A 71,843-nucleotide genomic window follows, 5' to 3' on the forward strand; every position below is an offset into this window, starting at 1 on the left:
TGTAGCTTAAGGAGTAACTTGACTGCAATTCGTGATGTGCTGGTGACAGGGCCGGTGCAACCATTTAGGCAAACGAGGCAGCCGCCTAGGGCGCCTAGTGGTTGGGGGCACCTAAAAGTCCCCTCAGGCGAGGAGGTGGAGTGGAGGTGAGCTGGGGGGGGGGGCGTGCAAGGAGGGTTGCCTGCAGTAACAACGGGGGGGGGGCCACAGGGGAACAGCTCCCCGCCCCAGTTCACCTCCACTCTGCCTCCTCCGCTGAGCACACAGCTCAGGTCTAAGTCTCCTCCAATCAGCGCCGCAAGCCTGGGCGGGGAGAATTAGAGCAGCGCCGGCCTGCTCAGTGGAGGAGGTGGAGCCGAGGTGAGCTGGGGTGGGGGCTACCCAGGCAGGGTTAGCTGCCGTGGTGGCGGGAGGTCTCTCCAGGCAGGGTTAGCTGCTGTGGCGGGGGTGAGGGGGAAGGGAGGAAATCTCCCCAGGTAGGGTTAGCTGCCATGGGGGGATAGGGGGAGTCTCCCTGGGCGGGGTTAGTTGCTGTAGGAGGACGGGGGGGAAGGGGTTAGCTGTTGCGATGGGGGGGTAGCTGCTGCAGGGGGGGTCCCCAGGTGGGGGCTGAGTTAGCTGCCGTGGGGGGGGGCAGGGTTAGCTGAGTGGGGGGGTGCAAGGTGGAAGTTTCGCCTAAGGCGCGAAACTTCCTTGCACCGGCCTTGGCTGGTGAATTCCATCAGCATATTCCCCACAAGTTTGGGATCATTGCCTACAGACCGAAAGGGAAGACAGAGCCGCAGTACAAAAAACATTGAAAGATGGCACCAAATGTGAACGGAAGCACAGGGATTGCTGGGATGCAAAGTGATGCATCATGGGGCACTGGGACAGGACCCAGGATGCCCCATGCTCCCCTCTTCCCATAAGACACAGCACCAGAAAGGGAAGAGGTGCGCTGTAGGATAGCTGTTCATAATGTACTGCTCCGAATACTGCTGCAAGTGCTGCAAATGTGGCCACGCCACTGCGCTTGCAGCTGACAGCGTGAACCCACAGCAGCGCTTTCCCTGCTGTGGTCTCCGAGGGCTGGTTTAGCTCACAGGGCTCTACATCTGCAAGTGTAGCCATGCCCTAAGTTGAAAACCAATTTCAGAGCTAGTACTGTGACTTGCAGCCCCAGAACTAGCCAGTAATAATTAGAGCTGAGGAAATTTTGGAATCTCCTTCCTGCCAGATGGGATGAAAAGTTGAAATTATTTTGCAGAAAAGAAATCAAAGAAAAAAAAGGGTGGGAAATGTCAATATGTTTTAATGTAAATGTTTCAGCATTGCTGAAATCAGTGTTTCATTTTGTTTAATGGCTCAAATCAATATTAAGCAGCATTGTTCTATCTGCACACTGTTTTATCGAAGCTGTAGCTCAAGGACCCCATTGCTTTCTGTGGGCTTGGCTCTCTGGAGGATACAGTCTCCCTCAATGCACAGCATAACCAGCTGCCAAGCTGCATGGTGCCTCCGGGGAAAGGTCATCTAACCAGGGAGGAAACAATGGAGGCTCAACCCACAACTTCCATATGCCAATGTGCTTAAAAAGGAAATGGAGTCTAGTGTGGGTTTTTTTTAACCATTTGAAAATAAAATGTTTCAGGATAGTTCAATAAAATAACACTAGTCCAATCTGGTTCAAAAACTTAAAAATAAAAAAATTAAATATTTTTAATAGGGAAAAATTTAAGCATGGAAAAATTTTGTTTTGGCAGAAATTGCTTTTTGTCAGAAAATGCTGATGGAAAATTCCCAACTAGCTCTAGCTATTTAAAAAAAAAAAAAGTGGTGGTGATGGTGGTGCGGGGGCAGCGGGGTTGGATATAAAATACGGTTAGTTCAGCTGAAGTTGTACTTTAATCCTCAACTGAGCTGAAAGGCTGGTGCGTACACTGTCTCTTTGGCGAGAAACTTCAGGGTTCCTTCCCCACTCTAAACTCTAGGGTACAGATGTGTGGACCCGCATGAAAGACCCCTTAAGCTTATTTTTACCAGCTTAGGTTAAAAACATTCCCAAGGCACAAACTCCACCTTGTCCTCAAACAGTATGCTGCCACCCCCAAGTGAGTTAGACAAAGATTCAGGAAAAGGACCACTTGGAGTTCATATTTCCCCAAAATATGCCCCCCAAGCCCTTCACCCCCTTTCCTGGGGAGGCTTGAGAATACTCCATCAACCAGATAGGTAACAAGGTGAGCACAGACCAGACTCTTGGGTTTTAGGACACTAAAAGAAAATAAAAAACACAACAACCACCCCCCACCAGACTTTATTATAAAGAAAGAAAAAGTAAAAGAAGCATCTCTGTACAATCAGGATGGAAGATAATTTTACAGGGCATTCAGATTAAAAAACACAGAGGATTTCCCCTCTAAGTAAAACTTTAAAGTTACAAAAACAGGGATAAACCTCCCTCTTAGCACAGGGAAAATTCACAAGCTAAAACAAAAGATAATCTAACGCATTTCTTTGCTATTACTTACTATTTCTGCAATATTAGATGCTTAGTCCAGATATGGCTTAGGGAGATACATTTGCCCTGCCCTGGTTCCTTTGCTGACTCTGAGAGAACAAAACAAAGACACAAACAAAAACCTTTCCCCACAAATTTGAAAGTATCTTCTCCCCTTATTGGTCCTTTTGGTCAGGTGCCAACCAGGTTATCTGAGCTTCTTAACCCTTTACAGGGTAAAGAGGAATTTTATGTTACCCTGAGCTGTATGTTTATGACAATGTGAGTATCTAGTGAGAGGAACTGAACATTGCCGAGACCTCTCTGGGGAGCCTGGTAACTGGGGTTCACTGAATGTTACCTGCAAGGCAAGATTTAGACTGACAGGGTCTCAAGGAGTTTGCTGGTAAGGCTGGCTGGAGTATCAGAGCTGACACAGCTTAAGCACCAGCAAAGCTCTCTTGCAGAGGCAGAGGCATTACAGTGGCTTATGGTTCTGGGCACCCTGAGAAGGCATCACAGAGAAGGGATTCCACAGCCTCCTTTGGAAGCCTCTTCCAGAATTTAACTACCTTTAGAGTTAAATATTAGGGAAAATGTTCTTACCTAAAACTCCCTTGTTGTAGATTTAAGCTTATTAACTTCTTGCCCTACCTTCACTGGACATGGAAAACAATTGATCCCCATCCTCTTTAGATGAAGCACCACTTACATATCTGAAGACTTAGGTCCTACCTCAGTCTTTCAAGATTAAACATACCTTTTTTTTTTTTTTTTAAACCTGGCTATAAGTCAAGTTTGCGACACATTTTTATCATTTTTGTTGCTCTCCTCTGGACTCTCTCCAAATTATCCACATCTTTCCTAAATGGTGGTGCTCAGAATTAGACACAGTACTCCAAATGAGGCCCCACCAGTGCCAAGTAGAGCAAGACAATTACCTCCCCTGTCTTACATATAAAAATTCTGTTAATATATCCCAGAATGATATTAGCCTTTTTCACAACTGTATCACATTCTTGACTCAGTCAACTGATGATCCACTATAACCCCAGATCCTTTACCGTAGTCCTGCCTCCTGGCTAGTTACTCATTTTATAGCTGTGCATTTGATTTTTTCTTCCAAAACAAAGTACTTTGCACTTGTCTTTATTGAAGATTTCTTAAAACCACATGAAAACCCAAGAACACTTTCCACTGAGTTTCTGAGAGATCAGATAGGAGGTACTAGGATTCACGGCAGTTTGGAAGAGGGTGCAGGTCAAAAAGCAACTGATGAGTTAAGACAGACACAATCTTTCCCATACTTGAGTTTTAAAGGAGTAGATTAGATCCTGATCTTGCTGGCATATTTGTGCTTAAGCTTTATTCATGCAAGATGTACCATTGACTTCAGTAGGACTACTAACATGGGTAAAGTTAAGCATGTGCTTAAGTGTTTGCAGCATCCATCCTTAAGATTATCTTCCTGAAGGAACATGAGAGGAAGGGGAAGATATTACTAAATTTTGAGAGACTAGAAAACAGTCCCCTCTGACCCATCCACCTCTGCACCCTCAAAAGCATTTTTCCGAGGAGGAAATAGGGCAAAATGTTTTTAAGAACGCTTTTAATGATCACTAAGAAAATATACAGAAACTTCATTGAAATGTTAAACAAATTTCAGATGTAAACACAGTTTAATATCTGGAGATTTGTATAAACAGATCAAGACAGACTTAAAAATACCAGGAATAATTTGGGTCTATTAGAAAAGTTATTCAACTGAAGATCTCCTGTTTAGATGCATCTATATATTATATTAAAATATGCAGAAAGTAAGTAACAGTGTATTGTTATGTGCATAACATTGGAACAGTAATAGAGAATCTCATTTGGATTAGAGAACCTAAAAACATCAAAGTAAAAGTTTTAAGGAACACACAGTAGAGTTCTCCTAAAATAGCTGAATTTGAGAGTGTGCACATAGTCTTATTTTTTCCTCTGATTTTTGTCATGCTGGCTCTCTGCACGCTTTTGCCAATCAATGGTTGGTTGTGCAAGGAACAGTTGCAAATGTGCAGTGCTCTTTGCTATTTCAGAGGCCACCTTCTTCCATGTTTGACCCACCAGGGAAGCTTACCTACATGCCTTACAGATTCAGCAAAAAAAGAAAAAAAAAAAATCTTGTCGACTATCTAACTCAATCAGAGCTTTGTGTTCTGCAGATAGAAAGTGAGATTATTACTGCCAAACTGAAGAAGTTAATGGAACGTTACTCTCCAGGTTACTCAGAATCCTTGGATACTAAAATAGCAACAGATCACCAGATTCTCAGATCTGATTCCCCCAGCCTTGCACATGCAGTCAGTCATTCTTACCTGTGCAAAGTGGGTGTAAAACACTACCAAATTAAAATTCTCCAGGCACCTAGATGGTATCATTTTGCCAAGGTGCAAACAAATAGACATGGTGTAGTGGCACATTAGGTCCAATATGTGTAGAGGGCCCCTTAACAACAGCAATAAATGACACTTGTAAGAAGTGGTAGTGCTTTGCATTGCCATGTACAACCTCTGGTTCAAATCCTAGTGCTGCTTTAGCCAGCACATGCTGGGAACAAGATGGAACAAGTGCCTTCTGTCACAAAAGAGTTACTTAATTTTTTTTGTTTGAGGAAATACAGGGAGAGCAAGAAAATGGAGAAGAGAGATAAAGGGAAAGAAGCCTATGGAAGAAGAATGTCTTCAGGGAGTTCTGGGCACATTAACCTGATTCCTTTTACTCACTGGTAAAAATGGAGTTTTTGTAGGTTTATATGACATCGTAACTACACTAAAATACCAGGCTGAGCAGAATGATGATGTCATGTCAGAGTACAAGAGACATTACTTCACCCACATCCCAGCATCATAAAAAGTGGGGGCGGGGGGCAGAAAGGGAGGGTTGGGACTGTCATAGTAGATGGAAATTCTGGAAGCCAGAGTGTCCTCTTCCCTTTCCAGAGGAACTCAGAATTCCAGCAAGGAATCTTCCTCCTCAGCAGAGAATCAGGCTATGTCTACACTACCACTTATGTTAATGTAACTTATGTTGACCCCTGTCATCGGGGTAAGTAGTGCCTACACTGAAGTACTGCAGCTGTGCTGCTGTAGCATTTTCAGTACAGACATACCCTTATAAGTTTGCTTCATTAGAAGCATACCTTGCTTTTGTGCACCATAGGGCAGAAGCAACTACAGGCAAAGTTCAAATTTCAATTAACTGAATAGCCCAATTAATTGTGCTGATTCAGATAACCTCTTAGCAGCTCGTTACACAAACGGGGGATACACTTCTTTCAGATCACACTCTTGGGGATCCAAAACGTAGTTAAGAGGGAGAATAGCTGCAGGAGACAAGAACTTCCTTGGTGTTGTTTGAGCACTTTCTAGCACTGATAGCTGTGGGGAGGGAGCCAGGCAGCTGTACCCCTCACTACAGTATTTGTACTGGTGCTTGTGGAATCCTGGGCTGTCAAGAAGGCTCCTGTCTCCTGTGGCTCCTTCCCCTCTACCTCCTTTCTTTTCTCTCTCCCATTCTCCTCTTTGCCTTCCCCATCCCCCACCCTTTCATTCTGCAGTGATACCAGATCCTTTTCTCCCCTCCTCCCTCTGGGACTGGCATCACTGCAGCATGAAACAGTGGCTTTGTCTACACTACAGCCGCTCAAGCGGCACGGCTATGGCACTCGAACTGTGCCGCTGTGGCGCCATAGCGTAGACGTTTCCTACAGCGACAGAAGGGGGTTTCTCCTCAAAAGGTGTAATCCACCTCTCCAAGAGGTAGTAACTAGGTCAACAGAAGAATTCTTCCATTGACCTAGCCACATCTACCAGAGAGGTTAGGGCATCTTAACAACGTAGCTAGGCTGACCTCAATTTGAAGAGTAGACCAGACCTGTGAAACTGCAGCTAAAAATAGCACTTCCATTTATCTGAACACCTGGTTATCCAAAGGTCTCAGATGTCCTCCAGGCCATTCATATAAACAGAATTCACCTGTATTATAAAGGTTCCCCCTTTGGGTAATGCTAAAAGAAAGAAAGCAAGACACAGGCTAACAAGGCCATCCCTGATAGGAAGTCACTTATTACAAATTAACTGATGAAAATCTCATTGAGTCAGTGTGTCCCCCAAGGAGAACTCTGAGTGATAAATCACAAAAGCAGAGGCCCCAAACCTTCAGATCCATATTAATATCAGATCAACTCCTGGGACAGTCACACCATCAGGCTATCCATTTTAGCTTTTGCTTTCTCAATAAAATCCACAGAAGCACTCAGGAGCGGAAGCCGTGGGGGACCCATTGGAATCCTTGAGGTAAAACTCATGATTGCTTTAGTTTGTGCAACGCCAAAACCTATGTAGGCAAAAAGAAGAGAAAGAAAGAAAGAAAAAAGCAGGTTACTTAAATACATCACTTAAATAAAAGACAGTCACTACAGAGGGCTCTAAAATCCCAACTACACCAACTATTCCATCTCTTGTGAAACCCTAGAATATGGTCAGAGTTTAAATTCCCACAAGGGAGAAAGATGTAATCAGCAAGCAATGTTTGCAGACAGAAAACACAGTTAATAGCCATCCTGTATTACAGTACAAACCACTCTAACCTACCCATATTTTCCTCCAAAATGCCCCAAGTACAATATTTCCTTAGTAATGCATGCTTATGCTCTGAAAAGTGACTCTGTAAGTGTGGCTTTGTGAAGGTTCCCATACTTGTTTTTCCATGGACTGTCAGATCAAATTAGGGTTATCTTGATAGATAAGATGTATCATCTAACTCTCAGCCTAGCAAACAGCCTAGGAACCAAAAGCCCAACCATGTCCTTTGTGGTTTACATATAGTATCAGAAATAATACAGACTAACACAGCTGCTACTCTGAAAGAATTAATACAGATTCTATATAGAATTCAGTTAATAATGCTCTTGATTATGTGCAAATCAGAAAGAATCTGCCTCTGTCCCCCAAAGCGGTGACGACTTTGCAGGGTTAATAGGAGAAAACACGTATTTTTGCAGCAAAGTCAATAGATATAGTTTTGAAAGGACAAGGGGGGTAAGCCTACAATGTAAAAAACATTATTTTTTCCTCATAAATGGATGTTTAGATTCTTGGGCCTGATTGTCCTCTCACTTCCACCACTTATATCTGTGTAAAACTCCAATCACTTGAAGTTACACCAACTGTGATAAATTCAGGACAGACAGCTGCAAGGGGTAGAAAACAGTCCCAGAAGGTTAAAAGGCCCTTCTCCTTATCAGCTGAGAAGTAACTACAGATCAGTCAGATTCAGCTGAGAAGGGGTTACCAGAGAACCAGTCAATTAGGATCAGCTGAGAAGGAGTTAGCTGACTCAGTTAGGATCAGCTGATTCCCACTAAGGGCTGCCTGAGACCCTTTTAAACCCTCCCCTGTTGGGAGAAGAGGGGGAGTGAGAGAAGGAGTCATGCTGTTAATAGGTTAGGAGCAGTGAGACAAGCAAGCCTCACCAGGAAGGGAGGCTGCATCCCCTCCCATAAGGAAGAAAAACAAGCCCAAAAGACTGGTGGAGAGAAGGAAAAGACTTCCCCTGTACAACTAAGAGGGCCTGTTTTACCCAAGCCTGTCTCACCAAGGCTAAAAGCAGCAGAGGCTGGTGAGACCGAGAAGGTGCCTTGCCACACAACATAAGAGAGGAGAATCAGGCCCCCTGTGCTTTGTCATCAAGGCACTTTATCTTGTCTGGGATTGAGAACTCAGTAACAGTGACACAGAGTAGACTTGAGAAGAAAAATGGATAGTCAGGATAAAAATAATTTTTTTGAAGTTGAGGAATTTGACAGAGAGCCTGGAGAAAGGAGAGAAGAGTGAGTAGAATCTTTCTGGATGTGCTTTGCCAGCTCAGTCATTGCTCTTGAGTTATCAGCAGTTGGGAGCTCAACAGCAGATGTGAGGTCTCTCTCTGCACAAGACTGTTCAGAAGGGAGCTTCTCAGGTTGCAGGGACCTGTGAACTTCAGTGAAGCTCATGGATTTTCAGTTCTTGTTTTACAACACACTGAGGGAGGAAGATATTGCAGCACCTACCTAGTTTGAATACAAAGCTGAGAAATTCTCCAGTACAGAACTAGAAGAGGAAACAGATAATATGTTTTAATTCACTTCATATTTACAAGACATAGAGTCTAACAGCTCTGGATGCTTGTATAACAACAACAGTTATATACATGACTTAACAAAGGGGAAAGTCCTCAGTACATTTGCCATGCTTTCTTAAGTAATCAATCTACTCTATTCCCAAAAGTAGAACATCCACAGCTCCTGCCTCCCAATGACCCCCTCCTACCTCAAAGAACCACTCTCACTCAGGCCATCCTTATTATTCAACTTGGCCCCTTAACACAACAGTCTGAGGAAACTGGTGCATGATGCCCTTCCAAACAGGAAGTCCTTTCCAGAGTAGAGGACCCTTTGTAGAACATGGCCCCCCATGCTCCTGCCACCAGTCCCTCTCTTTTAGAACAAAGGAGAAGTGCCCCAGCTGCCCAAGACTGTGATAGAAAATTATGTATCATTTGCATATTGACTACACCATCGCTCAGGCCTCCTGACTCCTCTAGATACCCTTCTTGCTCAACATGTTGGAGGCTAATGGCATAGTGACCTGAGAAACCCTGCATGATGGAGAACCCTTGTACAGAATGTTATTGCCTACTGTTAACCAGGAAGAAAGCCCAATCTCAGTGGTGTGGGGGAGGTGGAGGGGAAGCAGGAGAAGAGAGACAAGGAGGAAAGCGGTGATGCTTGGGCCACCCTAACCTTCCTTCTCCACAACCAACTGATGAGGGAGGGGAAAGAAACTGCCAAGACTCGTTAAAAAGTGAGTAGAGTGGACAATGACCCATCTGGAATGGTTAAAAAGATGACTAGGACCACCACCCCTTAAAGGAGATTGGACATGGAGTCCTATAGATCAGGGGTCGGCAGCCTTTCAGAAGTGGGGTGCCGAGTCTTCATTTATTAACTCTAATTTAAGGTTTTACGTGCCAATAATACACTTTAACGTTTTTAGAAGGTCTCTTTCTATAAGTCTATAATATATATCTAAACTATTGTTGTATGTAAAGTATATATAAGGTTTCAAAATGTTTAAGAAGCTTCATTTAAAATTAAATTAAAATGCAGAGCCCCCCAGAGCGGTGGCCAGGACCTGGGCAGTGTTAGTGCCCCTGAAAATCAGCGTGTGTGCCGCCTTCGGCACATGTGCCATAGGTTGCCTACCCCTGCTATAGATGGAGAGTATCTGAATGGTGGTTATCGATCAGCAAGGGGGTGCTCAGCCAGGTTAGAAAGGCAGGAGGCAGTCCTCCAGAATAGTCAGCAAGTAGGTGTGTGCACACTGACAGGAACGGAAGAGGAAGGAGGGTGGATGAGAAGAACATTGATTGGAAATGGGACAAGAGGATCCTAGAGCAGGTTGTGCCTAAGCCAAAACACGTATGTGACTGGGGAAAACGCACATACCTGTCTGGGTTAGACTGTTTATGAGGGAAGAGATGGACAGTGCTCATTTCACATAGGGTTTTGGGGGCTGAAGGGGAGGTTACACAAGAGGAAGAAAGGTAAGCTGTGCCTTGGCTAGTTAAAATAGCAGGCTTCTTGCCTGGATCGGTTTGAGAAAAGGGGAGCTGTGTACCAGACAAACAGATTGTTTTTGTGTGTGAACATAGTGGTGAGAGATTAGGCAGTTAAAGTGGTGGTGGTGGTGTGAAGCCACAGAATGAATGGTGCCCAGTGAAGAGAAGTTTAGGGAAGCGAACAGAGGACACTCCCACTGTACCTGATGCTGTTGTGCTAATACAAGGTCTTGCTTTGCAAAAGCCTCCAACATCAAGTTGTTTTTTTTGCCCAAGTAGTTGTATGTGCTGCCAAAAAAACAAAGTAAACTCAGTTATGCAAAGAGGTGCTTAGAGCAGCCACTGCAACCAGAACAAACAAGAAGTCCCAGGCTTTCTAGTGCAATATTTTATTTTCAGAAAGTAATCATTCTGATCTAGAAATTCCACGTGGTCTGAAACATATTGTATATAGTTGAGCCTTAAAAGCATGACTGCTTCCAATGGAAAAAAAAAAATGTTCCAATTAAGTGTTCTCTTCCCATCATCCTTTACAAATGACATTGGCTAACTGATTTTTTGTTCTTGGAAAAACATTCTGGGGAACAATCACTTTGTTTACTTGTCACTTGTGCGATTTATATATTGTACACATGAATTGCAATGCGGTATGGTAACTCATTTACGCCTCCTCAGTGGGGGAGGAAGGTTCGTCTAGTGCTTAAGCACTGATCCTGACCTAGGTTCGATTCCCTTCTCCACTTTCCCCAAGATCACACAGAAGTCTTTTTAGTCTCTCTGAACTTCAGTTCCCCTCAGTAAAGAGGGTAATAGTCCAACCCTGCCTCACAGCAATGTTGTGAGGATAAATAAATACACTGAAGATTGTGAGGTACTCAGGGTATTACAGTAATGGGGGGCATAAAATTACAGTACATAGAAGATAGTGGTAAATATGGCAACAAATGGAGTAGGAATGCAAATGACTGACCTTCCAACTGCCCCAGATGCTCCCATTGCCAGTGCGCTCAGCAGATGCTAGTTTGTGGAGGCGAAAAAAGCATTTTACTTCATATAGTAAAAAGCAAAGGAAGAATGAGCAGTACAACTCGCGGTCCTGAACATGGCTAGAATTCAATTTGCACAGGGCAGTAATTGTTCAGGTTGGAACCAGGATATGTCTTAGCATAAGCCACATGGTTTTTAGGGGAGATCATTAAAAGTGGAGCCCCCTTACCTCATCCACCCCATAGAGTAGCACAAACTGCTCTTTGTTGTTCTTCACACACTGTGCGAAGTCCAAGAGGTCTGTGTCACTGAACTTCACCCCCTGGAAGGTGGGGATCTTTTCTTTTATACCATCCAGCAGCTCCTCAACACGAACTGCACAGAACAACAATCAAGAAATACATTCCAGTCACATAAGATGTCCCTGTCTGCTCCTCAAAAGGATCATCATTGTCACTCAAGCCTTACTATTCTTCATTTGAGCAGAGTCAGGTCCCTTCCCTCCCCTTACACAAGGTAATCAGAGGCAGTCTTGTTGCTTTCCAACATTGTCTTTACGGTTTAAATGTAAGAGCTTGGTTACTTAAATAGCTTGAAAGGAACCAGTAAAGTAACTCTGGAATATATGAAGAGATGCACAAATGCATGTTAGGAGAAATGTACCATTGATATAGAATTGTCACTATCCCCTCTCATTTATACCTACTCCCGTGTTACATACGTGTTGCTTATTGACAATAAGCAAGATCATGTGGGACACATCCACATCTAAGTCGAACAGCTTCTATAAAATTCTGCTACCCGCGTTCCCCACCCCCAACCCCCAATTGTCTATTTCTTGGCTTGTGGCCTGTTACACAGCAGTGATTTCATTAATATCTATCAGATGTCTTATTTCCTTCGAGTATTAATCTTAGTTCAGAAACTGAGAAATATAGTTGGATAAGCAGTTCAGAAATGAACTGGCAGCTACACTTTAAAAATATATTCAAAGAGGCTATATGATGTGGTGCTTAGAGCAAGAATCAAAAACCTTAAGTTCAATTCTCAGCTGCACTGCTAACCATCTATGGACTTGTCTACATTAGAAAAGATTATTGTGACTGAATGGGATTAGTACTTCAGTTAGCTAACCAGGACTATGCTGTCAGTATTGAGCAGCACAAGTGGAGGTTATCACTGTCAGCTAGGTGTGGTGAAAGGTTGCTGGAAGCAGGGTTTAACCATGGTTAGCGGACATGATTATAAACGTAACCTCTCCTGGTCTACACTGGTCACAATGTCATAGTCAGCATCATTTCATCTTATAGACTCATAGGAGTGTAGGGATAGATGGGACCTCCAGAAGTCATCTACCCCAGCTGCCTATGCTGAGGCAGGACCAGGTAAACCAAGACCATCCCTGACAAGTGTTTGTCCAACCTGTTCCTAAAAACCTCCAATGGTGGGAATTCCACAACCTCCCTGGGAAGCCTATTCCAGAGCTTAATTATCCTTATAGTTAGAAAGCTTTTCCTAACATCTAACCTAAGTCTCCCTTGCTGCAGAGTAAGCCCATTACTTCTGCTCCTACCTCCACTGAACATGAACTGATCACAGTCATCTTGGTAACGGCCCTTAACATACTTCAGGTGTTATCTGGTCCGCCCTCAGTCTTCTTTTCTCAAGACTAAAATATGTCCTGCTATTTTAACTTTTCCTTGGAGGATAGGTTTTCTAAACCTTTACCATTTTTGTGGCTCTCTTCTGGATGATCTCTAATTTATCCACATCTTCAATAAAGCGTGATGCGTAAAACTGGACACAGTACTCCAGCTGAAGCCTCACCAATGCAGAGTAAAATGGGGCAATTACTTCTCATGTCTTGAGTACAACCAGAGATGGGAGGTACACTTGTTAATATACCTCAGACTTAGATTAGCCTTTTTTGCAACTGCATCACATTGTTGACTCATTAAATTTGTGACCCCAGATCCTTTTCAGCAGTACTACCACCTAGCCAGTTATTCCACATTTTGTGCTTGGGCATTTGATTTTTTCCTAATTGTTGTACTTTGCACTTGTCTTAATTTAATTTCATCTTGTTGATTTCATATCAATTGTCCCATTTGTCAAGGTTGTTTTGAATTCTAATCCTGTCCTCCAAAATGCTTGTAACCCTTTTCAGTTTGATGTTATCTGCAAATTTTATGAGCATCCTCTCCATTCCATTATCCAAGTCATTAATAAAAATATTGAGTAATACACCTCTACCTCGATATAACGGTGTCCTCAGGAGCCAAAAAAAGAAAAAAATCTTACCATGTTATAGGTGAAACCGCATTATATCGAACTTGCTTTGATCTTCTGGAGTGTGCAGCCCCGCCTCCCAGAGCACTGTTTTACCGTATTATATCCAAATTCGTGTTATATTGGGTCGCATTATATCGGGGTAGAGGTGTACCAGACTCAAGACCGACTCCTCTGAGAGCCCACTAAATACATCCTCTCAGTTTGATAGCAAGCCATTCATAACTACTCTTGGAGTATGCCTTTTCAACCAGTTCCAGACTCACCTTATAGTAATTTAATCTGAACCACATTTCCCTAGTTTGCTTAGATCATCATGTGAGACCATGTGAAAAGCCTTACAATCACATCTCTTGCTTCCTCCCCACCCACTAAGCCAATAATTCTGTCAAAGAAGGAAATTAGGTTGGTTTTGCATGATTTGTTCTTGAAAAATCTATGCTTGCTATTCTTTAACTATTATCCTCTACATGTTTACAAAATTGATTTTTTAATAATTTGTTTCAGTATCCTTCCACATACAGAAGTTAGGCTGACTGGTCTATGATTCCCAAGGTCCTCTCTGTTCCCCTTTTTAACAGACAGGTACTATGCTAGCCTTTCACCCATCATCCATGAGTTCTCTAAGATAATTGCTAATGGTTCTGAGATTGCTTCAGCTAGTTCCTTAAGTACCCTAGAATGAACTTCATCAGGCCTGGCTGACTTGAATATGTCTAACTTATCTAAATATTGTTTAATCTACTCTTTCCCTATTTTGGCTTGAGTTCCTTCCCCCTTATTAATACACTGGACTCTCACTAGAATGCAGGATTTGGTATCCATACAGGGTACTGCATTAACACACGGACCACATTAAAATGAATTTCAATTAAAGTAATTACATTTGGGATCCATGGCCGCAACTGTGTTATATGCGAATTTGTGCTATATAGATGCACATTCTAGCGAGGGTTCAGTGTATTAATTGTGTTGAGTATCTGGTCACCATTAACTTTTTTATTTAAGTAAAGACTGAAGCAAAAGAGGCATTAAATACTTCATCCTTCTTGGTGTCAAGAGTTATTAATTCTCCTTCCCCACTAAGTACAGCACCTACTTGACCATTCAATCCTATTTCGGCACAGTAACATTTTCTAATGTAGACAAGCTAAATTTGTTTTCTAATTCTAGATTCACCAACTGTTTTCTGAGTAAATCCCTTGAACAGGGAAAGTCTGCATGTAATAGGAGCAAGAGTCACTGAATGAGCAATATACTTACTCTTTACACCTGTTAAAGAAGGAATGTGATAGTAATAAAATGGAATGCCAGGGGCTTCAGATGCAACTTCCCGTAAGAAAGCAACCAATGTATCTGAAAGAGGCAGTGAAAGAAGGCAATCATACTCAGAGGCAAGAGAAGGAGGTCATCCACATAAAGGGGAGTTCAGGTTCATAGACTTATCAGCAAGCCATCTCTAAGTAGGGTGACCAGATGTCCCAATTTTACAGAGACAGTCTAGATATTTGGGGCTTTTTCTTACATAAGTGCCTGTGACGGTACCTCCCATAAGGCTTTATGGAAATATGCTTAGAATGTGTTTTATGCTATATATGCCATGTAACATATCTCCGTAAAGGTTATGATCTACTGAATGCATTAATCCTATCTGTATGCACATATCATTTTTGTATTCGAAGTTATGAACGTTATGAACGTTGGCTGTGTGCTGGCTTAATTTCTAAGGCCTTGGCTACACTGGCGCTTTACAGCGCTGCAATTTTCTCGCTCAGGATGTGAAAAAAAAACACCCCCCCGAGTGCTGCAAGATACAGTGCTGTAAAGAGCCAGTGTAAACAGTGCCGCAGCGCTGGGAGCGCGGCTCCCAGCACTGCAAGCTAAACCCCATGAGGATGTGGAGTATGTGCAGCGCTAGGAGAGATCTCTCCCAGCACTGGCGCTGCGACTACACTCGCGCTTCAAAGCGCTGCAGTTTCAAGTGTAGCCATACCCTAAATAACCTTAGCAAAGCATTTGGTCAGTTCCTGGAGAAAGCAATGTTGAAATTAAGTACCTAATCAAAAAACACTTAAAGGACAATGGATCTTGGAATGCTGTAATCCACATAAAAAGTGTGCTTGTGGCCGTTCAAGGTAGCATGTAAACAATGGTTGCTACCTGCAAAAACTGTGAGTCATGCATGGACGTGTGACTTGCCCAGGAGACTCCTAAGTCTTGGAGCTGGACTTTGCATAGGAGTGAGGACGGGGTCTCCATCCACAAGAGAAAGTCTATTTAAAGTCCGGGAGACTCTTCCATTTGTCTTCACCTGGCTAAAGAAAGCCTCTCCACTCCCCAGGATATTTGAAAGAAACTGGAACAAAGGACAGTATGCAAGGGGTGTGAGTGATTGCTGGACCCAGGCTAAAAGGAGGAGATTAGTCTGTAAAAGGGAGCATTCTGGAACTGGTGAGAATCTTATCTGTATTCAGTTTGATTAGACATAGATTTGCACATTTTATTTTATTTTGCTTGGTGACTTATTTTGTTCTGTCTGTTACTACTTGAAACCACTTAAATCCTACTTTCTGTATTTAATAAAGTCACTTTTTTACTTCTTAATTAACCCAGAGTATGTATTAATACCTGGGGGAGCAAAGAGCCGTGCATATCTCTCTATCAGTGTTATAAGGGTGAACAATTTGAGTTTACCCTGCATAAGCTTTATTCAGGGTAAAACAGATTTATTTAGGTTTAGACCCCATTAGGAGTTGGGCATCTGGGTGTTAAAAACAGGAACACTTCTGTTAGCTGCTTTCATGTAAACCTGCAGCTTTGGGGCAAGTAATTCAGACCCTGGGTCTTTGTTGGAGCAGACAGGAGTGTCTGGCTCAGCAAGACAGGGTGCTGGATTTCCGAGCTGGCAGGGAAAGCAGGAGCAGAGGTAGTCTTGGCACATCAGGTGGCAGCTCCTGGGGTGGGGTATGGGGGGTTCTGTGATCCAATCTGTGACAGTGCCTATTACCCTCCACTCTCTGTCCCGATTTTTCACACTTGCTATCTCTAAGAAGACCCTATATCTCTACCTTTTCTGCACTTAATAGGTGCAGGATATAGAAATTGGGTACTGTGCTTTTAATTGTGAGCCCTCTAGTGTTTCTCATTGTCTAGGTTTCAGAAGCCAACAGAACAGCAGTGCATATATGTAGCTAGGCCTTGAATGGTGTATAAGATTAGTAAATGTGATTATTTCAAACCCACTGGGCCAGTGCAATTCCTTCATATTACTTGTGTTATATAAAAACACAGAGACAACAATAGGTTATTTCATTTTGGGCTAATCTGACAAATTGATAACACTGGCTAGGGTCAGAATGTTGCAAGCTTCTTCCACACAGCTCTATCATTTATCCTCAGTTCTGATCTGCTCTCAAGTAATTCTGCTCCTCACAAGTGATATGCACTGGTCCTGTTAATCCACTCCTGTGCTTCTGCAGAAACTGTCAAATATGCCAATGTAATGTATGCAATTTGGTGTGTCCAGTAGGCATCAAGAGATCATCAATTAGCTTCACTTTTGACCAAGACCAAACACACCACTGGCATTCAAACAATGTTATTTCCAGAAATGGTTTCCAAAACAATGTCCATATGACAGTGAGGACGGTGACATTCTGAGCCAGAGCAGCAGAGGGTAGAGGAGGAGACTATAACACAGGACCTATTAAGACTCGATTATCTGCTCTCTTAGAAAAAACCCCAACACTTGGAGGAATATAAGCACTACAAAGGAAGTTTTATCATTGAGGAGCCATATAGCAAAGATACAGATACTCTGACCAACTACAGCAGCATTGCTGCCACAGATCTCTAAAAAACATGACCTCCCTTTACCATATCATACTGCTGACAGCCTGAATGTGTGGAAAACTGCAGAAGAAAAAGGCCTCTGTGGGTATGATGGCCACAGACATCTCTGCTCACCTTTGTTTGTAGGTTTGAAAAAAAAGGGGGCAATCGCAGCGATACCACTGGCTCCTATTACAGCTGCATGTTTGGCCTGAATAGGAAAGAATAGAATGTATTAAAAGGTGCATGCACTGCATGTGTTTTTATCATGCATATAGCAAAGAACCACCACATCAATCCATTCCACTGCTATGAATTAAACTCTCAGAAGCAAGTTGTACATTACGGTTCAGCCCTAAAGTCAAATAGGAGTTGTGCCAGGGATGAAGCGGCCCTTCCATCAATGTAATGCACTACCTCTGTTTCTAAACAAAAACACACATCTATTACCTCTGCCTGATTAATGAATGGTCCTCCATCCCTACAACTCCCACGTCCCAAGAAATAGGTTAGGATCACTGTCTCCCAATGTGTAAAATGGGGTCAGACAGGTTAAACGACTTGCTCAAGTCACACAGGAAGTAAGTGGCAAAAGCAGGAAATAGAATCCTGTTCTCTGGCACCAGCAGGTTCATCAAGAATTTTCCCTCCCTTCAGCTACTACGTGCCTTTAAGATTCCCACATCCCTGAAGAAGTGGCCTAGAGTGGACCATCTGAGCCTGAGAACATGTGTGGAGTGAGAGCAAGTGAGACAGTGCATAAGTGAACAGGGGCTGACAGAGAGAGATTGAGTCAGAAGACGGGAGAGAGTATGGAAGCCCCCTAAGAAACAGAAGAGGAGAAAATGAGGAGTGAGGGCCCTGGGGCGGGGGGGAAACAAAGGAATAAAATGCAGATATAGGGGAGCCATGTTACCAGTAGCCTGTGCTTAGGGATGGCTCCAAAAAAAAAAAAAAAAAAAAAAAAAAAAAAAAAAAATCCATAAGCCTAGCTAGGTTTTTCCAACATATGCCCATCATCCTAGTGTCACTCTCTTAGCACTAATGACACTTTATTTCCTTGCAACATAGGCTGGTGTGGAGGGGTTTTTTTTGTCCCAGACATCACTACATCTATAGCAATTTTCTGATTGGGATGCTCCTGGAGAAAAGGTGGCAATGTTGAATGCAGATCCCATATCCTGCATGCCTACCTGGTGGAATGTTAAAGGGTACCTGAGAATTTTCATGGCTGGGCAGATGCTACTTGATACGTCAATGAGGCAGCAACATCCCCTCATGACAAGCTGATGCAACTTCATGACACAAGCTCATCCCTTAGGAAGAAGCCTCAAAGAGCAAAAGCCTCCATTCATCAAACCTTCCCACAACCTGAGGGCAGTGAAGGGGAGCCTGGTTGGCTCCTCCAGTGAACTAAATCAAAAGAGCCTCAATCCCAGGGGAGCCTGAGGTTTATCCTAAAGTGACCCACAGCAAAGTGATTAATACAATTTACAATGGTCATTAATTATATTACTGAGATGAATGGGGCCATTCACATGAGGGGTGTCAGGTCATATTTGGAAGTCTCCTCCCCCACAGTAAAATGGTGGCAGAGAATCTATTTGTAACATATTCTGTGCTTGTACAGCACCTAGTGCAATGGGGTCCAGCTCCTTGAAAGGGCATCCTAGGCCATGCAGCAATACAAACAAATAATAAATTCTGCATAACCTGACAGCTGCCCAGGAGATGCTAGTAGAGCAGACCAACTCAGGCTGATTAGATCCAATGCTTGTGTGTGTGCAAAGACTCAGGGGGTATGACTACGTTGATAAAATACCCACGGCTGGCTCAGGTCAGCTGACAGGCTCACTGGGCTTGGGCTGCAGGGCCATAAAACTGCAGTACAGACATTTGGGCTTGGAGTGGAGCCTGGGACCCTGTGAGGTGGACGGGTTTGAGAACCCAGGCTCCAGCCTGAGTTGAAAGTCTACCCTGCAATTTTATAGCCCTACATCCCAAGCCCTGAGAGCCCGAGTCAGCTGACCCAGCCCAGAGTTTTATTGCCATGTAGATGTACCCTCAGGATTCCCCAGGACCAAGACAGCATAACATGGAAAGAGATGTCAGTAAGTGCATAAACTCAGAAAAGAAAAGAGGATCCAACCCACTTGTATGTAAGGTTATGGAAAGACAAAAGCAGGCGAAGAGAAAATTCACACACGCACCAGTTCCTTTGCCTCTGGTAGATTTAATGCTCCCACATGAATGATCACATGATCCAACCTGCACAAGAAAAAGATTGAAAGGTTGCTGTTATTTTTTGGTTTATGGGAATTTAAATGTGGGGGAAAGATGCCATACAGACAGTCTGGGTAACTGAATTACGTCCTCTATTTGTCTACACAGCAGATTCTTCATTGGAGTGGGGATACAAACTAACAGGGATCTAGAAACAAAGTGTTAGAGTACAGCAAAAAGTTCAGCCACACATCCAACACTTCTTCCCAGTTCCCTCCCCTACCCAGAGGTGTTCTCAACACCCTAATCCCACAATTTTATTTCTGCAGCTCTCTCAGATCCTCATCGCCAGAGCTGCCAAATGCTGGCCAAGTGATCTTCCTGAAGCAGTGGGCCAGATTCTCCCCTGCTTTGCCCCTTGTGTAGTCTCTTCCCCAATGTAAAGTGCTAATCATTCTGATCTGCAACATCTGACACCATTTTGCATCAGCAGAAATGAATTCACCAGGTACAAGGCTGTGGAGAATCAGGCCCATTGTAGGCAAGCTTAGAGAGTCACACAGAGTAGGTTAAAAAAAAATAAATTCATTTTTCATGGGAAATTTTCAAAATTCTTTTTCCTCCCCCTAAAACTTTCCACTGGAATTTTCTGAGTTATTCAACAATAAAAAACACAAACCCGAATTCAGAATTTTTTTTTAACTCAAACTTGAACAAAAATCAAGAGACCCCTACTTCAAGGAAAAAACCCACCCATTTTTGTTTCCCCTCTTACTCCCTCCAAACAAAAGCCCAGAAAGTTTAAAGCCAAAAGAAAATTCAGGGAATTCCCCCCCTGGTTATTCCCCCCGCCCCGATTTTCACTGTCCCTTCCCCATAATTCCACACTCTCCCTCCCCATCTCTCACCTCCCCGCAACTCACTGTCAACATGGATGTTAGAGACAGCGCAAAGGCGAGTGATATGAGAATATGTAAAACATCCAAGAAGAGGGAAGGTCCAGTAATTAGAATTGTAACATGGGACTCGGCAGACATGGGGCCAATTTCCTGCTTTGCCACAGACTTCCGGTGTGGTTCTGGGCAAGTCACTTAGTCTTTCTGTGCCTCAGTTTCCTCATTTGTGCAATGGGGATAATACAACCGCCCTGCCACACAGGGGTGTTGAAAAGATAAATACATACAAAGATTGTGAGGCTCTCATGCTGGTGTTAAAGCAACATAAAAGCAGCAAAGAGATGGTCTCATTTTCACATCCCTTATTACTTTCCCTTCCCCCAACTTAAGCAACAGGAAGAGGGCACTTTCCAAAACCTCCTCTCTTCCACATGCCTCCATAAGCATTTCTATAGTCCCTGATTTTGACAACACCAGCAAAATCTTGATAAAAGGGACAAGGAAAGAAAATAGAGGAAGTAATTAGAGAGTGCATCCTTTGCTTAGACAAGCAGTAATGTCTAGGTGAACAGACAGGTTTCCTTAGAGCTACTCACTTGTTTTTCCCTTTGGTCACCCACTCCTCTGCCAGCTGCTTCCTCTCCTGGGTGCTCAGTGCCAGCCCTTCTCCTGTTGTGCCATTCACTGTTTCAAGCAGAACACAACACACTCTAAGACCTGGCCTACACAGAGAAGTTGCACTGGTTTGACTAAATACCATTACTGAAATTTAATCACACAAACTAACTCAATATTGGACAGTTATAAATGGATAAGCAAGCCCGCACAAGGGTTTGCACTGATTTAAATAAACTGTTTTTTTAAGTGCTTTAGTTAAACATGTGGAATTTGTGTGCGTGTGTCACCCCTCTCTCGAGAGAGGGAGAGAAAGAGGGAGAGGCCTATAGCACTGAAAGAGTTAAATGCATATGACCTCCTAGGCCAACACAATCAGAAAGGAAGAAACCCTTGTAAGAGGACAATGGACTTGAAGCTCATTTGATAAAGGTGCCTACTGAATAAATGCATCTCTCTCATATCCAATGTTGTCTATCAGGTGACCACATCTTGCCCAAACATGTGGACAGAATCATTCAGATGGGTCTTTTCTGTCACTGCTTTGATCCTTTTTAATGCCTTAATGTGGCATTGTCTAGTAGTTGTCTCTTCACTTCCTTTCCCACTCCAGTAACATTCTCATCTTCTGCTCTATCCTGCACATAACTGGGAATTTGGGCAAAAACAGATTCCTAAAGACTAGGCTATGGTCTCTTCCACTTGAGTGCACATGTTTATAATGCTCCCATCCCCATATTCCACTGCATCACAGCTCTTGGCTGACAAGAAGTACAGTTCACTACTTAAGACTTACCAAAAACATTCTTCACACCCTGCTCTTTTACAAGATAATCCACATATTGCCCAATCACAGAGAGGTTAATTTCTCTAAAAAGAAAGATAAAAAAGGGGAGGACAGAAATAACCTGTGTAAGGCAGGGGTCAGCAACCTTTCAGGAGTGATGTGCCGAGTCTTCATTTATTCACTCTAATTTAAGGTTTCGTGTGCCAGTAATACATTTTAACATTTTTAGAAGGTCTCTTTCTATAAGTCTATAATATATAACTAAACAATTGTTGTATGTAAAGTAAAGAAGGTTTTAAAAATGTTTAAGAAGCTTCATTTAAAATTAAATTAAAATGCAGAGCCCGCCAGACTGGTGGCCAGGACCCGGGCAGTGTAAGTGCCACTGAAAATCAGCTCACGTGCCACCTTTGGCACATGTGCCATAGGTTGCCTACCCCTGGTGTAAGGAATCCTTGACCAAGTTCAAGTTCTAACAGGTTTCCCTCTAATACCCTAGAGGGGTCTAACTTTAAAAAAAAAAAAAAGTGTCATCTGCCCACTTCCTGAATTATGGAGACCTCTATACATAAAAGCTTCTGAACAGGGTATTGGGGGCTGAGAACACCAGATCAGAAAGGGTTCTGTATGTGAGACCTAACCGGGGTTCCCAGAGCATGAGATTCACAGAACTATAAGACCCATATATTCAGCGATCAGAACCACAAAGCTTCACGTGTTCTATTATTGCTACAATGTATTCATGCCTTTAAAATATATATATATATATATTGAAGACTTGATAGGAACACTATTTTTCAAGCTTTCCTGATTCTGTCTTGTAACCACTGCCCTTCTGAGCACACAGCAGTCACCAGGCTGGCTCTGACTTCCGGAAAGCTCTACAGCAGATGTTCTCAAACTGTGGTCCGTGGACCACCAGTGGTCCGCAAGCTCCATTCAGGTTGTCTGCGGATAGTTCCCTCTAAGGCGTGTGCCTGGGCGCCTGCAAGCAAGAGAATGAAGGGCCATCCACCTAATTATGGGAACCGCTGAGAAGACTCACATGTAAGGTGAGGTGGTGGCCTGGGGGGAGGGGGAAGGGGAATAGGAGGAGGTGGGAGGGGGCTGTGGGGTGAGAAGAGGGGGTGAGGAGAATTTGGGATGTGCAGGGCTGCAGTGGCCAGAGAAAGAGGCAATCTTCCCCAGCTCCAGGGCTGGGGCTGCCGGGGAGACATCCCCCTCCTTCCCAGTCCCAGCTCTGGGGCTGCCGCGGCGGGGGAGAGAGGGCACATCCATCACACTGGAAAGGTAAGACTACTGATATTAAAATATGAGTTGTGTGCTTTTATTTGTAGACCAAAAAACATTAAGGTTTTTTTATATAGTGCTTTTATCCAAAGTGCTTGACAATAGTTAGCTAATGGCACAAACAACATTTGGAAAGATCATTAAGTGGTACACCAAAACCCTCAGCAATTTTCAAGTGGTCTGCGAAAAAAAAAGTTTGAGAACCATTGATCTAAAGAACATGGGGTAAGCCTGTAATAAAGTGTAGCTAGAAAGGATACCAAGCTTAATTATGTTTTAATGGCAGGTTTGAAACTAGTAGACTCTCAGACACTTAAGTCTCCAATCGCCAACTGGGTTCATTCAGGCCTTCGGAGGTGGATAGACAATTCTAAGCAAGTTTATTGTGGGTTTTTCAGACACAGAAAAAACAAACAAGGCCCTTTGTCCCTGGGCAAACATTTAATATCTTGTAGTGCTTGAAGACTGCAGGTCTAACTGAAAAGTGACTAGGTAAAAATAGTAACTATTGCTTTGACAGAGCTATTCCTTTGCGTATTCACAGTCATATCTGCTCACTTCAGTGGCAGGCAGAGAACCAAATCCTCAGCTGATGTAAATTAGCATCAGCTGAGGACCTAGCCCATAACTTTACAATTTAGCAGTCTCTAACCCATATATTTTCACTACTCTTTATTGCTGCTTGCCCTGCAGAGCCCCTCCCAGATATTGTATGCTAAATTCCAATCTGTGCAAATTTAGTGAAGACAATGGGATTGCGCCTGTGTCAATGAGAGGTATAATTTGTTCTGTAGAATGTGTGTTACCGGTGGTCACATAAGAGATGGCTACAATTTGTTGCTCAGGATCTAGGCTTAATCTGCAGAAAGAATACTTAAAAACTATTGTCGAATTTTAAATGGTACATGCTGACTACAGAAATCACTGAGACAGACCCTATGATCTAGAGCTGCTCAAACAATGGTGACCTTTACAGAATACTTTTATTCCATAAAATTTAGATTTTGAGAAATCTTGACCAGGGCTGCTGTGATCCATTTTTGCCATCACAGAATTAAACAAAGATCAGAGGTAAGTTCCAGCATTCTTGGTCAAAATTTCCCTTACTCTCCCCATCTGTATTCTACAGTGTGTCAGATGGTTACCAGTGCCACTTTCCCACTCCCCGCATCTCACTGGTGTGCTGCACGCTTGTAATTTGTGGAGCACTAAGACATCATTTAGGATGAAAGGCTCAGAGTAAAATATTACAGGAAAAACAGTTTCCCTCCTATTACATTCTTGGATGCTCACCATTTAACCCCTTTAATGGGCTGTGGTCTTGGCTTTAACATGAGAAACAAAACAAGACCCTCTGGTACAGCCACTTACTTCTGCTACTGAAGATGCTTTGTGGGGGGGTTTTCTGTCCTATTAAAATACAGTTGCTCATTTCCAGCAGCTCTACCATGCTCAGATTATTAAGTGTTTCTTGTATTATACGTTGTAGTTTAAGGAGAATTAAGGTTGGAATGGAACGCTCTTGGGTCAAGATTCAAAAAAAAAATCTGAGCTCCCAATTCAATATCTGTCGGGGGAAAAATGCAGAGTTCCCAAACCAGATGAAATATGTAGTGTTGTTGGTCAGCCATACAGTTCCCTTTGGACATTGGAGTGTGACTTAAAATGCTAACTGTCTAGCTGTCCTTAAACTGGTGAGACAGACAGCATGTGTAATCACAGCATTTCTATCAGGTTCAGATTTTAAATTAGTCACCACGAGAACCTTTTAGTTATTCTGACTATGTGGCTGGTGAGCCAACATCAGAGTGGCAGATGGGGCCTGATTCTCCCTTACATGAAGATCACTTTACATCACTTTGGCAGTATAAAGGGGACTTAAAGGGGGGAGGAAAATATCCTCTATCCAAGGGGCCTCTCTAGCAAACAGAGCGCTGCCATAAGGGCTGTTCTCCCGCAGACCTCTCCACCCCCAGCATGAGTGTGGCAGATAGGGAGGTGTGTGAGACCAGAGAATATTGTGCTGAAGCCATTCTCTGCACCCTGCTTCCCCGATTCAACCTAGGTGTGACTCTTTCATAATCTGGGGTGACTAGCCGTAGGCCCTCCATCTGGCCCTTAAGAGCAAGCCACCCAGTTACACTCCCCCAGCACACACTTTGAAACCTTGCCTGCCCTCCCTCCCACTCAATTTCCCAGTGTTGCTGGCCACTTGAATGCATGGTCTGGGCTCTCAACACAATGAGCAGGTCTAGAGTCACCTAATGCTCCTCCACTAACTGCTCCCATGTCCCCTGAGAAGAAACTGAAGCCGTCCACACTTCCCTGTTCCCGTGTGCCCTCAAGGCCCACTGTTTGGGTGCTCATTTCAGCAACCTTAACCCCGATTTAAAGATGTGTGGGATTATGAAACAATTTTTAAAAATGCATTTTAAAGAAGTGTGTATGTATACACACGGATATTTATAGGCCAAAGGATGTCACAGGATCATTTAGATGTGCAATAACAACCCAGTGTCAGCACATCATGGTGTAGTTCTAACTTTCATGCTTCTTTCTTTTAATTCTGCCACTGCCTCCTGACCAATTGTTTGTTGCTGTAATCCATTGTGTCTTTTTTGGAAATTAAACTAAGTGCTTTTGAGAAGGGAAGCTCTATGAACAACTTCTGGGTACTCTAAAAATACAAGTTATTTTTAGAACTACACTCTACTACTGTAAGAAGTAGCTAAGCAAACCATCCTTCATAGCTACAAGATGCAGGCTGTTAAGTGGCATCTGGTGGATGTTACTTTGCCCTTTCTCTTTAGTTGGATAAAGAGAGAAAGGGACAATCTTTATTTTGCTTGTGATAATAAGAATAATCAGGACTGGATTCTATATTTATGGCCTCTCAATAACTCCAGATCAAATGTTCTCAGTTTACAAGTAGAAAGGAGTGGCGTAAATACTGACACAGCACTGTTCGAACCTAGATCTCAAAGCACTTATCAAAGGCAGGTAAGGTTGAGCAACTCCATTTTTACAATGTAACCAACCTGTTTTTTTTTTCTCCCCAGAGCCAGCCTAGACTCTCCTAAGTCAGCTGCCCACCACAAAATTAACCTCTGCTCCCAGTACTGCAGGACTGTAAGTAAGGAGACTGTCAGTCAAACAAAAGCCTTCTTAAACCTTTGTCATCTTGAGATGCTGAACACTGTTAGAAAGTTAACTTAAAAAAAAAAGTAGTTGAAAAGAAAGTAGGAAAATGTAACGTTCTGGGAAAAAGTTCACAATACATTAATTGACATTGACGGCAACCCTTTTGGTGGTGAGAGATAATATTTACCCGTCTGGAGTCATTGGAGTGATTGTAGCTGCTGTGAGACCCTGCAATCTCTTTGGTGATGCCATTGAGCTGTTGAGAGAAGTCAGACAGACAAGCAAAATTTCTCTCAACTAGAGACATATATATTTTGAGCAAATTCTGTTAATGACAAAGCCCTACAGGCAAAGCCTGGAACAAGTGGACTTTGTATATTTCTTTTGAGAAAAACAGATAGTGCAGTTTTCTGAGGACCTGTAAAGCCAGGGTTACTGTAGCAGGCAAGGCCTCAGCATAAGATTGGTAGCACTCGATACAGTTCTAGTTCAAAGGCAGTTTCTCTTTGAATCTCCTGTTTTCACATGTGCATCACTTCCTAAAACATTCACCTTTGGGCCAGACAGTAATTATGTCTGGGGTCTCTGCTTGAAGAGAGAATTTCTGGAAGCAAAAATTCTAACACCATTTTTTAGGTCTGGGGAAGAAGTGGAAAAGATGCACACCAAACAATATAAAGGGGGAAAAAATATAAGCACATTTTTATCAAGGGAACTAAGCCACCAAACTTTACATTTCATATGGACATAATTCCTGAAGGGCACTATAGTTTCTGCTTGGGTTGGAGATTGTGGGAAATTAAGTGACTGAAAAGTCATTTCTGAGCCTGGTCAATTCTACTTCTCTTAACCCACCACTCTCATTACTGTTATTACAAATATGGCACCGGTCCCACCTTCAGCCTCTCTCTCCTCTTGGAAAGGTTGGGAAAAGGAGAATTCTTCTCCTGCCAGACAGTGAGGTCTCTACTATGCTATGCTACCCCTTTCCCAGCCTTTGTCTTTGGTGCCTTCTCCTCCATAATTTTCTCTGCTGCTGCTGCTTCCAACTTTGTCTACAGCATCAAAACAAAACTGATCCAGTTTGTCCCAGTTACATGTCTGGTTGGCATTACTGAGCAGTATTGGAGGCACCCAGAGTGGTATGTCTGAGGACATAAGACTTCAATGCTGCAATGGTTACACTTGGCTCAGCTTTGGGAGGTTGTCTTCACAATCATAGGGGATAGAAACTAAATTATTCTATAAATTCAAGATTCGATTCAGCAGAAGCAGATGGCATTGGCACCCCTACTCAACAACAGAGTGGATTGTGAGTCCTGTTAATGCAAAGCTACTCTCTAACAGGTTTTGCCCGGAGTACACATAGTATGGAAATAATAGCACACAGCACAGGCTCTCTTGAGAACATGCTGATTTGCACACTGGGTGAACAGCTCCAGCCCAGAGATAACAGCATCACGAGCCTTACAGGGGATGGGGGAAGAGGACAAAATCTGCTACAACCACACGGCTCAGAAACTCAGTCCCCCCTCCTGTGAGCCCCACACACCACCCTTCAGTCACTCTCAGAAAGCCGGTCTGTCAGTCTCCCCTTCCCAAGACTCAGCCAGTTTGACCCCCCCACTCTTAAGAAGCTGAGTTTCTCAACTGCCAGCCCTCCCCAGCTCTGCAGAGCCTGCCCCCCACAGCAATGAGTCTGCTGTCCTGCCCACCCAGCCTGTGTCAGTCTGGCCTCACCTGCAGAGCGAGCCCCTGTGCCCGGCGCACCGCGCTACTTCCGTCCCCTGGAACTCGACATGGGACTGATCTGGTGTCTGACTCTGCCCCCTCGAGCCGCTGTGGCTTCCTTTGTACTGCTGAGCATGCCTGGAGGGGCCGCACATGCTCACTGACAGCAGCTGAAGCCCTGCCCTAAGCCTGTCCTCATCACCCCCAGCCGCAGGACCTGCTCGCCGATCAAACTGCCCCTCGTCTGATGTGGGGGGGCTCCGTGCCCAGGGCTGCGGCGTTAAAGGCCCGGACGGGCCCCTCGCTGCCCATTGCAGACCTGGTTCCTTGTCACCCTTGTTAAGTTATGGTCGTGACCAAAGTCCTAGCCGGGACTGGGGCCCCATTATACCCTTGTCTGAACAGCCACGGTCCTGCCAGAGTTCACAACCCGACCCCCACCACGGGTGCGGATGGGCGCTGCCCTGCTGCACAAGCGAACGAGCAGGGGGCCGGTCGGCGCAGTTCTGTTAGTTACATGGGTTGCTGCTGCTGGGGCTGATAGTTTTCAGTCGTGACTAGGGAGCGGGTGAAGCGGAATGGAAGAAATGTTTGCGCTCGGCAGAGGAAGGGGAAGAAAGACAATCACAGCTCGGCAGCTGCCCAGCACTGATCACGATTGCAGAGATTTGATTTCCTTACAGAGGGGCGGCTCTAGACATTTCGCTGCCCCAAGCACGGGGGTGGGGGCGGCTCCTCGGTGGAGCCGCGGGAGGTCCACCGAAGCCGAGGGACAAGCGGATCCTCCGCAGGCAAGCCCCTGAAGGCACCCTGCGTGCTGCCATCCCGGCGACAGGCGGAGCGCCCCCCCGCATGCCGCCCCAAGCACCGCTGGGGCCTTCAGCCGCCCCTGTCCTTAAACATCTGCTGCAGCGGCTGGAGGGAAGATAGCGGCGCCGAGCAAGATCGGCGCCTTCCTGAAGAACGCCTGGGCCAAGGAGCCCGTCATCACCGTGTCCTTCGCCATCGGCAGCCTGGCCGCCGTCACGCCGCTGCTCAGCCCCTACACGAAGTACTCCGGCTTGATCAACCGAGCGACGCCCTACGTGCACCCAGTGCCTGTGCGAGACGATGGCAACATGCCCGACATCCCCTCCCACCCCTGCGACAAGGAAGGGCCCACCCTGGACTGGCTGAAGAAGCTGTGACATGGCCGGGGCCCTAGGGGGGAGTCGCCAGGACACGCTGACTGCAGAGGGAGCCTTCCCCCAGGCAGGGTCAGCGCGCTGTCCCCTGCTGGCTACAGGGGGGCTGGTTCTCTCTGCCTCCCCCCCATGGATGTAATAAAGGTTTTGACTTAAAAAAAAAAAAAAAAGCATTCCGATGGCTTGGGTGCCCTAACTATGCATTTCCTTGACATATGACATATGGAATAAGGATCCAATCCTCACAAGGGGCTTTACTCTGCGTAGCTAATATGTACTCTCAAACTCATCTCATTGCAGTTTTTACCTGAGAATTTTGTTTTTAATTTATTACAAAATTCACCCATGAACACTGAACAAGAAATTTGTTTCTGGTGTTCCCATCACTATGTATTTTTTGCACAGGCTTCCTTTCATGCCCTTCTTCATTCGTCGCCTCCCCCCCTTTTATTTTAAACAATGAGTTGGCTATGTGGTTGTGGAAGTCCCTCCTACCCTATCCTTCTTTAGACATATGTATATTTTGGTGCCATCTGCCATTTTGGGGAAAGCAAGACTTAAATTTTATATGATTTAGCCTTACTGGAAACATTAAAATACATTGGAATAAATATAGATTTCATGATGTTCCTAATTTTTAAGAGGCAATATGCTTTTTATGAAGGTCGTACAATTCTAAATAATGGTTATTAAATAATTGCAAAGGCCACAAAAGAGAAGTGAGAGAGAAAAAATAGGGCTGTCAAGTGATTAAAAAATTAAACAATAATAGAATATCATTTATTTAAATATTTGTGGATGTTTTCTACATTTTCATATATATTGATTTCAATTACATCACAATACAAGAAGGATACAGTGCTCACTTATATTTTTGATTACAAATATTTGCACTGTAATAAACAAAATAGATAGTATTTTTCAATTCACCTAATACAAGTACTGTAGTGCAATCTCCTTACCATGAAAGTTGAACTTACAAATGTAGAATTATGTACAAAAAAACCTGTATTTAACAATGTAAAACTTTAGAGCCTTCAAGTCCACTCAGTCCTACTTCTTGTTCAGCCAATTGCTCAGACAAGTTTGTTTTCATTTGCGGAAGATAATGCTACCTGCTTCTTGTTTACAATGTCACCTGAAAGTGAAACGAGGCATTTGCATGGCACTGTTGTAGCTGGTGCTGTGAGATATTTACATGTCAAATGCACTAAAGATTCATATGTCTCTTGATGCTTCAGTCACCATTCCAGAGGACGTGTCCATGCTGATTATGGGTTCTATGCGATAATGATCCAAAGCAGTGCAGACCAACACATGTTCATTTTCATCATCTGAGTCACATGCCAACAGCAGAAGGTTGATTTTCTTTTTGGTGGTTTGGGTTCTGTAGTTTCCTCATCAGAGTATTGCTCTTTTAAGACTTCTGACAGCATGCGCCACACCTCGTCCCTTTCAGATTTTGGAAGGCACTTCAGATTCTTAAATCTTGGATTGAGTGCTGTAGCAATCTTTAGAAATTTCACATTGGTACCTTCTTTGCATTTTGTCAAATTTGCAGTGGAAGTGTTCTTAAATGAACATGTGCTGGGTCATCATCCGAGACTGCTATAACATGAAATATATGGCAGAATGCAGGTAAAACAGCAAGAGATATACAATTCTCCCCCAAAGAGTTCAGTCACAAATGTAATTTATGCATTTTTTTAAATGAGCATTATCAGTATGGAAGTATGTCCTCTGGAATGAAGGCCAAAGCATGAAGAGGCATATGAATCTTTAGCACATCTGGCACATAAATATTTTGCGATGCCAGCTACAAAAGTGCCATGTGAATGCCTGTTCTCACTTTCAGGTGACATTGTAATTAAAAAGTGGGCTGCATTATCTCCCAAAAATGTAAATAAACTTGTTTCTCTTAGCAATTGGCTGAGCAAGAAGTAGGTCTGAGTGGACTTGTAGGCTCTAAAGTTTTATATTGTTTTGTTTTAGAGTGCAGTTATGTAACAAAAAATACATTTGTAAGTTGCATTTTCATGATACAGAGATTGCACTACAGTACTTATATGAGGTGAGTTGAAAAATACTATTTTATCATTTTACAGTGCAAATATTTGTAATAAAAAAATAAAGTGAGCAGTGTACACTTTGTATTCTGTGTTGTAATTGAAATCGATATATTTGAAAATGTAGAAAAATATCCAAAATATTTAATTCATTTTAATTGATATTCTATTGTTTAACAATGTGATTAATCATGATTATTTTTAAAATCGTTATTAATTTTTTTGAGTTAATCACATGAGTTAACTGCAATTAATGACAGCCCTAAAAATATATATATATTATATAACCTTAGAATGAGTAACACTGAACTGGGCACAATGATCCTACAGCCACCTTTCGGACATGTACCAGATTTCAAAAAAAAATTTTAAAAAAGCACAGAAAGGAAAAAAGGCAAAGAAAGAAAAGAGAACAGCACCTCACCCCACAGATTTTCACCAGCCAAATGACAGAAACTCCTGTGAGCTTGCAACAACTCCATACCACACCAGCTGAGCCAACTGCAGGGCATTCTTAAATGATGTGATTTTTTGTGGAATCATACATCATAAAATATTAAATTCCATTACTTTTTCCAGACCCAGTCTGAAGATTTTTTCGTCCTCTGTGGTCTTTTATGGAATTATTTATTGAAACATATTATAAAGGTAAATTAAAGGTAAAATGCTGATCAAAAGGAGCATACATGTAGACTTCTTTATCAAGCATTTTACAAAACCAATATACATTTAGCAATGTCTTATATATTTATTTAAATCTTTAAATCTTTATTTAAATCAGGAATAAAATTCAAACCAACTTGCATATTATTTTATAGACAAACCACCTTAAGTATACATTCAAAGTAGTTTTATATCTATAGATTAAAAAAAACAGAACGGCATGTCATTGTCTATGCCAGTGGTCCCCAAACTTTTCAGTTGCGCCCCCCCCCCGCACACTCCGCATGAGCCAGGGCAGGGAGCAGGGGTGGAGAGGGAATGCACGGACAGGGTCAAGGGGGCTGAGGCGGGGGCTGCAGCTGGGGGCTGGTCTGGGGCCGGGAATGGAGCCATGGCTGGGAATGGAGCTGTGGCCAGGAGCTGAGGGTGGAGGTGAGACTGGGGCATAAGCGCTGACTTCCCCTCTGCCTGGTGGGTGCTTGACCCTGCCCCTAGCCTCGCCCCGCCCCTGCACTGCCTCTTTCCATCCTTGTACTGCCCTCAGCCCACTCCCATTCTACTCCTTCCCAAAGTCCCTGCCTCACCCCGCCTTTTCCCATCCCAGCCCTGCCCCCTTCCCGCCCCCATCCCAGCCCTTTCCCCAAGTCCCCGCCCCTGCTTCTTCTCCGCCTCCTCTACTGAGGGCACTGTGTCCCCGCTCCTTCTCTTCCCTCCCGGAAAGTACAAAGTGCCGCCAGACAGCTGTGAGGCGGCAGGGTGGTGGTGGTGCGGGAAGCGCTTGGAGGGAGGGGGAAGAGTTGGGATGTGGTGCACTTGGTGGCGGGGGAGAGAAGGAGGGAGGGAGCTTGGCTGCCAGTGGGTGCGGAGCACCTGTTGATTTTTCCCCATGAGTGCTCCAGCCTCAGAGCACCCACAGAGTCAGTGCCTATGGACTGGGGTCAGGAGCGAAACCATGGCCGTGGGCGGAGGTTGGTGGCAGGAGCGGAGCTGTAGCTGGGAGCCGGGGCCAGGGCAGAGCTGGGTTAGAGTGGGGCTGGGTCATGCTCCCTCCCTGGCCCCCCTCAAATGTTTCTCCATGCCACTGCGCCACAGTTTGGGGACCACTGATCTATGCCAACAGTCATAGATCATGGTGATATCAGAGGTAATTCACCAATTGCCACCTTTCCTTTACAGGTAATTTGCATGCAACAATTTTGCTGGTGGTAATGAATCAATCTGCACAGATGGTAGATTACTTGGCCCAACTGCCACAGTTTTTCACAGCTTGATTTGCTGCCTGTATGCCTCAGTACAAGCTCCCCAATGCAACTCACACTCCCAAACATAGCCACCGGCAGGACCACCACAATCAGCCCACACAATAACTCCAAACACCCCTCATTCACAAATCAACACAAATCTCCCAGCATAAACACGCACTCACCCAAATCATCACTTTAAAGCAGTGGTCCCCAACGTTTTCTGGGTGGTGGGCGCCAGACAATGAGCCACCGAGGACCGTGGCCAGCGGACAAGCATCCGCCAAAATGCCGCCGAGAAGTGGCAACGTCAAGAGGTGTCGGTGCCGAAAATCAGCAGCATTTTGGCAGTGACGCCTCTTGATGATGTGGCATTTCAGCGGCTGCTTGTCCATCAGCCAGTACGCAAGCGCACACAGATGCCCTGGCGTGAGCCATGGCATCCATGGGCACCGCGTTGGGGACCACTGCTTTAAAGTTTCTTAGAGCTGCCTGCCCAGGGAGTGGGGGAGCCCAGAGAGATACCTTCCTGGAGAACTGGGCAGTGGAGTCCAGAACCTTCCACCCACACTGCCTTCATAATTTATATAAAATACAGAGAAAAGGTGCTAATTGCTTTCCAAAGGACAGGCAGCAAGGGAGCTACACATTCATATCTTGCAGGATTATGCTCACCCTTCCATGCACACAGCACCAATGTCCAGCCCCTCCAGAACGCCAAGGCCAGACGTTATTTGACTTATACAAAGCCCTGTGATAAAATGCATCACTGCCTTAACATTGGTAGCAATATTTACACAGCTATCTACAAAACAATTACTTGTTTCCATTTTATTGAGGCAGCCCCAAAAATTACCTGATATAAAACTTCACATTATGCAACCCACACATCTCCTGGGTGTGGTGTTCTGTCCCAACTAGTGGCACCGAGACCACTTATAGATTAATGAGTCTGCTACAGCCTTAGCTAATGAACATGTGGCTTTTGGTTCATGCAGTACAGGCTCATGCATTTAGCTTCCAGGAGTCCCAGGTTTGATCCTGCTTGCCAATGGCCGTGGTCTGTTGGTGTTTCAATTATAAAGTGGGAGGCAGGGGGGTCTCACGTGCTGAGAAAGGGACGTGGGCATGCAACTAAAGAGGGCAAACCGGCGGGGAAGAAGAAGCAAGGGATTGGAATGAAGGGGAGGGTCATCGCAAGTACATCACAGGCATGGAGCAAAAAACAGGGTGGGTTCAAAAGCAACTGAAGCAAAAGGGAGGAAATGGGGGTGGCAACCACACCCGAATCGCAGGACAAGGGCAGGGCAAACAAACTGATCAAGGACTAAAAAGCAGAACAGAGCAAATAGGGCGGTAGAAGAGGAATGGGGGGGGGCAGGCAGCAAAAGGAAAGGGGGCAAGCAGCTGCAACGGCAGGGCAGGGGGTGAAGCAGGGAAAAGGGGGCCTGCCAGCCAAATGCAGCAGGGGAAGGGGGACAAGGCCAAGGGACAGGGCCGGCGCTTCCATTTAGGCGGCCTAGGCTATCGCCTAGGGCGCCAGGATTATTGGTGGGCGGCATTTTGCCGGAGGGGGCGGCAGGCAGCTCCGGTGGAGCTGCCGCAGTCGTGTCTGCGGAGGGTCCGCTGGTCCGCGGCTCCGGTGGAGCTGCCGCAGTCGTGCCTGTGGACAGTCGGCTGCTCCTGCGGCTCCGGTGGACCTCCCGCAGGCACCACTGCGGCAGCTTCACTGGAGACGCGGACCAGTGGACCCTCCGCAGGCATGACTGCGGCAGCTCCACCGGAGCCCCAGGACCAGGGCGCGGGGTGGCGAAATTTCCATGTGCCTAGGGCGCTAAAACCCCTAGCACCGGTCCTGCCAAGGGAGAGAAGAGGAAACGCGCACCCACAGGCACCCGAAAAACAAGTGCCTGCTCGCTGCTGCTACTGTCCCCAGATGGGAAAAAGGACAGAGCAAACTGCTGGGCTGGGGAGCAGAGAACAGAACCAGATGGTAATTGGGAAGGTGGAGGGAGTGGTGGTGGCAGTAAGGGAGTGGACAGACCAGGGGGAGGGCTCCACTCCCCCAGCTCCCCACTACAATGGCACCTACCAGCACAGAAACAAAGATGTTACAAACCCCTTCCACAAAGCAGGGCCTCCTCCACTCCCTCCTCAGCTCCAGAAGCAGCAGCAAGGGCAGCAGCAACCCAGCCAGGGGAGGCCCCAAAAATGAAGGGAAAAGTGGGGCCTTGCACTCCCTTCTGAGGGTCAAACCAGTAGGGTCCTCCCCACAGCAGCAGCAGCAGCCAGGGGGCAACCAGCCAGCAGAACGGCCGCAAAAGAGTGGAAGGCAGGTATCTCTGCCCTCAGAACAAGCGAGTCTTTTCTCCCTGGATAAGGTAACAGGGGCAGTTAAAGAACAAGCAGGACCTTGCTGGAACCAGTGAAGGCAGGCAGGCTAATTAGGACAGTTTGCAGATGACACTAAACTTGGAGGAGTGGTAGATACGGTGAAGGACAGGGATAGGGTCCAGAGTGATCTAGACAAATTAGAGGATTGGGCCAAAAGAAACCTGATGAGGTTCAACAAGGACAAGTGCAGAGTCCTGCACTTAGGACAGAAGAATCCCATGCACTGCTACAGACTAGGGACTGAATGGCTAGGCAGCAGTTTTGCAGTTTGGCTTAAATGAATTGTGCAACATGCAAAAAACCACAACCAAGCAAAAATTCCTCTAAATGCAGTTTCCATGGGTTGCAGGCTCAGCACTTCTAAATTGTGAAGAAAGTTTTAGAGTCCAGGATACAAGGGATATGCATACGCAAGCAGGGAATCACACCCAGCTTATAGTGTAGATGTAGCCAGAGGCAGTCCTGCCCCAGAGAGCTTCCAATCTAGCATTTAGAAAATACATAGCAGGTGAAGACAGACAGACAATCAGGGCAAATATGGGGGGTCGAGGTGGGAGGACAAGATAACAGTAGAGAGAGGAGCATTTGCACTGGTAATCGTGTTGGTAGTCAGAGTGGTCTCTAGCCATTGGTAGTCTCCTGCTGACCCAATGCCAGAAGCAGTGATTTGTAGACATTATGGCAAAGGTAGATTTTTTTTTTAAAGATGGTATTAGGCCAGTCTGTATGTACATCACTGCAGCAGTGCAGCTGTACTGACACAGCTGCGCCACTGCAGCACGGCTGGTGAAGGTGCTGTATGCTGAGCTATCCCATCAACACAAAACACACACCTCCATGGGCAGCAGAAGCTGTGTTGGCAGGGGAAGCTCTCCCACCGACGTAGCGCTGTCTGTGCACATTAATGTTTATGCGTTCATAATTAATGTCGCTCATGGTGGTCATTTATTCACACCCTTGAGCGACATAATTTATGCCGGCAGAGAGGGGTGGCTCTAGGCATTTTGCTGCCCCAAGCACGGTAGGCGGGCTGCCTTCGGCGGCTTGCCGGCAGGAGGTCTGGCGAAGCCGTGGGACCAGCGGACCCTCCGCAGGCATGCCTGCGGGAGGTCTCGTGAAGCCGCCCTTGTGGCGCCGGCAGAGCGCTCCCCACAGCTTGCCGCCCCAAGCACGCACTTGACGTGCTGGAGCCTGGAGCTGCCCCTGCTGGCAGAAGTTGTAGTGTAGTATAGACATAGCTTTTGGTGGTGGCTTTGTGAATTTTGACAGAGCTCTTCCCAAGCACAGGGCATGGCATGGGAAAATGTGGGCATTTTTATTTCTGGAGTTAGAGGAGCTGAAAAACACAATGCCAAGGGAGACATGATTGCAACCTTAGACTGCCACCTCTTTTGATATACATGGTGGGGTGGAATTAAGGTTTCATTGGCACAGATTTGAGATGGCCACATTAAACACTGCTTAGTCATTCATTGGTTAAGCAATGCTTTCATGCAAAATAAACGGAAGAACTCTGATACGTAATAGATCAGCCTTTTGCAATGTGAGGGACCACAACTTTCCAGGAAATTGACTTGCCGTAAAAACATACACCACTAGGTGTCACTTCCTCTACAGATTATCCACCCCAACTCCCTGTTAATGAGTGAAAGGGTTAGAAATGGTGATAAGGAGAATCTCTGATCAGAAAGTTCTGTTATTTTTTTCTGAGCATACATCTGTGGCTTTGTACTCAGATTCTATTTTTTTCTATTTCCAGGGAGAAAAACTATACATAAACTATCATTAAAACAGAAGATATATCAGTAATTTACAGGTAAACAAACATCACAAAGAATGATACAATTATCCCCAAAATCAAGCATTACAAATGCAGGAAATTCAGAGTCAAAACTTAACATGATTGGATTTCTGTTACGTTATCGAAAAACACAATCAAGATTTCAAGATCCTCCACTCAGCCCTGTAACGATGGTACGAGTAGGGTTGCCAACTTTCTACTGGCACAAAACTGAACACCATTGCCCTGCCCATGCCCTGCCCCTCCTGAATCTCTGTCCATGCCCCACCCCTTCTCTGAGGCCCTGCACCCACTCACTGCATACTCTCCCCATCCTCACTCACTCATTTTCACTGGGCTGGCTTAGGGGGATGGGGGTGCACAAGGGGGTGAGGGCTCCGTCTGAGGGTGCAGGCTCTGGGGTGGGCCCTGGGACGAGGGGTTTGGGATGCAGGAGGAAGATCTGGGCTGGGGGTGGAGCCGAGGGGTTCAGAGTATGGGAGGGGGCTCTGGGCTGAGGCAGGGGATTGGGGTGTGAGAGGAGGTAAGGGATCTGGGCTGGGGGTGTGGGTTCCAGGGTGAGGCCAGAAATGGGGGGGTTCAGGGTGTGGGAGGGGGCTCCAGGCTTAGGCAGGGGGTTGGGGTGCATGTATGAGTGAGGGCTCTGGCTGGGGGTACAGGCTCTGATGTGAGGCCAAGGATGAGGGATTTGGGGTGCAGGAGGGGGTTCTGGGCTGAGACTGAGGGGTTCAGACAGGGATCTGGGCTAGGGCAGGGGGTTGGGGAGTGAGGGCTCCAGCTGGGGGTGTGGGCTCTGGGGTGGAGCTGGAGATGAGGGGTTTGGGGTACAGGAAGGTGCTCTGGGCTGGAACTGAGGGGTTCGGAGGGCGGGAGGGGACCAGGTCTGGGGTAGAAGCAGCTTGATGCTGTCCTCAAACTGTGCGTGTCAATTTTAAGGCTCCACATGACCTACTAGTTCCAAAAGAAAATTCATAGATCTGGACTAATACAGCAGCACAACATGATGGAGTCTCAGCAACAGAGCAAGTAACAAGGCGTAGGAGGCCTCTCTGTTTTCCACACTGGTATTTTTACCATGTGTCTTATGGTTGCATCTAGAGGCCTCAGTCAGGGATCAGGGCCCCACTGGATTGTGCTAAGCACTACACACACACGTGCACATACACACAGAATGAAAGGACTCTTGCAGTCCCAAAGAGCTCACAATCTAAGTAGCAGGAAGATCTTTGTTCATATAACCTGGGATGAAAGGACAGATTCTCATCTCAGACATCCAGTGCACAGGACAGTGCCCTTCAAAATGTGCGTGGCATGTGCTATTCACTGACACATGCAATATGATCTGAAGCAAACTGCTCAAGCCAGAATCATCCCTGAGGTCAATGCAGGTACACCGGGGACGAATTGGGCCCATCACGTTTACCAGCATTGGTTTAGTAGCATGGACCCAGAGTAGTTTTTCTGTCTCCCTCGCTCCCAGAACTTAGCTACTGTGGAACACAACATTGTACCGACACTTGGAGGGTTAAGCAGATCAGTAAGGGTTCATGGTAAGACCAGCACTAGAAATGCCAGCCTTCTGGTTACACTAAGGGCATGGCCTGTCTTTCAATCTGTCCAAGCAAAGTTATTCCCCTCAAAGCATTATCAGGATTTAGCAGCCTTGGGGAGCTTTTTATTCTGTGGAGCTTCTCCAGACGGAAAGAGGCAAGGTCTTTGCTAAAGGATCTGCCTGTCCATTCCCCCCACCCCCCAACAGGGTTTCGACCCTGAGCCAGTGGGATAAAAGATGTTGCAGATTTAACAGCAGGTGTCAGCCAACAACTGAGATTAACCATAAGTGTTACCTTGGAGAATCTATTATAATGTAAGGATAATGACCCCCCCAAAATATGTCATTTTGAAAATCAAAGTATAATGATCAGTAGGAAAAAAACAGCTGCTGTTGAGGAACAGAACAAATATGAGCTCAAGCCTACAATGCTTACTTCCACAAAATTCCTACTGAAGGCTATTTCCCTGAGCAAGGACTGCAAGGTCTGGTTCACTAGCAATAAGTGATGTAGCAAGCAGGCAAAGCCTCTCCAGGGGTAGCCAACCTATGGCACGCGAGCTGATTTTCAGTGGCACTCACATCGCCCGGGTCCTGGCCCCCGGTCCAGGGAGCTCTGTATTTTAATTTAATTTTAAATGAAGTGTCTTAAACATTTTAAAAACCTTATTTACTTTACATACAACAATAGTTTAGTTATATATTATAGACTTATAGAAAGAGACCTTCTAAAAATGTTAAAATGTGTTACTGGCACACGAAACCTTAAATTAGAGTGAATAAATGAAGACTCGGCACAGCACTTCTGAAAGGTTGCCAACCCCTGACCTAGTCAAACACCAGTGTGTGTCGCTCCTAGAATCTGAGCCTCTTTCTCTAGCCACTCATCATGCTACGGGCTCAGACTATATATGGGCTTCATTTTTATGACAGACATATATTGGCAAGACTTTTAAAGAGGCATCCTCAAAATTGCTTGGCAAGTGGAGCTAAAAATGAAAAGCTGTGTTTTACTGTGTTTTATTTCTGCTCAGTACTATGTTGTTCACTTGCACTATATCAGTGTCAGGTACCGAAAGACACCACCATCAATTCATTAACAGCTTAATTGGCATTGTAAAGAAAACACATAATTGGGGCTTGACTTTAGTCATGCACAAAAGTTTACAGACACACTGGGGAGGAAAAGGTGAATCACAGTTTTAATAAATACCTTGGAAGCTGTTCCTTGAGGCAAAACAGATTTATTAATTACTATTCTTATAATAAATAATAATTACACATACTTTACAGCCTCTTATAAATGAGGAAACAGTAATGTGTCATGATGCCATTACCAAGAACTCACATAAGAATATCACAAATTGTATCAATATTTGACATTAGGGCTGAATGCTGAACAGCATCTGCTATACATTAGGGTGGGCTGAACATTTTCCATTCAATCATTTGTTTGATGGAAAACTGGGTTTTTCTTTAAATGAACATTTTCTCAGCAAGTATCTGCTTTCTTCAAAAAATTTACACATTTTTGTTGGAAAACCAATAACTTGAAAACTGATTTTGGCAACCTTCAGCTGAAAATTTTTCAGTTTTTGGACAAAAATCAACATTTTTCAATGAAAATTCTGATTAAAATCAAAACAGCTTTCATTTTCATCAACATTTTCTGCAGGGAAAAAAAAACATTTTCTGACCAGCTCTAAATATTCATACTGTGGTCTTGGGCCACTGGGACGTCTCACAGAAAAGTCCCATGAGAGTTCCCAGTGGCTAGTAATGACCCACTGACATAACATCCTGTGTTTTGGCTCTGGAGAGCTACTGGACCCACTGAATAGGCACACTGTGGTTGGCCCTTGTGCGGGTGAACAGGGGGAAAGGAAGGACCAAGGGTCCTCTGCCCCAGTCTTGAGCACCTATACAAGGCCAGACAGAATGGGCCAGACTTTCAAGTGCGTAACAGCCAATGCGCACAACCCTAACCTCGCCTTGATTGTGGGTGTTGGCTCTATTGAAAATCCCAGTTCAATGTGGTTTGGCAGTAGACCCAGCTCCCTCCTAGGGCCAGCATTGGCACCAGCTGCCTGAAAGAGGGTGAGCAGAGCAGAAGAGCTGAACATGAAAGGGAAAGGGCATGGCAGTTGCCACACCAATACAATACACATTGCTCCTCCTGGGCATTCTGGCTACCTCCAGCCAGTGGGGACTACCAGAGCAGAACAAAGAGCAGAAATATTAGCAGATCTAGTTCACAAACAGAGCAGTAGAAGTGGCCAGTAAATTTGAGATATTGCTAACACCACTGATCACTCTTCTACCTCTAGTGGTCCCACTGGGGCTCTGCATCTCTTTTTCCCAATCTGTATAATAGGATTCATGCGATCTGCCCATCTCTGGGAAGTGTTTTGATATACACAATTACTGTTAGAGGAGATCAGTAATAAATGGCTCTAATGGTCTTAAATCCATATTTTTAGAAAACCTCACATTCCCTTTCTCCACCCCTGCATTCTCAATCTGCGGGTCAGTCTGTCTGCAAATTGCACCAATTTTGATGAATTTATCATTTTTTAACAGTGACAATATATAATTTAAAGTCCTTTCACTGCTATTTTCTTTTCTTCTTTCTCACACACTCTCCCCTTTCCTTTGGCAGTTCTACCTGACGCAATGAGAAGTGACAAGCTGTAATTTTCCTTTCTGCTTTAGATTTTGGTTATATACCAATAGAGGACATTAGCTCCGAGGGTTTCCTGAGATTAGATAGTGACTCATCCAGAATACTGTATCTACATGACTGTATTGTCTCCTATTCCAGGAAAGACAAACCCCATACCAAACAACTCTCTTTCTATAGGAGAAGTGTGTAGTAAGGCATGGGGTATCCAGGAGAGTGACCCCATGATAGAAGAGGGGTGCTAAGGTGCAGCGTGAGTAGGACCCCCATGAACAGGTTGGTGGGTACACAAACAAGTGCTCAAAATGAGCATTCCAGGAACAAAGAAGAGTGCAAATGCTTTCGCTGATATTTATCACTGAAAGCTGGGAGGGCTTTAGGGATGTATGGACGGAATTTTTAGGGTGATGATCAATCTGTGATGTGAAGGGCTATGAGTTCCTGCAGTGAGTGACTCCCATTACTGGAGAGAAGAACTGAGGTTCCTTGGGATGACTGACCTCTACTATTGTTTAGATGCCCAGGGGCTAGTGGCCCTTTTGCTCAGGACTGAGGCTTGCTGGGGTAAATTACCTCCCCAGTGAAAAGAGAAGGAGAATGCGCCCTGGGCGAGAGGTTGACCATGACCAGAGGGGGCTAAACATGAAGGGCCTCTTCAGTTCCATACCATGGTTTTTTAATTAATATTCCACATATGTTTTTTTCAAACAGAAAATGCTCTTCTCATCACAGAGAGTCATCACAGGACAAGTATGAGCTGTTCCTGAGGAACAGGAGGGCAAGAAAAGGTGGCAACACTAAACAACACATACCCATCTCAGTAAAGTGTTAGAAACCTACAGAGAAAAATTAGTATATAGAGGCTATGTATGATTATTATTAACACATTATATGACTTACACCAAAACAAGTAGATTTGCACTGCCATGTAACTTGACTGATTTCACTGAAGTGTTAAAAAATTACGTCCCTCTTTGGCCTGAGATTGAGACCCAAAGTCGTTTTCTTGCAGAGGTTATAAAGGGTGTAAAAACAGCTGTTTAGAGTAGAATGGCATTAGCAACCTTGACTCTGCAGGTCTGATTATTAACATTTGTATTATCACTGTGTCTAGCAGCCCCAGTCCTGGAGCAGGGCCCCATTGTGCTAGGTGCTGTACAAAGACAGAAGAAAAAAACAGGTCGATTACAATCTAAGTGTAAGAGTATTACCATGAGGATCCCATTATCTAGACCTGGTCCTTTTTTTTTTTAAACTTAATATTTGTGGGTGAACTTATTGCTGGGGACAAGTGCTGCACTGACAGCACAGAGACTCAGGTTCTGTCTGCATCCCCAGAACAGGCAGCCGCCAGTCAAACTTCCACCAGCTGCCATGTTGTATTCTATTCTGGAGGAACCACCTCTAAGGAAAAGCGTAGTTCAGTCTCTGTTGCCTGTTTAGTCTTTAGCCTCTCTGTTTAGACTGTCAAGTGTTGTTTTCTTCATGTGGACACTTGCACACTGGGAACTAGATATAGAATACCAAAAGCATTTCACACAGGCCTTTCAAACAATTGTGACAGGGTAACTTTCATTCACTTATGACCTTACAAAGGTTTGTTATTATTTGTATTGAGGAAGTGCTTGTCAGTGCCAATGAAGATCAGGGCCCCGTTGTGCAAGGTGCTGTAAAACACACACTAAGAGACTTTCCTTGCCCCAAAGAACTTACAATCCAAATAGACAAGACAGCTATAAGATGTGACAAAGGAGGACTACCACTCCCATTTTACAGATGGAGGACTGTGGCACACTGCGATTAAGGGCTTTCCCTAGGTCACACATAGAATCAGTGGCAGAGGTGGAAAAGGAATGCAGATCTCCTGAGTCCTAGTCCAGAGTCTTATCAACAAGACTATCCTTGCCCTCTGGGAAAAAGCCTTATCAGTGTCAATGTAACTTAAGCACCTACTTAAAGATAAGCACATGGTTACAAGCTTTGCAGAATCAGGATCCAGGAAACTGGATTTGGAATGGTAATGTCAAGGTTAACCCATTCCCAAACTCTGAGCAATTCAGTCCTGATAACCTAGACTTATAGGATCAAATTTGCACCTCATGTAAGTGGGAGCAACTTTGCTGACTTCAATGAGTTGTATCTGCTTAAACCAATCTTGAATTTAACCATTCTGCATCCAAGCTGTTAGTCTTCAATAAAGTAACCTTACAATAATTGTGGTTTGATATGGTTACATTTTTAAAACTGTGGACCTAATTTTCCTATAGATCCCTGATAATTTCACCTGTGAATTTTAATAGGTCATTTTTTAAAACATATCTCATAATCTCTAGATTAAATGTACTTTTGGGATCTTTAATTTAAAGTGGAGACATTCCTCCACCTTGCTTATGCCAATTCACTTATGCTCATTAATGGGACCACATGCTTCTGGGATGAAACTCTGGTGTACAGGGCCGGCTCTAGCAATTTCGCCGCCCCAAGCATGGCGGCACACCGCGGGGTGCGGTCCGCCACTCGCCGGTCCCGCGGCTCCGGTGGACCTGCCACAGGCATTTCTGCGGACGGTCAGCTGGTCCCATGGCTCTGGTGGAGCTGCCACAGGCTTGTCTGAGGGAGGTCCACTGGAGCCGCGGGACCAGCGGACCATCTGCAGCCATGCCTGCGGCAGGTCCACCGGAGCCACCTGCCGCCCTCCCGGCAACCGGCAGAGTGTCCCCAGTGGCGTGCCACCCCAAGCATGCGCTTGGCGCGCTGTGGCCTGGAGCCGGCCCTGCTGGTGTATTAAAGCTGTTGTCACATAAGGAAATTCTGAAGTCACACCTAAGTTTAAGAGCTTTGCTTTGCAGCAATACTTAGTTGTCACTTCTTCTGACATCAACATTCCCATTTCCAATGCTTTGTCATGTTCACTGCTCATTATTTATGAGTGTCATTAGAGTTTCTATATTTGTGGTAGTTTGAGCAGAGTGTTGTGCCTGTTTCTCTACAGTCCTGTATCATTAGGGACTCTCTTAAAATCTAAAAGATTCCATTTTAAGAAGAAAAACCCCTTAGTGCACCACAAGAGAACTACGATCTTGGCTCAGAGTGAGTTTCAGTCACCCTTCCCAGGAATGTAGTTTCCCAGGCTAGAATAATAATGATTTACAGAGCACTCTTCATCCCAAAGCACTTGTAATCTAAGGCCTGGTCTACACTTGGGGATTGACGTACTTCGATCTACTTACTGTGGTGTTTTCACTGTGGTAGGTCGACTGCTGATGCTCCCCGTTGACTCAGCCTATTTTTCTCGCTCCAATGGAATACCTGAGTCAACGGGAGAGTGCTTGGTGGTCAATTTATCGCGTCTTCACTAGACACGATAAATTGACCCCCCGCTGGATCAATTGCTCCGGAGGTGAGTGTAGACATGCCCTAAGGTATTTATATGGTCCCCATCACAGCTGTATCTGAGCACCTCACAGTCTTTAATATATGTATCCTCCCAATGCCCCTGTGAGTTAAGACAGTGCTATTATCACCATTGTACAGATGAGGAATTGAGCCACAGAAAGAGGAAGTGATTTGCCCAGGGTCACACAAGACCTTGCATTTCTCTGGTACCTCCAGCAGCACAACGTCTGATAACACCGTTCTGGGGCACTGTATCCACGTTGATTCAGTGGGAAGAATGCCACCTTTTATTAATCATGTCTTTTAGGGTAGTGCCTAAGGGCCAACCAAGGATGAAACCCCATTGTGCCAGACACTGTACAAAGTAGTAAGTAGTCTCTGCCCTAAAGAGTTAACAATCTAAATAGACAAGACAGGCACAGGGAGGGGGAAGAGGTCTAACACAAGCAGAATGAACCATGTGATGGCAGCAAACAATGTATTAGTTCCACAACTTTTCTGGGGCAGGTTTAGTTAGGAGGGGTCAGCTAAATGAAAGGGAAGGGAAGTGGGGTAAGGCGGGCAGGGCAGGGGAGAAGAGGGTAAGAGGGGCAGATGTGGAGCAAAGCTGAAGTGAAGAGACTAAGGGAGGGGGAGAGGAAAGGTTGGAGCAAACAGCCCATCAGCACAGGCAGGGCAGAGAAAATTCAGTCAAAACTGAAAGTTAACTGAATGTCCCTGCTTTGGCTGATCCTGTCCTTAGTGTCTGGGGTCTGGCTCCTCTCTGCCATTTCCCCCCACAAGGTCACATGGAGGAGGGGGAGGCACCACCTGGATCCCAAAGTTGGTTGGGGAGGGGGATCTTCCCTGAAAAGTTGGGCACAGGTGTTGGCTTCCTCCAGGCCCCAGGGCTGCTCAAGTCCCTGCTCTGCCCCAGACCCTGCCCCCACCCACCCTCTTCCCTGAAGCCCCCAGTCAGCACTGCTTCTTTCTGCCCAATTCTGCTCTGTCCCTCGAGCACACTCCATCCCTGTTCCTCCCCGCCCCCAGAGCCTCCTGCATATCACAGAACAGCTGATCACTGGAGGCGCTGGGAGAGAGGGAGAGGAGTTAGTTGATCAGCAGGACTCTCGGTGGATGGGAGGTGCTGGTGGGAAGAGGGGAGCTGGCTGCCAGTGGGTGCTAAGCACTCACAAATTTTTTTTTGAAGGGGCTTCTACCCTGGAACACCCATAGAGTTGGCCCCTGATGATGATGATACTGATGGGCGATCACTTGTTACTGAGTATGACCATTTTCCACAGGAGTTATGGGTCTTCTGATGGCTAATAAGGCCAGTCCTTGAACCACAAGTTCTATTACAATGAGGGCAGATGTTTTCAGGCTCAGCAGGCTGTCAACCATGACTGGAGACCAGTCTCTATTTCCTCCTGCACTTCTTGTCCTCTTCGGCTTGTTGGCAAGCAAGTTCAAAATGCAGGGGACCACCACGTAGGACTTCACTCCATTTTAAACAATCCTGGGCAAGAGTCTCCCAAGTATCAATGCCAAAATTACATTTTTTTAGGTTGTCCTTCAGCAAGTCCTTATAACACTTCCATTGTCCACCCATGTTACAGTACCCTTCTTTCAGGAACAGGACCTGTTTTGGGAGGTGATGGTCTGGCATCCAGACAACATGACCAGTCCAGCGGAATTGCTGACGGATGATCATTGCCTCAATATTGGTGGTCTTTGCCTCTTCCAGAACACTAATATTGGTGTACCTGTCTTTCCATTTGATCTTTAGAATCTTACGAAGGCAGCATTGATGGTGCCTCTCAAGGACTTTCAAGTGGTGTCTATAGGTTGTCCATACAATGGTGTTGGGAAAATAACGGCTTGATAAACAAGAAACTCGGTGTCTGTTCAAATGTCGTGATCTTCAAAGACCTTGTGCCGTAAACGAGAAAAAGCTACACTGGCACAGCTCAGGCGATGTTGAATTTCTGCATCAATATATGCCTTGGATGAAAGATGACTTAAGAACATAACATAAGAACATAAAAACGGCCGTACTGGGTCAGACCAAAGGTCCATCTAGCCCAGTATCCTGTCTACTGACAGTGGCCAATGCTAGGTGCCCCAGAGGGAGTGAACCTAACAGGTAATGATCAAGTGATTTCTCTCCTGCAATCCATCTCCACCCTCTGACAAACAAAGGCTAGGGACCCCATTCCTCCAGTGCCACTCCATTGATTTTGATAGATGGGGCATGTAATACCTCATTTGGAAAGGGCTGATAGAGTACTTTAGTCTTCTTGATATTAAGAGTGAGACCAAAACATACGTAAGCATTGGCAAACACATTCAAGATAGTTTGAAGATCTCTCTCAGAGTGGGCAAAGATTGTGTTGTCACCAGCTTACTGAAGTTCTACAATAGATGTTGTGAAAATCTTACTCTTGGCTTTCAGCCTGCTAAGCCTGAGCAGCTTCCCATCCATTCTGTAAGTGATTTCAATGCCAGCTGTAAACTTTTCAGCAATTAGGTAAAGAATTACGGCAATAAAAACCGCAAGCATGATTGGAGCGATTATACAGCCCTGTTTGACTCCTGTTTGTACTTTGAAAGGTTCACTCTGGGAGCCAGTGCTGCTCAGAACAGTTGGTTTCATGTTATCATGAAGCAATTTTAGGACCTTGATGTATTTATCAAGAAATCCAATCTTAGAAAGTACAGTCCAGAGGACACGGCAATTCACTGAGTCAAAGGCTTTAGTTAGATCAATAAAAGCCATGTACAGTGATCGGCTTTGCTCCCGACACTTTTCTTGCAGCTATGCTACTGTGAAGATCATATCCGCAGTTCCACAACATGGTCAGAAACCACTCTGTGACTCTGGTAAAATTTCTTCTGAGGGGCAAAAGGCGGGTTGCAAGTATCCGCGCCAGCACTTTGCCTGCAATGCCTAGGAGGGAGATACCGCGATAAATTCCACAATCCATTTTATCCCCTTTCTTGAAGAGGCTGACAATCAAGGCATCACTCATTTCACTGGGTATCTCCTCCTTTATCCAGATTTTAAGGATAAGCAGGTAAAGCTGCCGAATTAGCTCTGGTCCACCATTTTTAAAGATTTCAGTGGGGATCCCATCTAGACATGCTGCCTTGTTGTTCTTCATCTGCATGGTGGCACTGTGTACCTTATACAAATTGGGAGGGTCTCCAAGCTCGTCCCTAAATGGTCTTTGAGGGATTTGCTCAAGGACTTCATCTACAACCATAGAATTATGGTTACGGAGATCTTCAAAATGTTCTTTCCAGCAAGAATTGATGGCTTCGCTGTCCTTCAGAAGTGTGGTTCCATCCTTAGAGCGAAGACAAATTGGCCCATAAACAGCCTAGGTGGCACTAAAGAAACCACATGTATTGTGAATGTCCACAAGATGTTGGCGTTCTTTTGCTTTCTCAGTCCACCATTTGTTTTTAAGTTCTCTGGTTTTATGTTGTACTTCCGCCCTCACCTTGGCCTGGGCGTCTCTCTTTATATTACAGTTTTATGTTCTGCCAAGCACAAAATGCCATTCTCTTCTCATTGATAAGTTGCTCAATTTCAGCATCATTCTCGTCAAACCAGTCCTAATGTTTTCTGGTTTGGTAGTCTGTGGTTTCCTCACAGGCATTGATAATTAGTGCTTTCAACTGGCTCCAATGTTCCTCAGTTTCTTCCGGAAACTCTGATGGAAGCTTTTCTTCTAAGACTGCTTGGAAGTGGTCACTTTAAATAGGGCCCTTCAAATTTTGAACCTTCAGCTTGCGCCTGACCTGCTTCTATTGCAGCCTCCATTTGGGAGAGATCTTAATTTTCATTGTGGATCAAATAAGGTGATGATCAGTCCAACAGTCATCAGCATTTGTCATTGCTCTTGTGAGAAGTACGTCACTATGATCTCGGGCACGGACTATGATGTAGTCGAGAAGATGCCAGTGCTTTGACCGTGGGTGTCTCCAAGATGTTTTGAACTTTTCCTTTTGTCAGAAAAGGGTGCTCGTAATAATAAGTTCATGTTCAGCACACTTGCTCAGGAGCAGAATTCTATTTGAATTGCTTTTGCCAACTCTTTCTTTCCCAATTGTTTCTTTCCACAGGTCTGAGTCTCGTCCCACATGTGCACTGAAATTCCCTAGAAGGATGATCTTGTCTTCTATAGAGATGTCCGATAAAATACTTTCCAACTGAGAATAAAAATCTTCCTTTACATTTTCATTGGCATCCAGTATTCGTGCACAGACGCTCACAATAGTTGCCTGTTGATTTCTGGTGAGCCTCAGTTGGAGTGTCATAGACCACTCATTGATGCCAACTGGTACCTCAGAGAGGCATCTTACGACCTTTTCTTTATAGCAAAACCCACTCCATGCAATTGGGGTTCATCTATAGATTTTACCTTGCAGAAATAGGTGTATCCTCCTTTCTCCTCCCTCACCTGTCCTTCATCAGCTCTTCTAGTTTCGGACAAAGCAGCAATATTGATGTTAAACCAACTCAATTCATGAGCAATAATGGCTGTACATCGCTCTGGTCGGTCACTATTTGAGTTGTCCATCAGCGTATGTACGTTCCAAGTTCCAGAGTTTAAAAGTTTCTTACATTTTCGACCGCTGAGGTGGTGATCCTGCTGGATGCGGCTATCCAGCCAGGAAAAACAGAGGCAAGACTATTTTTATGGTACCTTCTTTAATCCCCTCCTCATGTGGGGTGAGCCGAGTGGAGCCTAAAAAGGACTGCTCAGTAGTGGGTGCAGCTGCTGAGATGCTCGACCCATCTCAATCCTCGAGCAAGATGACTGTATTACACACCCACCGCCCATGTGTCGGTCTGTAACTAGGAACTTCCGGATTTCACTGTCCTGTTACCATTGCCACTCGCCAATTGCCACTGGACTTTTGACTTGTGCAAATGTTATTTTCTCAAAAACTGGAAGATGCCTGTGTGGCACTTCTTTTAAAGTGGGGAGACTGGTGCACAACAGTCACCACACTATCCTTGAAAGATAGAGGACTTGAAACCAATGGCATGGACACCATGATGATTGGAAATCCTCTATTTGCTGCAGCCTTCATCCACCTATGGCCCCTTTGACCAAGGGGATGTTGGGGCAAACCAACCCTCTTCAACTAGTCCACCATCCTCCTTCCTGTAGCATCTGGATTTTCCTTGGAAGTTTCCTATCCAAATCCTGACTCAGCTGATTCTGCTAAGCACGTGAGGTGCCAGCAAAAGGCAGCCTGCTTGCAGTTTTACCTGTCATCACAAGACCTACTGCAGAATACTGCAATTCCAGTAGTATAGAAAGAAGGGGAAAAATCAAAATAGCAAGTGCCCAAATTCTGCCATTCCTGGAATAGAAAAAGAAAAGACAATACGTGCTGTGTCTAATCAATCTGGACCATAAACTGCACTGTTTCTGAACCAGTACAGCACTGTGGGAAAGTTCCTCAGCCCCGGGGCAAGTCTTATTGTACTGTATTAATTTCCAGCAGCTGTTCACGTAACAAACAGCAGTATCCCAAGAGACCAGCTCAGTGTCTATGAAAAGATGTTGTTCTCATGCAAAGGAGTGTTGGTAGGTTCAACTTTTGTCTCTTTGAAAAAATGGCAATACTAGAAATACCCCAACATCTCTCAGTGGGAAATTGTGCAAATTTTTGACTTTTGGCTATTTCAGGAAGTGACCTGAGCAGTGAACCAACTGAAGATCCAAAAGACTTATTTAATGGCCCCGCTTTATTATTGAACTGCATTCCTCCTAGCTAGCTCCAGCTGGTGGCATTTAGCATTAAGCTTTTTTAGGGATTGTTTACAGGAGGAGTTATTGCAGAATAGTTATTCCTCATTAACTCCATGTGTGGACACTCCCATTCCAATGGGTTGAGCTATTTCAGAATAAGGCACTCTTATCCCATTACAAGAGTGGGTGGGTTAGGTCCTGTGGTCTGCAGGAGGTCAGAATAGAGGATCATGATAGTTCCTTCTGGCCTTATAGTCTATGAATCTATGAGTTATTCAGGAATAGTTAATTAGCTTTAAATTCAGACCCTACCTTATTCCCGATTTACTTTCATGTGTAGACAAGCCCTCAGATGCTTACTTTGAGTTTCAGTCACTAATAAATTCAGAAGTTTACAAATATAAACCATTCTACTCATGGAGTCAACAACCTACCTCTCTCTGCTTTGCACCTGACAACACTGGATAGCAGCGTAGTTGTCGCCCTGTTGGTCTCGGGATATTAGAGAGACAAGCTGGGTGAGGTACTATCCTTTATTGGACCAACTTCTGATGGTGAGAGAGACAAGCTTTCGAACCACACAGAACTCTTCTTCAGGGCTGGGAAAGGGGAATAAACCATAAATGCAATGGTTTATTACAACAATCTGTAACCTACTAACTTCCCTTTTTTGACCTAAGACTGCAGAGGTGTTATCTGGCCACTCTATCTTGAATGGTCCCTTAAAATGTGTGCAAGCTACTTGTGCTAAACAATCTGTTCCACCTTGCATTTAGCTGTGATGTTCGGAGACCTAATGTGACCTTTCTCAGACCTGAAGAAGAGCTGTGTGTGGCTCAAAAGCTTCTCTCTCTCAATACAGAAGTTGGTTCAATAAAAGATATTACCTCACCCACCCTGTCACTCTAACATTAGAAAGGGCATCTAGGAAGAAAAAGAGAGGCACACTTTTAAGTACCATTGAAATACACTGGACACATTTTGTTTTTTTGAGGGAAACAGAAATAATAACAAATGAACCAGGCTTCTCCAATAAATACAATTTCCCTCCTAAACAAGGACAGACACCATATTTGCTTTTTGAGGTTTCCTGCCATTCTCCTTGACCTCTGTGCAGCTTTCAACCCCATGGGCTGCTCTGTCCTCCTGGGCCACCTCCAAGGTAGCTGTCTCTTTCTCTCCTATCATAGTTCTGCTTCTGCCTATAAACTGTTCTTTCTCCATCTCCGGCAATGACGACTGCTGAACCCCTCCTCTGTGGAGTACCACAGTGTTTTCTTCTTATCTTATCTACTTTAAGGCTGATGATTCTCAAATCTACATATTTTGACCCCTTAATGACTTCCCTTCTCTGTCTCTTGACTCACTAAACAAGTGTCTTCACCTCAGCATTTCCAGCTGAGCATCTCATAAGCAAATAACTTCTCTTGTACAAGAAGGACTTCCTCGAATATAAGTCAGTCTTTTTAATCTCTATCCTCAACTCAGACTTCCCATTTGACTCCACTCTGTACCTTGTCATCATCCTTGATCCTGACCTTGCATTCTCCTTCAGCCTCTTCTATATATACGTCTATAATTATTTCTGCAGAATGGCCTGTGTACATTATCACCTGGATCCCACCTTTGCTCTTTTGAGTTATACCTGCATCCCCTCTTCCCTTGCCAATTCCAACTCTAGAAAAGCAGTCATGAATCCTTCTGCCTTATTGACTCTACATATCATTTCAAACCTCAGCTGAAAACATCTCTCCTCTCCATTAATATCTTTTTATTTCTCCCGCTTTCTGCTATTATTTGTTAATTAGCAGTCTCGCTTTGTTACTCAACTCTCCAAAGCCTTTTGAGCAATGCAGTTTTGGGATACAGAAGTTTGCAAGTCTGTAGTTCTAAAAAAGATGCTCTATGAAACAGCTGTTTTGTATTGTGTTATTATTACTGCATACGATGTCTTGGGATGTGGCTTAAGCACTAATCTCAAGCAGCTGGACTGGCTTCGAAAATGGTTCCACTGACACAATTTAATCCTGCTTGTGAAACCCACTGCTTTTTGCTCTTACACAAAGCAAATCTGCTGTCAAATGGGGAAAGAGAATCCCAGCTGGGAGTTGGGCCCTGGGGAGAGTGAAGTTATTAATACAGCCCTCAGTGGTACGGCTGTCTCAACAATACAACCCATGCCACTTGCCTTCCTCCTGCCATACAGGAGGATGAGACAATGCAGAGGGGAAAGCAAACCATTCAGAGCTGGTGTTGATGAACCCAAGGACACAAGGAAGGGCAGAACTTAAAGACAGGGAATGGGGGGAAAGGATATACGAAGTAGATAGTTTAAAAGGAAATAAATCTGGACAGCATCATTCACTTGCTCCCAAGAACTGCCAACTTGCTATTTGTAGCTGCCAGATGTTGGCATTGGCTCATGAATTGCCTTCTCCCATGGTCTCCTTGGGGAACTGGGAGTCTGTGTGAAGGATGACGGGCCAAGCAGTTGATGGCATGGCTCGTGTTGAAGGTTGGCGGGACTTCTTGGCTTCCTCCTGGACATTTTTAGGGCCTCAGACAACAGAAGTTATTAGGAGTTTTGCCATTGGCTTCAATGGAAGCAAGATCAACCCTCTGTGTTTGTTTTGACTGATCCTTTTTCCTGCCCTCCACTTGCTGTTTTGCTCTTTCTCTAGATGGCCTTGTGCTCAAATTGTCTGCAAATAAAGCCTGTGCCCCCCAGGCAGATGCTGCCCTGGTTTCCAAAATAATGAATACACAGATGGAGCTAATTAAACCCGCCTATAGAGATGTTCTTTCAGAAATCATGTCAGACCCTCTCTCTTCCCCCAGACCCTGTGTTCTTGTCAGTCTGTGGCTGTCACTCTGACATGCTACTGTTTTCCTTTGAACGTGTGTTATTTACAATATATTGAAAACAACTGGCAGTTATATTTTTAAACAAACAACAATGGGGACACGGCAGTCCTCCCAGCCCGAAAGTCATGATGGATGCTGGGGTTGCTAGTTGAGTTAACATTGTGAGGTTGATCTAACTGTGCATTTCCATATTCCTTAGTGTTTTAATTTCTTTTTCATTTATTTTTAATTATTACAAGTACTTGTATTATAGCAGCACCTGGAGACCTCAACTGAGATTGGAGCCCCATTTGCATTAGGCACTGTATAAAGTGAGAGTTCTGCCCTAATGACAGACAAAGGCCTGGTCTGTACTTAAAAATTAGATCGACCTAACAACATTGCTCAGGGCTGTGAAAAGTTTTGTGCCCTGAGCACCATACTTAGGTCAATCTAACTTCCAGTGTACACATGGCTAGGTTGACCGAAGAATTCTTCCATCGACCTAGCTACCACCTCTCAGAGAGATGGATTAACTACATAAATGGAAAAAACTCTGCAGCACCATAGCTGTGCTGCTGTAGCAGCTGTAGAGTAGACATGCCAAAAGGGTGCAAAAAAGGAAGTAGTAGTATCCCCATTTCACAGACGGGGAACTGAGGCACATATTGGTTGAGTGGCTTGACCAAGGTCATACAGGGCAGAGCCAGGAACTGAATCCTGCTCTCCTCATCACCAGTCCAATGCTTTAACCACAAGATAAACCCTCTCTCTTTTCGCAAGTTGCCTGGCTATTTGGTAGCTACAATCTTTCTGTACTTTTTTATGCTTACATTGCTGATGATTTTTAATCTCAAATTTAACTGCAGCTCTACACATTTTTTTGAGATTCTGTATGGCATTGTGATGTTCATATAATGAACTGAATTAATTTTCACTGCCTCACCTATACACGTGGTGGGTGAACCACAGGCTCGGGGAGGCTAGCCCCCGGCCAAGCCTGTTCCTCCTGCCCAAGGCCACGACCCTCCTGCCCCCCATCCTTCACCGGAGCCCAGAGCCACTCCTCCTCCCCACGTCCACCAACACCTCCTTCTTCACCCCAGCCCCAGAGTGCCGGGTGTGTGGCAGGTGGCAATTAAGATAGTGTAAATATACATGAATGAAATGACTACACTTGTGTAGCTAAAGTTAGAAAAGTGGTACGATATGCTATTGCATTCTTTGAGAACTAATATATAATTATGTAATTAATAATAATACCCAGCTCTTATATAGCACTTTTCATCAGCTGATCTCAAAGCACTTTACCTGGCAGGTGATTTTACCAATGGGGAAACCGAGGCATAGAGCTGAAGTGACTTAAAGATTGTGGGCCTCATCCCGGGATCTGAACAAACAATAGACAGTGCAAGTTGGGAAGGGGATGGTTTATAGCTCACCTTTGCACTACTCTGATCTTCACCTTGCTGTGCGAAGAGCTGGTTTCTTGGCATGTCAGAGCAGCCTGAGGGCTACACAAATAAATAAAAACAATGTCCTCGACTTTTAAAAATTGTTTTGTAGTTTACTCAGTTTAATAAAATCTGGTAACTTGCACTGGATCCTCCAGTCACTAGTGAAGTGCTATGATTTTTGTTTGTTTGTTTGATCTGCATAGTTTAGTGGTGGAGAAAAAACCAGTAATGGAAAAAAAAAGTGATTAAAAAAAGTCCCGGAGATTTGTTACATAACAGTGAATGGGAAAGGTTATAAAAAAATCTCCTCATGCGAACGAACACTCAGAAGAATGTTCTGGTGAGCAGAGATTCTGGATGACATTTGAACCTGGAGCTAAAGTTTGCAAAGGGAATGAGGTGGTCAGTCAGCAGTGGAAGGGTTATCTTTCCGGGATTCCATCCCTGACAGAGAACTTCAGAAAGAAAACTGGAAATAGGCATGCTTGTGTAACTAGCTAACTCCACAGGGATTAGAGCAGACATATTTACAAAGGAAGTGGAAATTCTGACTGTTCAGAGATGGGATATGAGTTGTAATCAGCAGGAATCCCACTATAAGCAGAATTGATGGAACTGATCATAAGCTTGTAAACTCCACAGGAATGCTGACAGGAAGAGGAAAATTTGCGATTGTTCAGATGAAAAATTGGCCTCAGTTCCAACAGCAGAGCTGAGTCAAAGGTACCTTCTGTCTTGTTTTCCACAAGCAAAGTATTCCATTGAGGCCCCTATTCAGCAAAGCACATAAGTGCCAAAAAGGGACTAAATCATGTGCTTAATAAAGTTAAATGTGCTTCAGTGCATTGCTGAATTAGGGTCTCAGTGAGGGAGCAGTATGTGGGAAGGCTGGACCATGTTGTGGGATGTTACACCGAGGTTTGCTGAATCTAAAGCGAGGGTCAGACAATTGTTTTGGCTCTGAATCACTGATAAGTTTTCAATGCAAAGCTCAGATGTGATCAGCTACAGGAGGCAGTAAGTAGATCCTTCCTTCTCTGAGGCCTCTTTTCCAGGCCACTTTGAAATAAGGGAGTATTAGCTCTTTCCAAGGGAAAGAGTGGTACAGTGGTGCACTTGAATAGTTCATTCCAGCTCTTAAGGTATCACTGATTCTAGTGGTATTCCCCATTTGGACCTGATGCAAAGGCCAATGAAGTCAGTGGGAGCCTTTCCATTGATTTCAATGGGTTTGGGAAAAGGGCCTGTAGGTATAAGGAATATTATTGGAACTGATAGTGGGACAGAGCCACAGCTAGGATAAAACACTACAGCTCCAGTGATGTCTCTGAAGCTACACTGACTCGCACCAGTTGATGGTCTGGCTCAGCATCTCTAAAACAAGAATGAATGCTTTAAGTGAACCCACTCTGCACGTACAACTCATATTTCAAACTGTGCTGAAGAGAACCCTTTTTTGCAGATGAAAAGTGGAAACAACGTCTCCAACGTGTTTGCCTCTGATCTTTTCAGTGGCTCTCTAGACTGAAAATCTCCAAACTCTTCCCAGCCATTGGAAGAGAAGGGAAATGGGAACACAGGGCTCACTCTTAATGCAGTCCTCAGATGGGGAAAATTTGGGTGACTCTGCTTTATAGCTTTAAACCAAGAATGGGTCCCACGCTGTCAGGCCTACTGAAAAGAAGTCCTGGCCAAACTCATCATGAGCCATACTCAGCTGCAGTTGTGGGATTTCCAGAGACACACTTGTATGCTTTTGCTGCTTTACAGGAGGGCTACACAAATTCAGAATAATGAAGAATATGGAAGTGGGCAGTGCTTCCTTCCATCGTTACTTTCTTTGGAGTCTTAACAATTCAGCCTTTAGTCCTGGAGGAAAACACAACTGAACTACAAGATGAGCATGTCACTGCTGAGGAGGTGTTTTCACAGGCATTGCACCATCTGGCTGCTGTGAATGGGTACAGGGGATTAGAAATACGGGAGCTGCACCGGCCCTGGGCTAGATGAGCAATGACTGTTTATGAATTCATTAATGAGAAGAGCGGCTGAAAGGGACAAGCTGGGCAAGAGAGATGATGCTTGTATTCACTGAAAGAAAGATCAGTGGGTGGATGTCTTCAGTCCTGAAGGCTGATGAGACAAAGAATATGCAAACATACTGGTTTGGAGTTCTGGAGAGAAGTCCCTCTAACTCTAAACTTTCTCATCTGTCCTGTAATAACAATATTCTCCATTTGTGTACTGTGTTTAACCCTGAAGCACTGCACAAACTACACATAGAGATATATTTAGTGAGTAACCAGCATGGGGCAGAGACTTCACCTTCCCTTGTAGTCTATACAGCATCAAGCCTGCCGACAGCACTTAAAATAATAAACAACAATAAATATATGCAGCATCACAGAAACAGTCACATGTAGGGGTGAAGGGTGTCAGTCAAATGCACAACGGCAGTGTGTGTGGTGAAGGAGAGGTATGTTTGTGGAAATGCTGACCAAGGACAGGGAGGAAGGGGGCAAATATCTACTCCTATAGGCCGTGATCTGAAGCCCATTCAAGTCAATAGAAAGTCTCCTGTTCACTGAGAGTAGAAAGAGCTTCCGTTCTTAAGTCCTCATCTGAAAGACCCACACACGACAAACGGTACAGACCTCAATTTATCTATTCCACAGGGAAGGAAAGTTGAGTTGCCTTCACTGTGTTTGAATCGATGATTGTAAGGGTTAGTCCACACACAAGAGTTGCACCATCAGCATTCACCTTTAGTTGGTGGAGGCATGGGCGCGTCCATACCTACGCCTCCCTGCCACCAAAATATTCCTCAGTTTATGCAGGAAAGTTATTCCCCTTTTCAGAGCAGCACAAGTCACCACTGGGTGAGTTAAACTGGTGCAATAGCAACGTGGATGTATACAGCAGAATCTTGAAGTGCCAGACACAGTGCTTATATCATGAAATTACCTCCTTTGCTCTGTACTGCATCCATTGTTCTAAATACAGCATGGAATTGGGATTTGTAACTAGAAATATACCTAATTGTGTCCAGCTACCGGTTAAATCATAGGGTAGAAATTATTCATGGAAAAGACCTATTAGTCATTTTGTCCCAGCACTGGCAGTGCTGGCCTGTGCCCTAGAATATATTCTACGGTGCTTTGCCCAGCTCAGTGGGGCTCTACTGCTGTCCTTGTCAGACACACAACAGCATTTTCAATCCTGAGACTGTATCTGACTTCTGTATCCTTGAATTAAGTGGGAAGACCCTCCCTTTACCCCAAATTCATCCTGCTATACTCTGCAAAGATCCTGTTTTTACAGTTTAGTGTGTAGATCACACCTTATCCCCATATGAATCACACATCCACATCCACCTTACGTCACGATGTGTCACTGCAGAAGGCCAGATAGCTAAAGATGACCATTCAGAACCACTTCACATAAGGTGTTTGGGACAAATAAAAGATGATGCTTAAGGACCCAAACAGAGAAATTTAAAGGTGTCCTACCCTTAAATTGTAGCTTTCCACAATACCCATTGTTTGTGCTTCGTGAGCATCGTCACCCTTCCGGGCACTTCCAGTGTGCTTTGCATTGTCAGGCCATAGAGATCAGCTCTCTATGCTCCTCTAAGTGCACTCCAATGCCACAAGCACTGCTTGTAAAATGGCGCGTTTATCAAGCTCCTCAACAGACACAGCTGTGTTTACTTGAAAAAGAGTAAAATCATTTCTAGGGGGGTCCCGGAAAGGCCACAAGAATCTATAATCTATTTTCCTTCAAATAGTCTCTCCTGAATCCTCTATTAATAGGTCTTATGGGCTTGGATGGGGTTTTATTTGTAGGAAAGCAATTGCTGTGGTTGCCAGGTAACCACACTTCCAGCAGCATATAGCACTGAGTTGAAAGCCAGCTCGTGGAAATGGCTCCCTGTGCTGCTTTGATCAGTGACTCATGGACAAGTAAAAAGGAAGCAAAATAGGCAAGGCCACAATGAAAGGAAATGCATCCATAAAACTAAACAGAGGGCATCGAACTCCATGTAAAGCCAGTAACAAGAGACATGTTCCTAATGTTATCAGTGGTTCACTGGATTCTATGAATAACTACAGTCTTCAGTTGGGGATGGTTATTTTTTTCTGATGCTCATTGTTTACTGGAAGCAAACTGTGGCTCTTTTTAAAGAGGAATAATTGTTTTTAATCTATATTTCAGGTGAGGGTTTCCCTGAATTATATAAGCAACTGTGTCTCCTCACTTCTCCTCCTTCTCACACGAAAAGCCACATGATCTGGGGAATGAGCTCCCAGCCACCATGGGAGATCTTCAGGGCTAACAACAGACATTTTTAGCACTGCAAAAATTGTAAGTTTGGGGTCGTTGGGGCCTGATCCTGAAAACTGGTCCATGCAGGCAGGCACCTGCATCTGTATGGAAGTCAGCATGAATGCAGGGGTCCACCCAATATTGAGCAGTTTGCAGGACTGAGGCCTCTGGATGTATATTTTATAGAAAACTGTTCTCAAATGTTTATTTCCATGGGGTTTTATTAGTCATGCTGTAAAACTAGAAATTGTTTATAAGCCTGTCTCTGCCGTAATGCTGTCGCTCTCATAAATCTATACTTGTCTAATAAAAGAATAGTTTGCACTCTATAGCACCTAGCATTTGATGTTCTCAAAGTCCTTTACAAGTATTAATAAAAATAACCTCATAACAACCCTGTGAGATAGAGACAAAGAAATGGAGGCACATAAAGGTTCAGGCATATATACTCAAACATGGCCATCAGATTCTGGATACCTCAATTTTCCTCCACCTCATTTTCATAGATATGGAGCTTCCACAACTTCCAGTGAAATCAGTGCTGAAGCAAATGGGAGCAAGTGCTCAGGACCTTTGGAAAATCAGGCCTCATGCATCTGAAGTTGGGCACCCAAAATCAGAGGCCACAGCTGAAAATGTTGGCCATAGTAACATGCCCAAAGATTGGATAGGAAATCAGCAGCAAAGCCAAGAACCAAATACAAGACTTGTGAGTCCCAACCCTGTACTTTAGACCTCCTTCCCTGGTATCTCTGGGGCTGAGCTCTGGGTTCCCACATACATTAGTAGCTGCAATTGTTGCCACTCACTTAACTTGTGACATTCCTAGTGTGTGAAGGGGAAGCCAGCCTTGAAGGTCTGGACTGAGGCAAAGATGTTGTAACATAGTGTTAGTGTTCATGACAGAAAAAATAGCAAGAAAGGAGAGATGGGGAAAAGTTATATTGTCCTCAGGCTTTAGAGAATCCCAGGGAAAAGTCAGAGTGGGTTTCCCTAACTTTTCCCCTACAAGCATTTGTTTTCACCCTCATTAATTATAGCACTGCCTGTTTTTAATATGAACAGCTCCCCCAGGATGGTGGTCTAGATTTTTTATTAATACAAACAGCCACCAGATCCATCTCTGAAGAGGGGCATTTGGTATGTGGTAAATCTCTGCCCCATCAGATTATTCATTTGGGATTTTCATCCCAAACTATGTTCCTAGGTTTTGCCTGTAACATGCTGCCATATATATACTGCCACCTGTCCCCCATCCTTCTCCAGCTCCACTTCCTTTGTCCTCTGGGTTCACTTTGCTAGCTGCTGACTCCAGCTCCCCTGAAGTATCCACCAGGCTCCTGATTGTGGAGGTGGGGTGTCTTGTAGAAGCAGCATGTCTTTGGCAATGCAACAGACTGACAACTGGCCTCCCTTGATTTCAACAATTTCCAACCCACCATCAACCTCAGCCTAGACCAATCCACACAAATGGTCCATTTCCTTGACACTACTGTGCTAATAAATGATGGTCACATAAACATCACCCTATACCGGAAACCTACTGACCGCTATACTTACCTACATGCCTCCAGCTTCCATCCAGACCACATCACACGATCCATTGTCTACAGCCAAGCTCTAAGCTACAATCGCATTTGCTCCAATCCCTCAGACAGAGACAAACACCTACAAGATCTCTATCAAGCATTCTTAAAACTACAATACCCACCTGTTGTAGTGAAAAAACAGATTGACAGAGCCAGAAGAGTACTCAGAAGTCACCTACTACAAGACAGGCCCAACAAAGAAAATAACAGAACGCCACTAGCTGTTGCTTTCAGCCCCCAGCTAAAACCTCTCCAGCACATCATCAAAGATCTACAACCTATCCTGAAGGATGATCCCTCACTCTCACTCTCGGGAGACAAGCCTGTCCTTGCTTACAGACAGCCCCCCAACCTGAAGCAAATACTCACCAGCAACCACACACCGCAGAACAAAAACATTAACCCAGGAACCTATCCTTACAACAAAGTCCAATGTCAACTCTGTCCACATATCTAGTCAAGTGACATTATCATAGGACCTAATCACATCAGCCATGCCATCGGGGCTCATTCACCTGCACATCTACCAATGTGATATATGCCATCACGTGCCAGCAATGCCCCTCTGCCATGTACATTGGCCAAACCACAAAATAATAAATGGACACAAATCCGACATCAGGAAACATAACATTCAAAAACCAGTAGGAGAAAACTTCAACCTCTCTGGTCACTCAGTAACAGACTTAAAGGTGGCAATTTTGCAACAGAAAAGCTTCAAAAATGGACTCCAGTGAGAAACTGCTGAACTTGAATTAATATTCAAACTAGATACCATCAACTATATTTAAATAGAGACTGGGAATGGCTGAGCCATTACACATATTGAATCTATTTCCCTATGTTAAGTATTCTCACACCTTCTTGTAAAACTGTCTCAAATGGACTCTTGATTATACCTACATTTTTTTTATCCTGTTGATAATAGCTCATCTACACTAATTAGCCTTTTAGAGNGCCTCTTAGAGTTGGTTGGGCAACTCCCAGCTTTTCATGTTGTCTGTATGTATATATATCTCCTCACTATTTGTTCCATTCTTTGTATTTGATGAAGTGGGCTGTAGCCCATGAAAGCTTATGCGCAAATACATTTGTTAGTCTCTAAGGTGCCACAAGTGCTCCTATTCTTCTTACTTTCTGGTACGCTTGCCTCAGCTCCTTGATCTTGGCACAACACTGCTCCATGTCCCGCTTTTACCCCTTCAGCTCCATGCCATGAGCAATCTGCCCATAGTATCAAAGCTCCTACAGCTGGAGCAGAGCTGCGACTGCACAGTCTCCTGTCCCCACAGACTCAGCATATCCAACAACTCCGGTGTACTCCAGTCGGAAGTGTGTTTGCTGTGGGGAGCCGCCATGGTCAGCTGGGAATATCCTATGTGAGTTTTGTCCACACTGAGCAAACAGGAAGAATTCCCCGTGCTTTAAAGGGGGAGGGGCACATGCCTATGTACCTGACTGAAAGACAACAGAGTTCAAAGCGGTGATCAGAGCGGTCACAATGGGGATTGTGGGACACCTCCTGGAGGCCAGTTAGGGTGATATAAGCAACACAGTGTCTACACTGAGACTGTGTCACTCTAACTTCGTTGCGAAAAGCTCTATGCCCCTCCTCCAGGTGGTTTTATTATGTCAGGGTAGCAGGAGACTTAAATCAGTGGGAGGAGCATTGCAGTGTGTATACCTCCACTGTTTTGTTGCGGAAAGCTGACCCATGTTGACAAAAATGTGTCATGTAGGCAAGGCCTTAGTTACAGGTATATACCATGTAAATGTAATGTAACAGCAAACAACAATCTTTCATTAGTTTTCATGAAGTCCACATATCAAACATCTTCTCATGGTAACACTAACACACACTTTCATGTAGGGTTATCTAATTACAGGGACATACATAATGTAATGGGATAGCAAGCAACAGGTTATAGATAAGTGAAAACAATACCATTAACATTTCCTTTGAACTGTACTAACACACAAATAAATTGGCCTGATTACACTAAATTACCTTTTGACACTTCTTTGGTTTCTATTAGCATGCAAGTAAATTAGTCTAACTGCACACCAATACACGTAACACCTCTTTGATATTAACATACAAGTGAATTGGTCTATGACCCTGGCCTGAGCTGGTCTGTCAGCATCACAGTCAGTTATTCTATTGTGCTAAAGTCTGGGCTCTTAAGATACAAATAGATGCACAATAAAACGTGCTAATGAGTGCACTTGGAGTACTGTGCTGAAACAGGGCATGATGATCTTTGAGACAGACTGAACTGAAAGATGTTGTTTCTTTAGACCTTTGATTGTCTCTGTAGGATCCAGTGCTCATGGACATTCAGTTCCTCTCACCTTGGTTACCAAAACACAGGGGCAACACAAACAGGTTATTTCCTGGTGCACAGCATATGTAAAATCACAATGGCTTGTCTCCCAAGCTGAACTGGCAGATGAGAAAACACCACGTATGCTGTACACTGTACACCGTCAGATCCAATTAGAGATCCTGGCTCTCATCTTCAAAGCCATTAATGAGCTAGGGCTCAATTAACTACCTAAAGGCCTTCTTCCTCCTTCCTCAGCTCCTCAAGAATATTGTGATCAACAGAGACAATGTAGCTACTACACACAACTATTTCAGTCCTCTGACCCGACCAAGCTGCACCCAGTGAAGGTCGCAAGGAGAAGGGGCAGAATGCTGTTATCAGAGTGTATAAAAATCAAGATTTTAAAAAAAAAAGAAAAAGAAAATCTGTTTTTTAATTTAATAACATTTTTAAAATGTAAATTGGATTTTTTATTTAAATTAAATACATTTTTCATTTTAAATATAAACCTATTTAAAATTAAAATTGAAATTATGACAACCTATATCAAGGCCTAAATTATACAACTGGTGATGACCAGCACGCAAGGCAGTCTATATCTCCTCCCACCCTTTATATGACCCAGCAAGCCAATCCTATGTCATTTAAGGTTTCCTCTCACTCCTAGAAGAATCTCCAGCAGGCTATTTAAGCCAGGTCCCCAAGCCCTTCACAGCCACTGGAACTGGGGTCAGAATCTGGCCCAAGTGCTCTTAATGAAGAGTGAGCAGCTATGGAATGTTCTGCCATAGGAGATCAGGTGATCTCATGATTTCCCTCCCATAGAGTACAATGTAAAATGCACCTGTTTATGCAAGTCTTTCCTAACAGTGCCAGCAACATTCTGGTCTGGTGAACCCCTCTCCCTCTTAAATACCTCCAGAACAAAAGATATATACCTGTACCAAGATGTCACTACAGCTTATCGTTTCTAGTATTTGTTGCCGTGGCAATTGGTACAGGAAAAGAAATTAGATAGACTGGTACAATGCCAACACATTCCTGGCCCAGAGTCAGGGCCATCCCTAGCTATTCTGGGGCCCTGTCCATCCCCCACCCACCACAAGGGGTGTGTGTGGGGCTCCAGGACTCCATGGAGGCCTGGGGTTGGCTTGAGAGGCAGGGGTGAACCTCTCCCCAGCACTCACTGGCGGCGTGGCTGGAGCTGGGCCACTGCACTTCCTGCTGCTGGTGAGTGCAGCCCTGGCCCTGCTGCAGTCTTCAGGGGTGGAGCACGGGTGGGAAGGGGCAGGGCGGGACCAGAGCAGAATGGAGGCTTTGGGGAAGGGGTGAAGTGGGAGCAGGGCTGGGATGGAGCAGGGTCAGGAAAACGCGGGGTGGGGCAGAGCAGGGCCCTGGGGAAGAGGTGGGGGAGGGGCTGAAGCAGCATGCAGCTGCACAGGGCACTAGGAAATTCGGTGCCTCAAATTTCCTGGTGCCCTACACAGCTTTGTACTTTGAATATGGGTAGGGACAGCTCGGCCCAGAGTGCATGGGCAGGGCCAGCAGGCTCCTGGCACAGAATGCCGGTGAAATGCTGACAGGTTCCTGACACACCACAGGTGCCAGCAGTTCTTGACATGTAGCATGGATGCAATGCTGACAGCCTCCTGATGCCCAGTGAAGATTCCCCAACAATTTTCTGGTGCACGCTACAGGTGCAACGCTAAGTGGTTCCTTATGCCCATTATTGTTACTTGTTTCCTGTTAAACAGCAGTAATGGTTGATTTAGGCCCTTTCTATGGGACAGTGCCAAGTTGTCTTTCTGAACGATTACAGCACTGGCAGACAAAGGTGCTTCCTTGAACGCAAACTAGTTTGTGTTCTTGCTCATCTTTCAATCAGGGACACTAAGAGTCACTGCACAAAGCTCAGTACTAGGCCTTTCAGGTTCTGGGTTGTTTTTTTAAAAATTCCTTCTATTGTGCCACCCACACAATCTTTCATCACGTCCTTTGAAGAAGTATTTGTTTTTCCTGTTCCTAGTTGCTTAGCGTTCTTCTGTCGTTACTTACATTGTACCGCAGGCGGATGTGTAATAATTAAGCATCATCTGAGCAAAATCCAGAGAGGGATCATTTCCTTTTAAAGGGAAGAGAGTTTACAGCTCATTTCTGCATCAGAGAACAGGCTGAGCATGGATGTTCTGCATCGCTTGTTTTCTGCTTTCACCCTGGCATTGATTGCAACAATAGAAGTAAACCTTGATGATCTTGTGGCAACCCAAGTTGCTGCCATAGGGCTAATAGAAAATTTATCTTGCCTTTCTCCCTCCATCCCAACTTTGGGCCAGGATCTGAACCCACAAACTGTAGATTTTGTAAAAACAAAACTTAGCCAAGAGTTTGCAAAAATCAAAACCACCCTTGGTTTTCCCCATCAGCCTACATAACCTGCACAAACTGAAGGTGGACGGATCTAGGACTCAGCAGAGAACAGGCAGAACCCACAAGTTACCTTACAAACTGGGAGGGATTATGGGGGGTGAGCTCAGTTTGACTGCCTGGCAGGGAATACTTTGTTCCTTGGTCAGTAGGGGTTGAAAGCGAACTCTAGAAATATTTCCAGCCCATTTAGGAGGAGAACCACCATCACCACCACCAGAGGGAGCTGGAGCCCGCTGTTGGAAGGACAGTCACTAGGACTTGGGGTCTTTAAGTTGGGAGGAAAGAGAGGAAAAGGTGAGATGGATTTTCCCTGGGAGCAGAGAGACATATATTTTACAAACCAGACAATAGTAGTGGCCTGAAAGGTTTATATACAATGGAAAGTAGAAACAGACTGTCTTGACCTCCTAAATCCACTCTGCTAACTAGCCAATCACTCTGCTCAAATCCTGAACTGACTTCTGCTTACCCAGGGTAGCATTTTCCCCTCAAAAATGCACCCAGGGAGTTTCCATTCAGTGAATGGAGTGGCAATCTCCCTTTTGCATGCAGACGCTAGCTAACCTCTCTCATACGCACATACACAAGGTTGGTTACATCTGTGCGATAGCCCTCTTCTTCCCACTGCCAGCTTTCTCCAGCTCAGCTGTGGCACGATACACATCCCCACTGAGATGACCCTCTTCGGAGAGTTGTCTTTGAGTTGCTTCATGCAGAACTATGTTGTTCAACAGCTACCAGTGATGGGATTTCTGTTGGGTGCATCCCTAGTGAAAAATACATACTGCTTCTGTCTTGGCATGAGTCAGCCCAGCAGCAGTACTAAGTGGCTGCGTGAGTGACTGGATAAAATTAACCTGAGCTTATTTCATGAATACAGCGAGAAAGGCAAACAAAGGCCTTGGGGTTTTATTCTCAGACGCCAGTGACTGCTTCAGCTTTGAATGTAAGCCATTATCTAATAGCAGAGGATGGACAAGGGCTGTTTTGCTGAAAACAGTGCTTACTCACAGCTATTGTGAGCTTGTGTGTCTCACACCTTTGTAACCCCCTCCTCCTACTTTATGTCCTTCTGGATGCTGTCAGGAGTGAGGGGAGACAATGACATCTCTCCCAGGGTGTTTAGCAGTGAGGAGACAGGGAAGCATCCTGAAAAGAACATGGGCAGAACATAAGAATGGCCATACTGGGTCAGATCAAAGGTCCATTTAGATCAGTAATCACCAAGTGATCCATCCCTTGTTGCCCATTCCCAGCTTCTGGCAAACAGAGGCTAGGGACACCATCCCTGTCCATCTTGATTAATAGCCATTGATGGACCTATCCTCCATGAACTTATCTAGTTCTTTTTTGAACCTTGTTATAGACTTGGCCTTCACAACATCCTCTGGCGAGGAGTTCCACAGGTTGACTGTGCATTGTGTGAAAAAATACTCCCTTTTGTTTTTTTTAAACCTGCTGCCTATTAATTTCATTTCATTAATTTCATTCTTGTGTTATGAGGAGTAAATAACACGTCCTTATTTACTTTCTCTACACCAGTCATGATTTTATAGACTCCTATCATATCCCCCCTCAGTCATTTATTTTCCAAGCTGAAAAGTCCCAGTCTTATTAATCTCTCCTCACATGGAAGCCACTCCATACCTCTAATCATTTTTGTTGTCTTTTTCTGGATCTTTTCCAATTCCAATATAGTTTTTTGAGATGGGGCAACCACATCTGCATGCGGTATTCAAGATGTGGGTGTACCATGGATTTATATAGAAGCAACATGATATTTTCTGTCTTATTATCAATCCTTTTCTAAATGATGCCCAGCATTCTGTTCACTTTTTTGACTGCCGCTGCACATTGAGTGGATGGTTTCAGAGAACTATCCACAATGACGCCAAGATCTCTTTCCTGAGTGGTAACAGACAATTTAGACCCCAGAGCATGAAGTCACTGGGATGTTCTCACGGTGGGGAGAGACAGGAGGTTAAGTCACAATTGATCATTATAATGGGGGATCCTCCCAGCACACTTTGCACCCTCTTTCTCCACAGAGAAAGTATCGTTTGATAATTAGAGTAGGGGCCCTGGGATGTGAGCCAGGTTTCCCAGTTTTGATTCCTGTCGCAGGCTGTATGAAGAAAGGCAGCTGAGCTGCACTGGTGAAATCAGCCAGTTGGGGCAGGCAGTATCTGCGAATGCTACCACACTAAATAAGAGAGTCAGTGAGAGGTGAGTGATGGACTTAGTTGGGCTGAGCAAGAGCAGGGAGAATGAATTAGTGACACTCTCAAGGGTCCTGGCCGCTCCCTCCACAATTCTTGCTGACCATTTTGGAGGCTGCACTGGCCTATTCTGTGTCCCTCTAGTACATAGCACCATGCTTGTACCTTGTGTCCCCATTGGGTGGATTTTCTACCAGCATGGGCCCACTCTCTGGATTTTGCTGGCTTCTGTTGACAGAAGCAGGGGGCAGCAAGCCCGAGATCTCTCAGTCAAACCTGGAACATGGTTTTCTAAGCATGCTAAATACAAGCCAGTTCTCAGGAGCTTATATGTATGGGAGAGGAGGAGACTATCTCAGCCAATATTATAAAAGATATTCATTCTGCTTCTAAATCCAGTAGTTTGGACATTGAGACCAAACCGCTTGGCCTAGTGAGCCTCTTACTTATTGCTTGAACAGTTCCCAAATCACACTGTCTTTTAAATGCAGCAGAGACACACAAGTGCCAGTGTTGAGTGCTGTACGCTTTTATTACAGAGCATAAGACATTCTGCCAGATGCTATTCAGCAACACAAGACCTAAATACAGAAAACAACAATAGAGGGGGCTGTCCCATGTTCAGAACCATATGCTGCAAAGCCAGCTCTTAAAAAAAAAGAGACTTCCAAAATAGATTTTTGAATCATAGTAGGAGGAGCAGGGAAAATGGCTAGGGATGAGCAACCAGCTAAAAGAAAATAATAGTGCAGCAAGATTCAGATTGATAAGGCTCTTATTAGCCCTAATTAAGGTGGAGTAATAGGTGGCTGTAGTTCACCTGTGGGCTCTGCTTGTCATGATAAAAGCCTTACTAGCTGAACTCAGGAAAGGTAAAGTCAACAGTGGTTTTCTCAAGAGAGGTATTCCCCAGAAGTGTTTTCCCCTGGGCATTTTACCTAAAGATATTTTACGGCTTGGATACACTTGCAAGTTACAGCACAGGTGACCAACTGTCAGACCCACCCTTTAAATTTGCTGGGAATTCTGAAAGTCCCCTTCCTGTTTGCTCAGCAAGGCGTGTAGTGCTCTCAGTGAATCTTTCCAGGTGACTATGTCTCCACGTGCCAGGCGATCCCCAGCATGGAGCAATGGTGAGGTGCTGGACCTCATCAATGTTTGCAGGGAGGAAACTGTCCAGTCCCAGCTGCGCTCCAGGCATTGGAATTATCAGGGCTGTGCAGAGGATTCAGGGGGCCTGGGGCAAAGCAATTTTGGGGGCTTCTTCCATAAAAATAGTTGCAATACTATAGAATATTATATTCTTGTGGAGGCCCCTGCTGGGCCTAGTGCCTACGGCAAATTGCCCCACTTTCCCCCACCTCTGGGCAGCCCTGGGAATTACGATACCTGTGGGCAGATATCAAGGACCATGATAGAAAGGGGCCATGACCAGGACGCAGTGCAGTGCAGGGTTAAAGTGAAGGAGCTGTGGAATGCCTACCACAAAGTGCAGGAGGCAAACCGCCACTCCAGTGCTGCCCCTGCAACCTGCTATTTCTACAAAGAGCTGGACGCGATACTTGGGGGTGACTCCACCTCCACTCTGAAGACCACTATGGACACTTCAGAGGCTGTGGCAGCCCAGAGTGCAACAAGGCAGGAGGCGGAAAGCAGGAGCGAGGGTGCTGAGGGGGGCCCAGAGCCAGAGGATGGCACGGCATCCCTAGTTGCATGCAGCCAAGAGCTGTTTTCAAGCCAGGAGGAAAGTAGCCAGTTGCAGCAGACGGTGCTTGGGGAAGAACAAACAGCAGATGAGGTGCCCGGTAAGTGGCTTTTATTTTGGGGAGGTAGTTGTTTGGTGCAGGCTCTTGGAGCAAGGAGGGTTGCAGAAAGAAGGGTTAGGGCTGCATGCATGCCTAGATGTGGAAAAAGGGTTGATGTGCTCTCTCACATAGTGGTAATCAGCCTCAGTGATTTCATCGAAGGTCTCATGCAGAAGGTGGACAATCTGCTTATGCAGGTTCCTTGGCAGAGCTACTGTGCTCCTTATCCCAGTAAAGCTAACATGTCCATGCCACTGTGCCGTAAGGGGCAGTGGGGACCATTGCTGCAAGCCGCATAAGGGCTAGGTCGGAAGTCGCATTGTTGCAGAAGACCCTCCCTTGCTTCCCAGGTCACCCTCAGCAGCGAGATATCTTCCAGGATCCATCCTGTGGAAAATGTGGGGACAGTGATGAGTATAGGAACCCTCTGCAGCTGTTCGTTCTCCCCAAGGCACAAAACCCCAGAGGACAGTATGGCCCTGGAACAATTAGTCCCCACTGTCCCTGTGGTTACTCACCATTTCAGGGATCTTGTCGGTTACGTACGCCCGCCTTGTGACAGGCACTTTCTGCTATTGCGTGCACTGTGTTTGTCTATAAATTTGGCCAAATCATTGCTCTATCTAGTGTTAACAATGCTGCCTCTGTTAAATGTTGCATTTTGCCTTTACAGATGCAGCCTTGAGATGCCTGTTGTCCTTGTTATCAATGGCCAAAAGGCTGCAAAGAATCATAAAGCGTCTGCGAAGAAGCAAGGAGGACCTTCTGCATGAAGTCATACAGCAGTCCCTTACGGAAAATCAAAAAGTACATAGGTGATGGGAGACCGAAGGGAGGGTCCGCCAGGAGAATGCGGATTGCTGGCAAGAAAACGTGGAGCGGCACCTAAGCATTATGGAGCACCAACTGAACTCGATGCAGGCTCTCATAGCACTCCAGACAGAGCAGATCTGCACTCACCCCACCCTGCAGTCCTTGTCCCAAAACTCTTTCCTTTGCGCCCCCATGTCACCGCCAACCCACTTTCCCCAACATCTGGTTTCATATAGCCACCAGGTGCCTCTAACACCTTTAGCATCACCGCCCAGTCCTGCAAACTATGACACTTACCCACTGCACTCAACCCCCATCACCATGCATTTTAGCCAGCCTGAAGTACAGCACTCATTGCACAGCACCCCAGACAGGAAGGCTGAGTATGATAATAGGACATATGCAAATCTGTAATTGTTCTATTCCCTACCCCACTCCCCTTCCTCCTTTCACACAGCACAGATGTGTCATGCCATGTATGTTTCTCCAGCAGTTGTGTTTCTTTTCAATAAATGATTTTTTTGGTTTTGGAAACATTCTTTATTGCATTAAGTAAAAGATAGCATAGCCCAGGAAATCAACAGGACCTGCAAACACAGATGCCTACTAGCACTGGAACCACTGCACTTCACTGCCATGCAGGGCACCAAACATTACTGGTGGCTTTCAGCATCGAATTGCTCCCTCAAGGCATCCCTAATCCTTACGGTCCCGCGCTGGACCCCTCTAATAGCCCTGGTCTCTGGCTGTTCAAATTCAGCCTCCAGGCATTCAAACTCAAAGGCTCATGCCTGAGTGAACCTTTTACTCTTCCCTTCCCAAATGTTATGGAGGGTACAGCATGCGGCTATAACTGTAGGGATGTTGTCATCAGCCAGGTTTAGCTTCCTATACAGACAGCACCAGCCAGTGGTTTTGCCAGGAATTGAAATTAGGGGGAGGTGTTCGAATTTACAGGGGAGGGTATCAGGACCAATGAGATATATAAAGGAAATGTTTTGTTAGGATAATGCAAATTTAACATAAGGATGATGGAAGTTACACCAAAACATAACAGGTCTAGATTTCTAAAAACATATATATTTTTTTAAAAAAATGTATTTAATTTAAATTTACTTTTGAAAAGTAAGCCATCATGGGATAAAAGGGAAATCCTCTCATGGATCAGTAACTGGTTAAAAGATGGGAAACAAAGGGTAGGAATAAATTATCAGTTTTCAGAATGGAGAGAAATAAATAGTAGTATCCCTGAGGGGTACCTGGTACTGGGACCATTACTGTTCAACATACTCAGAAATGATCTGGAAAAATGGGTAAAGAGCAAGGTGGCAAAATTTGCAGATGGTACAAAACTATTCCAGATAGTTAAGTTCCAGGCAGACTGTGAAAT

General features: G+C 44.8%; 1 protein-coding gene, 1 long non-coding RNA gene and 1 pseudogene across 4 annotated transcripts; 2 read left to right on the top strand and 1 right to left on the bottom strand.

Annotated features, from left to right (window-relative positions):
• Nucleotides 1-4,074: 4,074 nt before the first annotated feature.
• NPL (N-acetylneuraminate pyruvate lyase) lies at nt 4,075-28,565 on the bottom strand. Of its 3 annotated transcripts, XM_032779473.2 has the most exons (12): nt 27,926-28,565; nt 26,373-26,441; nt 21,764-21,837; nt 20,949-21,036; nt 19,444-19,501; nt 17,369-17,444; nt 14,666-14,758; nt 11,343-11,488; nt 11,097-11,143; nt 10,330-10,414; nt 8,577-8,616; nt 4,075-6,862 (listed from the first exon to the last, which is right to left on the bottom strand). In XM_032779473.2, exons 1-12 carry the CDS (start codon nt 28,069-28,071, stop codon nt 6,723-6,725), a joined length of 1,062 nt encoding a protein of 353 aa, XP_032635364.1. In that variant the 5' UTR covers nt 28,072-28,565; the 3' UTR covers nt 4,075-6,722. The 3 variants fall into 3 exon arrangements, with proteins under 3 accessions (XP_032635364.1, XP_032635366.1, XP_032635367.1); XM_032779476.2 differs by lacking the exon at nt 10,330-10,414 and having other exon boundaries at nt 6,774-6,862; XM_032779475.2 differs by lacking the exons at nt 20,949-21,036; nt 21,764-21,837.
• On the top strand, nt 20,363-21,037 carry LOC142047103 (uncharacterized). Its single transcript, XR_012656265.1, has 2 exons — nt 20,363-20,429; nt 20,939-21,037. It is a non-coding gene; the product is annotated as an uncharacterized LOC142047103 (long non-coding RNA).
• Nucleotides 28,566-28,815: 250 nt separating the features above from the next.
• LOC116824270 (NADH dehydrogenase [ubiquinone] 1 alpha subcomplex subunit 3 pseudogene) lies at nt 28,816-29,270 on the top strand (annotated as a pseudogene).
• Nucleotides 29,271-71,843: the final 42,573 nt, after the last annotated feature.

The sequence above is a fragment of the Chelonoidis abingdonii genome, chromosome 7 (assembly GCF_003597395.2).
Source record: "Chelonoidis abingdonii isolate Lonesome George chromosome 7, CheloAbing_2.0, whole genome shotgun sequence".
Lineage (NCBI taxonomy): Eukaryota > Metazoa > Chordata > Testudines > Testudinidae > Chelonoidis > Chelonoidis abingdonii.

Bases quoted from the DNA above. Each gene is read 5' to 3' on its own strand.
- NPL (XM_032779473.2), bottom strand. From the start codon at position 28,071: ATGTGCGGCCCCTCCAGGCATGCTCAGCAGTACAAAGGAAGCCACAGC. The intron at 14,759-17,368 runs GTGAGCAGAGAT...TGCCTCTTTCAG, and splicing joins TTTCAAACCTACAAACAAAG to ATACATTGGTTGCTTTCTTA. The intron at 11,489-14,665 runs GTAAGTATATTG...TGTTCTGTGCAG, and splicing joins TTCTTTAACAGGTGTAAAGA to TTCGTGTTGAGGAGCTGCTG.